Source organism: Nerophis lumbriciformis, linkage group LG12 (genome assembly GCF_033978685.3).
Source record: "Nerophis lumbriciformis linkage group LG12, RoL_Nlum_v2.1, whole genome shotgun sequence".
NCBI classification, from domain to species: Eukaryota; Metazoa; Chordata; class Actinopteri; order Syngnathiformes; family Syngnathidae; genus Nerophis; species Nerophis lumbriciformis.
The window spans coordinates 29,831,520-29,903,608 of NC_084559.2; the positions used below are offsets into that span (position 1 = coordinate 29,831,520).

The 72,089-nt window shown below is 39.4% G+C and overlaps 4 protein-coding genes across 5 annotated transcripts; 2 read left to right on the forward strand and 2 right to left on the reverse strand.

Annotated features, from left to right (window-relative positions):
• Positions 1–2,855: 2,855 nt before the first annotated feature.
• LOC133622936 (baculoviral IAP repeat-containing protein 5-like) lies at positions 2,856–12,248 on the forward strand. The gene is made up of 4 exons (XM_061985793.2): positions 2,856–3,052; positions 7,932–8,041; positions 11,633–11,753; positions 11,850–12,248. Exons 1-4 carry the CDS (start codon positions 2,945–2,947, stop codon positions 11,934–11,936), a joined length of 426 nt encoding a protein of 141 aa, XP_061841777.1. The 5' UTR covers positions 2,856–2,944; the 3' UTR covers positions 11,937–12,248.
• Positions 12,249–13,161: 913 nt separating this feature from the next.
• lg12h2orf68 (linkage group 12 C2orf68 homolog) lies at positions 13,162–24,398 on the reverse strand. The gene is made up of 4 exons (XM_061985794.1): positions 24,166–24,398; positions 14,100–14,215; positions 13,878–14,023; positions 13,162–13,800 (listed from the first exon to the last, which is right to left on the reverse strand). The coding sequence occupies exons 1-4, from the start codon at positions 24,273–24,275 to the stop codon at positions 13,678–13,680; spliced, it is 495 nt and encodes a 164-aa protein (XP_061841778.1). The 5' UTR covers positions 24,276–24,398; the 3' UTR covers positions 13,162–13,677.
• A 2,646-nt stretch (positions 24,399–27,044) lies between these two features.
• Positions 27,045–35,887, forward strand: usp39 (ubiquitin specific peptidase 39). The gene is made up of 13 exons (XM_061986298.1): positions 27,045–27,237; positions 28,197–28,275; positions 28,371–28,465; positions 28,532–28,668; positions 28,795–28,947; positions 29,036–29,261; positions 29,352–29,426; positions 29,560–29,627; positions 33,443–33,631; positions 33,766–33,908; positions 34,045–34,180; positions 34,269–34,355; positions 35,697–35,887. Exons 1-13 carry the CDS (start codon positions 27,174–27,176, stop codon positions 35,748–35,750), a joined length of 1,506 nt encoding a protein of 501 aa, XP_061842282.1. The 5' UTR covers positions 27,045–27,173; the 3' UTR covers positions 35,751–35,887.
• Positions 35,888–36,026: 139 nt separating this feature from the next.
• Positions 36,027–50,615, reverse strand: sftpbb (surfactant protein Bb). Of its 2 annotated transcripts, XM_061986299.2 has the most exons (12): positions 50,581–50,615; positions 50,493–50,545; positions 50,224–50,276; positions 45,346–45,420; positions 45,115–45,237; positions 42,566–42,673; positions 40,816–40,896; positions 39,191–39,374; positions 38,972–39,114; positions 36,824–36,904; positions 36,573–36,680; positions 36,027–36,175 (listed from the first exon to the last, which is right to left on the reverse strand). In XM_061986299.2, the coding sequence occupies exons 2-12, from the start codon at positions 50,542–50,544 to the stop codon at positions 36,137–36,139; spliced, it is 1,047 nt and encodes a 348-aa protein (XP_061842283.1). In that variant the 5' UTR covers position 50,545; positions 50,581–50,615; the 3' UTR covers positions 36,027–36,136. The 2 variants fall into 2 exon arrangements, with proteins under 2 accessions (XP_061842283.1, XP_061842284.1); XM_061986300.2 differs by lacking the exons at positions 50,224–50,276; positions 50,493–50,545; positions 50,581–50,615 and adding an exon at positions 45,959–46,721.
• Between the last annotated feature and the right edge of the window lie 21,474 nt (positions 50,616–72,089).

Sequence of the window (72,089 nt, forward strand, 5' to 3'; positions counted from 1 at the left end):
CAACCTAAATTCATCAGCCCGGAGGTTGGGTCTTGGGTGCAGTTGGGTGTTCCAACAGGACAATGACCCCAAACACACGTCAAAAGTGGTAAAGGAATGGCTAAATCAGGCTAGAATTAAAGTTTTAGAATGGCCTTCCCAAAGTCCCGACTTAAACGTGTGGACAATGTTGAAGAAACAAGTCCATGTCAGAAAACCAACACATTTAGCTGAACTGCACCAATTTTGTCAAGAGGAGTGGTCAACAATTCAACCAGAAGCTTGCCAGAAGCTTGTGGATGGCTACCAAAAGCGCCTTATTGCAGTGAAACTTGCCAAGGGACATTGATTGATTGATTGAAACTTTTATTAGTAGATTGCACAGTTCAGTACATATTCCTTACAAGGTAACACTCGAATAAGTTTTTCAACTTGTTTAAGTCGGGGTCCACGTAAATCAATTCATGTTATAAATATATACTATCATCATAATACAGTCATCACACAAGTTAATCATCAGAGTATATACATTGAATTATTTACATTATTTACAGTCTGGGGGGTGGGATGAGGAGGGTTTGGTTGATAACAGCATACTTCAGTCATCAACAATTGCATCATCAGAGAAATGGGCATTGAAACAGTGTAGGTCTGACTTGGTAAGATATGTACAGCGAGCAGATAACTTAGTGAGTTCAGATAGCATAAGAACAAGTATATACATTGGAAATACATTTGATTATTTACATTTGGTTATTTACAATCCGGGGAGGTGGGATGTGGAGGGGGGAGGGTGTTAGTCAAGGGTTGAAGTTGACTGGAGGTGTTCTTTTAGTGTGGTTTTGAAAGAGGATAGAGATGCACTTTCTTTTACACCTGTTATGTAACCAAATATTAACATTGCTGTATGTATACTTTTGACCCAGCAGACTTGGTCACATTTTCAGTAGACCCATAATAAAGTCATAGAAAAACCCAAACTTTATGAATGTTTTTTGTGACAAACAATAAAAGAGTTGTAGAAATTATTGGAAACTCAAGACAGCCATGACATTATGTTCTTTACAAGTGTATGTAAACTTTTGATCATGACTGTATTATACATTAAGAAACATTAAAATACATAAATTAAAGGTGGATGAATAAATAATATACATTTTAAATTATTAATTACATTTAGACTGTGAAAATCCTATTCTGTGTACTAAGTCAATGGTACATAGGTGGCTAATTGTAAAAATGTGACAAGGTGATCTCCTAGAAAATGTTGTAAACATGAAAATGTAAACAATTGCAACGATCAAAATAGTGTTGCATTTTGATATATTTCTGTTTTTGTATTTTGTTAAATATTTTTTTTAATCATTATTGTGGGAAACCATGAATATGCATTGCCAATCTCTGCTAACACTCAAATACCATTAATAATAAAATATAATTAAAATTAAACCGAGAAAATGTGGCATTTCAGACGTGCGTCAAACTGGTAGCTCGTTTTTTTACTTCCATCCATCCATTTTATACCGCTTGTCCCTTTTGGGTTAATAATAACCTTTGATTTCCAAAATGTTGGCGACCCCTGCTGTATACGCTAATTTGCTGCCCCCTATTGGAGTACTTGAACATGAGTGCGCCTTTATTTGGATTTATTTATGAATAATGTATAAAATGTAATTTTAACATCAGAATTTTAGACGCATCAATTTAAAACTATTATGGAGTCTGTTCTCGTAAATATATTTTTTAAAATCATATACAACTTAATAAAGTGTAATTAATTGATATATTTTTGATTGTTAATTACAATTTTTATAATAGTAATTGCTATATTTTGAAGTTGATTATGATTATTGTTATCATTATACATCCATCCATCCATCCATTTCTACCGCTTGTCCCTTTTTGGGGTCGCGGGGGGTGCTGGAGCCTATCTCAGCTGCATTCGGGCGGAAGGCGGGGTATACACCCTGGACAAGTCGCCACCTCATCGCAGGGCCAACACAGATAGACAGACAACATTCACACTCACATTCACACACTAGGGCCAATTTAGTGTTGCCAATCAACCTATCCCCAGGTGCATGTTTTTTTTTTGAGATGGGAGGAAGTCGGAGTACCCGGAGGGAACCCACGCAGTCACGGAGAGAACATGCAAGCTCCACACAGAGATATCCCGAGCCCGGGATTGAACTCAGGACTACTCAGGACCTTCGTATGGTGAGGCACACTCAAATACCATTCATAATTAAATAGAATTAAAAGTAAACTGAGAAAATGTGGCATTTCAGACGTGCATCAAACTGGTAGCTCGTTTTTTTTTACTTCCATTCATCCATTTTCTACAGCTTGTCCCTTTTGGGTTAATAACCTTTAATTTCCAAAATGTTGGCGACCCCTGCTCTATACGCGGAGTACTTCAACATGAGTGCGCTTTTATTTGGATTTTTTATGAGGCTCCAGCGCCCCCCGCGACTCCGAAGGGAATAAGCGGTAGAAAATGAATGGATGGATAAATAATGTATACAATTTAATTTTAACATCAGAATTTTAGACACATCAATTTAAAACTATTGTGGAGTCTGTTCCCGTATAGATATATATTTTTAATCATATACAACTTAATAAAGTGTAATTAATGGATATATTTTTTATTGTTAATTAAAATTGTTATAATAGTAATTGTTGTATTTTGAAGTTAATTATGATTATTATTATCATTATACATAAGAATAAATATACTGTACCATAATAATGTAACTGCTTTGAAATTATGTTTTTTTTAAAGACCACTAGATGGCGTATGGGAAATGAGCGCTTCCGTGTTTTGCCCCAACGAAGAAGAAGATCGTCTTTCTCGGCCAATGAAAACAGTCAGAAAGAAGGCTTTCATTAATTCGAAAACGCCTTGTGATTTTGGTGAAGCGTTCACCTCGGAAGGATTTCTTTTGAGCAGTTTAAACATAACATGGCGGACTTTGACGACACAAGTATTAAAATGTATTTTTATGAGAACAGGCTGAAAACTTTTGAGGAATGGCCTTTCAAGGAAGACTGCTCGTGTACACCGGAAAATGTAAGTTTGTAAGCTCAAACGGTCGACGAGCAACGTTCGCGCTCAAACAATCTCCAGAAAACAACATCCATTAAACATGGTCTTTATGTTGTTAAAGAGGTACATTTGTGTTTATAGCGTCACTTTAACGGAAGGACGTCGAAAGTGCGGCTCGGGGGGACGTTTGCGGCCGGCTGCGATTTTAAAAGATAAAATAAACACGTCCCTTATTAGAACATTACACAGAAAATAAAATAAACTAGCTGATGTTCTCCCAAAAGTAGGCACTGAAGAGCAAAATGGCCGACGACCTTTGCATTCTGTTGTATATGCTGTTTGATCATTTACGTGTTTGGTCATTTTGCAAGGTATGATCATTTTTGTAGTTTCGCGAAACCCTCAAAAGGGTTTTAGTTGGCGGAGTAGTACGACTGTAATAGTAAAAAATAATAAGCAAAAAATAAATAGCTCAAGTTGGTTAGATTATATGTTACACTAATTTGCTGTGTTACCAGTAACCTCAAAACTAAGATATGGATACTTAATAGGGGTGTGGGGAAAAAATCGATTCGAATTCAAATCGCGATTCTCACGTTGTACGATTCAGTATCGATTCTCATTTTTCAAAAATCGATTTTTATTTATTTATTTCTTATTTTTTTTATTAATCAATCCAACAAAATAATACAAAGCAATACCATAACATCCATCCATCCATCTTCTTCCGCTTATCCGAGGTCGGGTCGCGGGGGCAGCAGCCTAAGCAGGGAAGCCCAGACTTCCCTCTCCCCAGCCACTTCGTCCAGCTCTTCCTGTGGGACCCCGAGGCGTTCCCAGGCCAGCCGGGAGACATAGTCTTCCCAACGTGTCCTGGATCTTCCCCGCCGCCTCCTACCGGTCGGACGTGCCCTAAACACCTCCCTAGGGAGGCGTTCGGGTGGCATCCTGACCAGATGCCCGAACCACCTCATCTGGCTCCTCTCGATGTGGAGGAGCAGCGGCTTTACTTTGAGCTCCCCCCGGATGGCAGAGCTTCTCATCCTATCTCTAAGGGAGAGCCCCGCCACCCGGCGGAGGAAACTCATTTCGGCCGCTTGTACCCGTGATCTTGTCCTTTCGGTCATAACCCAAAGCTCATGACGATAGGTGAGGATGGGAACGTAGATCGACCGGTAAATTGAGAGCTTTGCCTTCCGGCTCAGGTCCTTCTTCACCACAACGGATCGATACAGCGTCCGCATTACTGAAGACGCCACACCGATCCGCCTGTCGATCTCACGATCCACTCTTCCCCCACTCGTGAACAAGACTCCGAGGTCCTTGAACTCAATACCATAACAATGCAATCCAATTCCAAAACCAAACCCGACCCAGCAACACTCAGAACTGCAATAAACAGAGCAATTGAGAGGAGACACAAACACGACACAGAACAAACCAAAAGTAGTGAAACAAAAATGAATATTATCAACAACAGTATCAATATTAGTAACAATTTCAACATAGCAGTTATTAAAAATCCTTCATTGACATTATCATTAGACATTTATTAAAAAAGAAAGAAAGAAGAACAATAGTGTCACAGTGGCTTACACTTGCATCGCATCTCATAAGCTTGACAACACACTGTCCAATATTTTCACAAAGATAAAATAAGTCATATTTTTGGTTCATTTAATAGTTAAAACAAAATTACATTATTGCAATCAGTTGATAAAACATTGTCCTTTACAATTATAAAAGCTTTTTACAAAAATCTACTACTCTGCTTGCATGTCAGCAGACTGGGGTAGATCCTGCTGAAATCCTATGTATTGAATGAATAGAGAATTGTTTTGAATCGGAAAAATATTGTTTTTGAATCGAGAATCGTGTTGAATCGAAAACAATCGATTTATAATCGAATCGTGACCCCAAGAATCGATATTGAATCGAATCGTGGGACACCCAAAGATTCGCAGCCCTAATACTTAAGCATATATTAATTGATCTACATTGTATTGGTATCTTTAGTGTACAAACATGTTTCAACATGGCACCCTGCATCCTTCAATTTCTCTGTATGTCGCCCTCGGTGGTAAACATTCTGACGCCTCTGTTTTATTTACTTTTTAAATTATACCTCAATCCTGTACACTGCTGCTGGAATTTTAATTTTCCTGAGGGAACTCTCCTGAAGGAATCAATAAAGTACTATCTATCAGTCTATTGTAAAGTAGCAGTTTAATAGAATGTACACACTACTGCTCGCTAGTGTTACCATATCTGAGTTATTGTGTAGAAATATGGGGAAATAGCTACAAAATTACACTTCATTCATTATCGGTGTTACAAAAAAAGATCAGTTAGAGTAATACATAATGTTGGATATAGAGAACGTACTAACCCTTTATTCATTGAATCAAAAATACTGAAATCCCACGACAGCGAATTTGCAAACAGCTAAAATTATACACAAAGCAAACTATAATCTGCTACCCAAGAATATACAATGATTATTTTCAACAAAAGAGGAGAAATATAATCTTAGAGAAAACTGTCATTTAAAACATTTGTACTAGGGATGTCCCGATCCGATATTTGGATCGGATCGGCCGCCGATATTTGCCAAAAAATGCGTATCGGCAAGGCATTGGAAAATGCCGGTCCAGATCCAGTTTAAAAAAAACTCCGGTCCGTGTTTTCCAACGCACCGACTTAAATAATACATTCCACTTTTCTGCTGCTCCCTAATTTCCGTTCCGCATTTTCCAGCACACCTTCAACACATCCACAGGTCTGTGGATTCTCACTCAGTTGCTTTTAGCTGCTGGCATTACACGACAAGCTCTTCTCACACTTTCCTGTGTCTCCCTCTCACAGACAGCAAGCGCACCTTCTTACACACGTTACGTCATACGTCACATACTGTCACGTCATACGTCACATACTGTCACGTCATACGTATACGTCCTCTTCGAGCAGAGAGGTAGCAGCATGGCTAACGTTAGCTGTGATGCTAGCGCAGCCGTGTGACCAACGTTCTCTCTAAGGTGCGCGCCTGTGCAATTGCGCACTGTTTAAGTGTCCTCTGCGCATAGCAATTATATGCCACTTACAAAATCAAATAAAAAAATAAGCGCATAACAATTTTCGACACACGGACACGACAGAGAAAACAGTTTTCGTCATCATTGTTCAAATATTGTAACGTCTGTCGAGACGCTTATCTCCGTTCGGTGTCACACGCCCACACAATCAAAATGCCGAGGCAAACATTTCCACATCAACACCGTATGAAAAAAATAGTGATTTTTTTAGTTGTGATTTCTTTCTCTGCATGAAAGTTTAAAAGTAGCATATATTAATGCAGTATGAAGAAGAATGTTTTAATGTAGACCTGCAAGCCTTGAAAGAAAATTTTGAAAATCAAGACTACATTTCCTGCAAATGGGTGCATTTCTACCCTATATTTTAACTTTAGATTTATTCTCATATCAAACTCTTTTGGCTGTCTTTTTGACACTTTCATCCGGCGCCCCCCTCCACACCCGGCATTATAAATAATGTAAATAATTCAATGTGATTATCTTGTGTGATGATAGTATATATCTGATAGTATATATCTGTATCATGAATCAATTTAAGTAGACCACGACTTAAACAAGTTGAAAAACTTATTCGGGTGTTACCATTTAGTGGTCAATTGTACGGAATATGTACTTCACTGTGCAACCTACTAATAAAAGTCTCAATCAATCAATCAAAACACACAGAATCATCATACTGTTGTGATTATATGCATCAAGTGTTCATTCAAGGCTAAGGCCAAATATCGAGATATATATCGTGTATCGCAATATGGCCTTAAAATATCGCAATATTAAAAAAAGGCCATATTGCCCAGCCCTAGATTCAATAATGCCATTTCTGTTTGTCATGTATAATTTTGTCTATTTTGTGTTTACCCTTGAATAAACAGGTCAGTTTCTTGTTACCAACCATTGTGTATTATTCAAACTCCCCTAATTCAGCTGGCTAATTGTTATCAAGAGTACTAAAACCCTTTTAAACATGATTCTGACAACTAAGTAGGCTAAATAACTTTAAACTTTAACACATGCTCGGATAGGTCGGTATCGGATCGGAAATGCAAAAACAATATCGGTATTGGATCGGAAGTGCAAAAACCTGGATCGGGACATCCCTAATTTGTACGCACGTACAACATTTTATACCTTCAGTATATTAGTATGTGGAATTACATTATGGAATGGATTAAGCAAAAAAATCAAACAATGTACTAATATGATCCACTTCAAGAAACTCTTCAAACTTAAAGTGTTTACAAAGTACAAAGAAGAAGAACCATGATAAACATTCTGAATATATTTCATCCATCCATTAATTTTCAAGATAATCTTATTTATCTCACCATATGAAATATAACTTACTTCACCAATTATTATTTATTTTTATTGTTATTACTTATGGAGTATATTGTGAATACATTGAGAACAGGGAGTGAACAAAAGTTTTAGCAACTGCTATGTAAAGGAAAAGGGGTAGGATTAAATAAGCTCTGCTTCTTCCTACTCTTTTTACTCCTTTTCAAACATGTTGAATAGAGAAACTGGAAATTGTGATGTATCATGTTGTATGCATGTATGTTCCAAATAAACTGAAACACTTACTAGGTACATATTAGTACATACATTTGCTACTGTTGTTTATTGATGCAATTTTGCTAAGTTATCAGTTGGTTATTTAGTTGATAAAGTATTGGGGACCACTTTTTAACGATCATTTTAATACTTTAACTGACATTTAAGTTGTTGGAAATTGGAATGACTAAAAAAGATAATCTAAATAACTGCTGTAAATAACTTAAAATGGTGCCCTTTTTTTCTTTTTTTCCCAGATGGCCGAGGCTGGTTTCATTCACACACCTGCAGACAACAGCCCAGATTTAGCCATGTGTTTCTTTTGCCTTAAAGAGTTGGAGGGCTGGGAGCCAGACGATAACCCAGAGTAAGATGAACATACTGTATTACTCTTGACATGTTGTACGATTGCAGGGTTTCGACCTAATGTATTTGATCGTGGCAGTGCGCCACAGCAAAATATTAGCCACCACACCTTAAAAATGAGGCTTATTTTTTACGTGAAAACAAATTGCAGTAATATGTATTGTAGCGTCCACATAATACGACACTCTTTTTATCTGTTATTGCCAATGTTATGTTAACAATGGGCCTAATTCCAGCAAGCATTTCTTTCGTGCACACACTTCCGTCTTTGGTTTTACTCCTAGACACGCAACAACACTTCTTCATTCTCCGCCAACATTGTGTGTTCACAGACCATAGCAAAAATGAACATCATAACACACAAACATACACATAACACCAGCAGGTCATTACAGTATGAATGGATGTATAAAGTTTATTATTTGCGCACTGTTGACTAGTGATGCACCGAAAATTTGGCAGTCGAGAAAAGACTTTGGTCACCAGAGCGGCACCTGCCGAAACAAGATGTTGTGATGACGTAAGCCATACACACGGGCTTGTCTGGAACTAAGGAAGCATATCTGCCATGTGGACTCACTTTAATCATCGGCAGTCACTCGAACGAGTATGACGATCCTCCTGGTAGGGGTGTATCCCTTTATGGAGAATGCCTGTGCGTGACTTTGTTTAACGTGGGGAGACTGGTGCACAGACAGTCACCACACATCCTTGACAGAATCGGGTCAGGGTCCAGTGGCATGGAGTCTAAGACGACTTGGGACCCTTTTCTGCTGCAGCCTTCTTCCGCCATCGCAGCCATTGTGGTAGTTCTTAAATCTACCGTCTTCCACCTGCTCCGCCTTTGGTCTTCACCATATCCCTGGCTAGGGGGCAGTCAGGTACTAGGCCTTTGCCAAGGGCCACCTGGGGTTACAGTAGTAAAGGGGTTAACCTCCTAGTGCCCCAAGACACCCATAGAGGAGCCTCCACTGCCGAATGCACTTTAATGTCATGTCCAGGACTCAAACTCAACTCAGCTTACTTTAATATATCAGCGATACATGCGCTGACAGCGATCTTCAAAATTTAAGATGACAATGGTGGCTTTAGGGAGAGGAAGGCTCGCAGCAGCGCAAAGCAAGTCTGACGTCAGCCGTCAGGCTCTCCCCAGCTAGCTGTTCTGTGAAGTAAAGTCTTTAAACACGAGTACAGTCTCTAATAACACCAGAAATAGATGCAAGTTTTGTTGCTAGTCGTTAATAAAGAAAGAGTTACTAAAAGGATTGAAGAAATCTCTAGAAATACAATTCGCAACAAAGTACATTGTTCAATAAGCAGCAACATAAAAAAATAGAGCAAAACGATATAATGTAAGAAAAAATAAATTTTAATACTAATTAATAACATCCATCCATCCATCCATTTTCTACCGTTTGTCCAGTTCGGGGTCGCGGGAGGTGCGGGAGCCTATTTCAGCTGCATTCATATTTATTTTAAATCTATGTATACGTTTTTTTGCCTTTTTTAAAAATAGGCATCATAGCAAATTATATGATGATGTCATATTGACCACGACTCCAACTGCCACATGTATCTTGGCAATCCAGGGGAAACCATGGATTGTGCTTTTTTTTTTTTTTTTTTTTACTTATGTTTACGTGGCACTCTGTGGCTATCTTTAAAGAGTACCCTGGCTATCTTTAAAGAGTACCCATATCAAAACCAGCTTTTCTTACCTACCTGCTGTTGTGTATTTCAGATTCGCAAAGGTTCTGAACATTTTAAATCAAACCATTAAGCCTAAAACAATCTTGCCTTGCTTCATACTTCTTTCAAATGAGCCGTTGGAATTTTCCCCAGTGGGACATCAGCGGATTATCCATATATGTTAGCAATTTACCCAAAGTGCTTTGCGTGCATCTGCCATTGTAGTCCGATGATGTAGTCAGTTAGTCTTTTTTGCTATCCTCTTCTTTTGGGGCAGACTGGGTCAAACATGCACATACATCCTTCACTGTTGCCATTTCTAATAAAAAGTAGCATATAGTTTGAACTTATATCTGTCAGTAGACTAGCTAAGGAAGTGCTAAAAACTACAATATGGATGACGAGTAGAAGACACAGTTGAAGTGGAGGCATGTACCGTAAATTCCGGACTATAAGACGCTACTTTTTTCCCACGCTTTAAACACTGAGTCTCATTAAATAGTGGGACTAATTCATGTTTTTTCTTTACTAATGCCCATCCATCCATTTTCTACCGCTTATTCCCTTTGGGGTCGCGGGAGGTGCTGTAGCCTATCTCAGCTACAATGGTCATAATGAAAATAGTTTTCATAAAACACAAGCAGAGACATTAAAAATGTGTGTTATTGTTTGTGCTATGGCACCATATTTTGGACAAGTTTGCTCCTTGAAGATGCTGCCGGGTGAACGCCCTACATCAGTGGTTTTCAAACTTTTTTCACCAAGTGGCGTCTCAAACAAAACTTAATGACCAACATTAAAATATGGTAGCGTGGTTCGGCTAAGTATTCATTAAAAACAAGCCATAGGTTTTATTTAACAAGCATATTTTAATATTTTTGGCCACTGTAACATTACACACAGTTTGAACAGTAACAACTGTTTGAATATTTCATTAGTGATTCTTTGGCGTACCACTATATGGAGCACACGTACCCGTACCACAGTTTGAGAATCACTGGTCTACAGTATTTTCTTCTTTTTAGTGCTTTTAACCGGAAGTACAAGTGCCGTCCCGTCTCCTGGTTGTCCATAGCTTTTTACTAGTATGGAACTTGATTCATCACTCCAATCAATGTTTTTAGGTTTTACTATATAACTAAAACTATTTGTTCTTACTAAACTGTCCCAGGTGCGATGTCCGTAGGAGTGTTTTCATACATATTTGTACGTGCTATCGCATTAGCCAATGTGCTAACACGTTTACGAGTGTCTGTGTTGGTATTATTGTTTTACAATAGCACTTTGTTTGTATTGTTTCAGTTTCACAAGTTCCTCAGTAAATACATCAAAACGTTACTGTGGAGTTAAGTCTGTTTCGCTGATTGGAGAGCTCGCTTCAGCAGCGAGTGGGTCCATGGCGATGACTTCTGTGTTTGAAAATCCGTTTTACTGCTGAGTTACAGGCACCATTTGGAAACAATTAAGATATGTAAATAAACATTTCTGTATAAATAACTCATTAGCTCATATCTGCGGCTTATAGTCTGATGTGGCTAATATATAGGAAAAAAAAGTTTTCTTCTAAAATTTTGTGGGTGCTTCTTATATACCGGTGCGCTCTATAGTCTGGAAAATATCGTAAATAAGACCTCCTACAAACGGTGCATCCTGAAGAGACGGTCAAAAGCAGCTTGAAGATGGTCTGTAAAACATAATCTATGCAAAATGTTGTCCAAAGAACCACCGTTACATGTTAGGTAGACCCCAAGGAAGTGTTTAAATGTAGAAAAAAATCATTATATGATCCCTTCAAAAAATAGATAAGGCCTGTGAGCGACATAATGTTATGTGATGTAAAAATGTTAAGTATTGGCAAGAAAATTGTACTCAACTGTTTTTTGGTGTCTGCGTTTGTCAACAGCAAAGAGCACAAGTCTCACTCATCTACATGCCACTTCATTGCCTTGAAGAAAAGAGTGGAGGAGATGACTGTGGAAGAGCTTTTAAAGATCCATCGGGAGAAACAAAAGAACATCATTCGTGTATGTTGCATTCTAGAGCACCTCCATAACTTACTGCCTGATACATGTTATATTTGACATTACTATGGTAACCTGTGCCATTTCTTCTCTTTGCAGAAACAATGTGACGAGGCCATTAAGAAATTTGCAGAGGCAGCAAAAATGAAAAGAGCAGAAATAATCAAGACAGCCACATGCAAATAAAGCAGAGACCGTAAATGTTGATTTGATGTTCGGAGACCTTGACAAAGTTTTTTTCACTTTTAAAATGTGCTGCCTGGGCTTCCTTACGTGGACCCTCGACTTAAACAAGTTGAAAAACGTATTCGGGTGTTACCATTTAGTGGTCAATTGTACGGAATATGTACTGAACTGTGCAATCTACTAATAAAAGTTTCAATCAATCAATCCTAAAGTTCTTTGTGTACGTGCCCACCATGTCACAGAAAACAATATTCTGTTGATGTTATCCCCAGTTTGCCTTATAACTGCAAATAAAGCAGAGAATGCGAACTATTTTGCTTTGGTGTTTAGTGCCCTTGACATTGTTTACAGTTTTAATTTGAATTTGTTGACAAGGCTTCTTAAAAGTTATTTGTGTATGTGCCCACCACACCACATAATTAAAACACTGTTTGCTTAGGTCAGTCTTCTCAAATAGTTTGGCAGAACCCTCTGGGTGGGCACATGTGACCCCAGGGAACCTTCGAAAAGCTGCTCACTGCAAAAACGTGCTCATTGTAGCCATTAATCATGACTTCCTCACTATATTCATAAAAAAAATCTGCAGTTTTCTTTTTTCCATAGGTTAAAGTGTTTTCCATGTTGCTCAATTTGAATTCATTGAGTTTAATTTCATTTTTCAGTATCAAATGGCTCAAATCGGTCAAAAAGTTTGTTTAAATGATTACATTTTATTTCAGGTAAATTGATGTACTTTAAATCTTTTTTTTTTTTTTTTTGACGATAAAACAATGTTAAATATATTTTTGTAAGTTGATCTATATTTATTTTTCCCCTTTAATGTTAAGGATGCAATGCTATGCAGAGGTGTACTTATAACAATTTTATAGATAAATTATAGTATTTATTGTCGCAGTGGTGGTGGCATGAAATGTTTTCTTCTTCCGGGTGATGGGGAGGGGCGTAACAGAAAATAAATGCAAAAGCTAAATTGAAGTTACGAAAAATATGGTCATAACTATTTTGCTAGTTTCTAGTGAAGTTGCACAAACCTAAATTGTACTTAATTCATAAAGAATTTAACATTTAAATATTCCTGCAATCAAAGTCATTTGTGTAAATGTTCTACAGAGACCACTTTTCTAATGGAAATAGCACATTTTCTTGAACACTGTACACAAGAATGTATTAATTGCAGTGCTCTGCTGGTCTTTTTTTGAAAGATTGATTTATTTGAATGTTTGACATGAAGACCATATGTGATATTCAACTTTTGATCTTTACGTCTATCAAGTGCACAATAACATATTGTATGTAACATCAATACATCAAGAACATTCACATTATCTGGCTTTATGCCCAAGGACATGTTTTTGAGACTCATTTGTTTTTGAAATCATACTTGTCAACAGAAAACTTACCAGAATTAAACATATAGTAAAGAAATAAATTAGATGACTGGAGGTAACGCTTGAACGTGAATACTGTTTTTTTTTTCAATGTAAACAATGAGGCGACTTGATATAGTGAGTGAATGGTAGCGGTCAACCTTCATCACTGATTTTAGCTGAGGTTCCTTGTTGAAACACAGTTAACACAACTCGAGTTTGGCTCAGATCTCTGCATATCAGAACTACAACACTCCAGTTCTTTCTCACGCCAGCTCTGTCTTCAGCGCTCCTGCTTATCAGGATGGTTACGTTCCAGGCAGGCCTTTGCCTACCTCGCTTGTGTCGGAAACTACTCTGGTATGATTTCAAACTCAGCGTTTATCTCTTCTTTTGTCCATCTCCGTTCGAATGCGGGCCTCCAGGGCTGCCCTCATAGCTAAATCCAGGATGTTCTTCTCAGTGACATGTTCTACCACCCTTGCTGGTGTGTCGTCCTTTAAGAACACAGAAACAATTTAGCAAGAAGCAAAACAAAAGAGCATCAGCGTGATGCATGGGGATGTACAGTAACCTTGTGCACAAGGACGGACGTGATGGTCCCCGAGTCCGCCTGATAGTCGAGCCAGAAGAGTTCATTTCCCTGCGTCTCCGTCTCTGTACTTGAGCCACTCTCATTCCACTCTTCCGCCTCGGCGCTGGCCCCCGGCTCGGAATCGTCTGGAAAATTACAATTAGTACACATGACTTGCGCTCTGCCCCCCGACTGTTTATAAACCAATAAATGTCATCTTACGCCGTCGTCGGGGATGGTAAACCTGAATGTCAGGTCTCCGTGGGCGTCGAGGAGTTGTGGTGCACCTCCGCCGCTGAAGCTCGGTGGCTAACTTCACCTCCTTGTCATAATCATCTCTTTAGAGGAAAGATTAAAGTGTTAGACAGTGTTGAACACAATTTACAGTTTGTCAATAATTCTAAATTAACAACAGTTGTTGCTGTGGTTTAAAATGGCAAATTAAAAATCCATACAAAAACAAGATTATTTATATAGATTATTATTACACTGGTGCCCCAATTTAAGAGTGTTTTGAGATAAGAGCTGCTTCTCGGCTAATTGTTATGCTTTAAGTTACAAGCATTTCTGCCATTAGTTGGTGAAGTAAGAAAATAACCTCATTAGATCTGCCCAAAACTCACTAGCAGAAGAATAGAATAGAATAGACTTTATTGTCATTGTATTTGCATATAACGAGATTAAGGACTCCAATTTAAGGTGCGGTAGTGGGAACAAATATGGGGTAAAAATAAATTACACAAGAGGTAATAAAGAAAAAAACTAAGAATTGAAATAAACAGACTACTATCCAATAAAAATAATAAGCAATCCTGTACAATATACAAAACACTATACAAATACAAAATACTGTACAATATACAGAACAAGACAAGAGTACCGGAGTAATAAATAACAATCGGTGTCGGATGTATTGCACTCGAAGGGTAATATTGCGCAGTAGGGTATTAGGGTAGGATATTGTATAGGGGTGAATTATTATTATAAGTTAGAGTTCAAGATAGCATTAGACACTCTTGTGGTTTGGATAACATCGGACTGTCTGCCCTGCAAGATGAATTTTGAGGATCAGTCATAGACAATTTAGTGAAAAGCAAATTTAAGTTTCACTCGCAAACAAAACATTCTAACTTGGATTGTTTCCCTGGCTCCGAGACCCTCCCGGAGGACAGTGCGGCGGAGACACAACAAACTCCCTTCTCGTCTCTCATAGACACACACCTGTTGTTGTTGACTTTGGACTGACTAGCGACTGTACAACATCAAGGCCGCGGGACACAGACACGCGGCAGGCTTACACACAAACATGCATCCATGAAAATATACGCCACACACACATACCCCACCCCCCATCCAATGCCCTTGACGCAAATCCCTTAGGGGTGATGGATGGATGGGCAGCGCCTGAAGAGCTACAGCCTGCCATCGTAGCCCCCACTCCCTCCCATCTGTTGGCAAGTCTCAAAATGGATGTTGTAATATGTATATGTGCTTTGCTCTGGAGGTTTTTTCCCACTCCAGACTGGGCCCCCTTGGGAGCCCAGTCTAGATTGTATTTTTGTTTTACTCATCCTTCCCCAGCATTTACCTTTTTCCCATCTTTTACGGGGCACCTTGTGGCGACCCATCAGCGTTCCTGTTCTGTAACCCTGTACACTGTTTGTTTGTCTAATCTTGAACGGGTTTGTGCTGAAAACAAAGTTTTGTTGTACTCGTGCAATGACAATAAAGACCTACCTACCTAGTTTATAGCAGTCCTTCTAAAATAGTGGGGTGGCCCCGCCTTGGGGGGAGTGTATGACCTCGGGGAACATGCTTTCTTTGCCTTTTCCAGAATATAACCAAGCGTATGTAGCATTTGTCTTCCCTGTAACCACGGTGGGAGATGAGGAAAGACCGGTGTGTTGTTTTCTTTATTGTTAATAAGCTAACAATGTTATGCAGAGGTGTAGTTATAACAATTTTATAGACAAATCATACTATTGAGAGTGGGCGGCATGAAATATTTTCTTATTCGTAACAAAATATTTGAGAAACACTGGTTTATAGGTAGAGATGGACATACCTTGGTTTTTACAACCATAGGAACTAAGACAGTGGGTGTGAAGGACAATGCTGAGAAGAAGTAGATGATATTTATTTAATAAAAAAACTTAATCAAAAATATGACTGTGTCGCCAGTTTGGCAAAGCAATTCGAGCGTATAACCGCTGGTCTGCAGCGTACTGAAGTACAATTAGTCTAACGCCAGTCAAGGATGTTGAAATAATTTCTAAGCCGCGGACATTTATCCATAAAAATATGGCAAAGCTGCGGATGGTGTGTTGGACAGAGAAGCAGCTAGATGTACTCAGGTGGTGTGTTGCTGTACAACAGCCATCTTTTCATCGGGGGCGGCATGGCGTAGTAGGTAGAGCAACCGTGCCAGAAACCTGAGGGTTGCAGGTTCGCTCCCCGCCTCTTACCATCCAAAAAAATCGCTGCCTTTGTGTCCTTGGGCGGGACACTTTACCCTTTGCCCCAGGTGCCACTCACACCGGTGAATTGAATGATGAATGATAGGTGGTGGTCGGAGGAGCCGTTGGCGCAAATTGCAGCCACGCTTCCGTCAGTCTACCCCAGGACAGCTGTGGCTATGAAAGTAGCTTACCACCACCAGGTGTGAATGATTGATGGGTTCTACATGTAAAGTGACTTTGGGTACTTAGAAAAGCACTATATAAATCCCAGTTATTATTATTATTATCTTTTAGTTTGGTCGACCAACACTGTTTTTCACTTCAGGGAAGAAGTTACGTGTCGGAATACCAGTTATTGTATTGTTTATGGTACAATATTTCTCATCCAAATGCTTGTTTTTCTTTTTTAAAGGCATGTTACAATTGTGCTGTTTTAGGGGTGTGTAAGTTCCAATTAAATGGATTTTAGTCCATTTCAATGGGAGATGATTTGAGATACAAGTGTTTTGAGTTAAGAGCTCCATCATAAAACAAATCGAGCTCGCAAATTGAGGTGCTACTGTATTTGAAAAGGGAGAGCTTTGTATACATGTCGTGTACCTAATGATGCGAGTGTATCACCTTTTTCTTTCACGACCATATTGCTAATAAATCAGAGTTTTGATGACAAAATTAAAACAATTTAATGTATCAAAACAAACTATAAATTGGTTTAAATCATATCTTGAATTGCGACAACAATGTGTTTAAATAAATGGTGTAAAATCAGACGTAATAAATTGTGATTTGGGTGTGCCACAAGGATCTATTTTGGGCCCGCTGCTTTTCAGTATGTATATTAATAACCTCCCCAATTATTGCACATATACCATATGCCAAATGTATGCAGATGATACAATCATTTATTTGTCAGTCAACAGCCCTCAACAGGCTTCAGAGATATTAGACAGACAGCTTGCTGAAGTATCAACATGGCTTCAAAATAACTAAATTATAACAAAACAGTCTCAATGTGTTTCTCATTGAACTTACAATCATTAAATGGTATTCAGGTCAACAATAATCAAAATAAAATAGAGCAGGTAAAGGAATTTAAATATTTGGGTGTTATTTTGGACCCTAAGCTAAAATTTGATGGCCATATTATAAAAATGACTCAGACCATAAAACTGTTTCAGGCTTATTAGACTGTGTTTAGCTGTTCAAGCTGCACACGTTTACATGCATGGAAGGATTTTATACCATATGTCTTATTGTGCCATGGTCTGGGGACAGGCCACGAGATGTGTAGTGTAAACAAATTTTAAAGACATTTGATCAAAACCAATGAAGCATCATCACTGCCTTATTACTCAAAAATATAACATGATGACTTTTGATCATTTTATAAATTTCTCATTTTTACAAGCTATTTTTAAGTGTATTAATGGATTAGCCCCTGATGTGATGTGTCAACAAATACAAAGACACAGTAGTGAAGGTGTGCAGACTCCAGCTGCAGTCGGTGGGAGCTGAAGAGTGAAAAGGCGCCGGACCACTCTGGGTCAGTCTGCGTTCTCAGTGAAGGCCTCACATCTGTGGAACACTTTTCCACTGGAGTTAAAGTCACAGTCGGACTAAACTTTTCTCCACAAAACTGAAAAAATGGCTGAAGGAAAATCAGAAGTGTGAGCACTAGAACTGGGTGTAGTGTGGACAAATGGGGCCAATTATTTATTTTTGTACCTGTCTTAATCCTTTTGTATGTGTTTTACACTTTTGTCAACTTTTTTTTTTTAAAGCCTAACCAGGGACAAGGATTGCAAATTAGCCTGTGGCTAGAAGTCTTATCAATCCATCAATCAATCAATCAATCAAAGTTTACTTAAATAGCCCTAAATCACGAGTGTCTCAAAGGGCTGCACAAGCCACAACGACATCCTCGGCTCAGATCCCACATCAGGGCAAGAAAAAACTCAACCCAATGGGATGACAATGAGAAACCTTGGAGGGGACCGCAGATGTGGGGTATGCAATGGACGTCGAGTGGATCTAGTTAATAGTGTGAGAGTCCAGTCCATAGTGGATCTAGTTAATAGTATGAGAGTCCAGTCCATAGTGGATCTAACATAATAGTGTGAGAGTAAAGTCCATAGTGGATCTAACATAATAGTGTGAGAGTCCAGTCCATAGTGGATCTAACATAATAGTGTGAGAGTCCAGTCCATAGTGGATTTAACATAATAGTGTGAGAGTCCAGTACATAATGGATCTAACGAGGGCTGCAACTAACGATTAATTTGATAATCGATTAACCTGTCGATTATTACTTCGATTAATCAATTAATAATCGGATAAAAGAGACAAACTACATTTCTATCCTTTCCAGTATTTTATTGAAAAACCATACTTATTTTGATTATTGTTTCTCAGCTGTTTGCACATGTTGCAGTTTATAAATAAAGGTTTATAAAAACAAACAAACAAAAAAAACTTTAAAAAAAAATTTTTTTTTAAAAATTGCCTCTGCGCATGCGCATAGCATAGATCCAACGAATCGATGACTAAATTAATCGCCAACTATTTTTATAATCGATTTTAATCGATTAGTTGTTGCAGCCCTAGATCTAACATAATAGTGTGAAAGTCCAGTCCATAGTGTATCTAACATAATAGTGTGAGAGTCCAGTCCATAGTGGATCTAACATAATAGTGTGAGAGTCCAGTCCATAGTGGATCTAACATAATAGTGTGAGAGTCCAGTCCTTAGTGGATCTAACATAATAGTGTGAGAGTCCAGTACATAATGGATCTAACATAATAGTGTGAGAGTCCAGTCCATAGTGGATCTACATAATAGCGTGAAAGTCCAGTCCATAGTGGATCTAACACAATAGTGTGAGAGTCCAGTCCATAGTGGATCTAACATAATAGTGTGAGAGTCCAGTCCATAGTGGATCTAACATAATAGTGTGAGGGTCCAGTCCATAGTGGATATAACATAATAGTGTGAGAGTCCAGTCCATAGTGGATCTAACATACTCGTGGATCTAGCATAATAGTGTGAGAGTCCAGTCCATAGTGGATCTAACATAATAGTGTGAGAGTCCAGTCCATAGTGGGTCTAACATAATAGTGTGAGAGTTCAGTCTATAGTGGATCTAGCATAATAGTGTGAGAGTCCAGTCCATAGTGGATCTAACATAATAGTGTGAGAGTCCAGTCCATAGTGGATCTAACACAATAGTGTGAGAGTCCAGTCCATAGTGGATCTAACATAATAGTGTGAGAGTCCAGTCCATAGTGGATCTAACATAATAGTGTGAGAGTCCAGTCCATAGTGGATCTAACATAATAGTGTGAGAGTCCAGTCCTTAGTGGATCTAACATAATAGTGTGAGAGTCCAGTCCATAGTGGATCTAACATAATAGTGTGAGAGTCCAGTCCATAGTTGAACTAACATAGTAGTGTGAGAGTCCAGTCCTCAGTGGATCTAACATAATAGTGTGAGAGTCCAGTCCATAGTGGATCTAACATAATAGTGTGAGAGTCCAGTCCATAGTGGATCTAACATAATAGTGTGAGAGTCCAGTCCATAGTGGATATAACATAATAGTGTGAAAGTCCAGTACATAATGGATCTAACATAATAGTGTGAGAGTCCAGTCCATAGTGGATCTACATAATAGTGTGAAAGTCCAGTCCATAGTGGATCTAACACAATAGTGTGAGAGTCCAGTCCATAGTGGATCTAACATAATAGTGTGAGAGTCCAGTCCATAGTGGATCTAACATAATAGTGTGAGGGTCCAGTCCATAGTGGATCTAACATAATAGTGTGAGAGTCCAGTCCATAGTGGATCTAACATAATAGTGGATCTAGCATAATAGTGTGAGAGTCCAGTCCATAGTGGATCTAACATAATAGTGTGAGAGTCCAGTCCATAGTGGGTCTAACATAATAGTGTGAGAGTTCAGTCTATAGTGGATCTAGCATAATAGTGTGAGAGTCCAGTCCATAGTGGAACTAACATAATAGTGGATCTAGCATAATAGTGGATCTAACATAATAGTGTGAGAGTCCAGTCCATAGTGGGTCTAACATAATAGTGTGAGAGTTCAGTCTATAGTGGATCTAGCATAATAGTGTGAGAGTCCAGTCCATAGTGGATCTAACATAATAGTGTGAGAGTCCAGTCCATAGTGGATCTAACACAATAGTGTGAGAGTCCAGTCCATAGTGGATCTAACATAATAGTGTGAGAGTCCAGTCCATAGTGGATCTAAAATAATAGTGTGAGAGTTCAGTCTATAGTGGATCTAGCATAATAGTGTGAGAGTTCAGTCTATAGTGGATCTAGCATAATAGTGTGAGAGTCCAGTCCATAGTGGATCTAACATAATAGTGGATCTAGCATAATAGTGGGAGAGTCCAGTCCATAGTGGATCTAACATAATAGTGTGAGAGTCCAGTCCATAGTGGGTCTAACATAATAGTGTGAGAGTTCAGTCTATAGTGGATCTAGCATAATAGTGTGAGAGTCCAGTCCATAGTGGATCTAACATAATAGTGTGAGAGTCCAGTCCATAGTGGATCTAACACAATAGTGTGAGAGTCCAGTCCATAGTGGATCTAACATAATAGTGTGAGAGTCCAGTCCATAGTGGATCTAAAATAATAGTGTGAGAGTTCAGTCTATAGTGGATCTAGCATAATAGTGTGAGAGTTCAGTCTATAGTGGATCTAGCATAATAGTGTGAGAGTTCAGTCTATAGTGGATCTAGCATAATAGTGTGAGAGTCCAGTCCATAGTGGATCTAACATAATAGTGTGAGAGTCCAGTCCATAGTGGATCTAACACAATAGTGTGAGAGTCCAGTCCATAGTGGATCTAACATAATAGTGTGAGAGTCCAGTCCATAGTGGATCTAAAATAATAGTGTGAGAGTTCAGTCTATAGTGGATCTAACATAATAGTGTGAGAGTTCAGTCTATAGTGGATCTAGCATAATAGTGTGAGAGTCCAGTCCATAGTGGATCTAACATAATAGTGTGAGAGTCCAGTCCATAGTGGATCTAACACAATAGTGTGAGAGTCCAGTCCATAGTGGATCTAACATAATAGTGTGAGAGTCCAGTCCATAGTGGATCTAACATAATAGTGTGAGAGTCCAGTCCATAGTGGATCTAACATAATAGTGTGAGAGTCCAGTCCTTAGTGGATCTAACATAATAGTGTGAGAGTCCAGTCCATAGTGGATCTAACATAATAGTGTGAGAGTCCAGTCCATAGTGGAACTAACATAGTAGTGTGAGAGTCCAGTCCTCAGTGGATCTAACATAATAGTGTGAGAGTCCAGTCCATAGTGGATCTAACATAATAGTGTGAGAGTCCAGTCCATAGTGGATCTAACATAATAGTGTGAGAGTCCAGTCCATAGTGGATATAACATAATAGTGTGAGAGTCCAGTACATAATGGATCTAACATAATAGTGTGAGAGTCCAGTCCATAGTGGATCTACATAATAGTGTGAAAGTCCAGTCCATAGTGGATCTAACACAATAGTGTGAGAGTCCAGTCCATAGTGGATCTAACATAATAGTGTGAGAGTCCAGTCCATAGTGGATCTAACATAATAGTGTGAGGGTCCAGTCCATAGTGGATCTAACATAATAGTGTGAGAGTCCAGTCCATAGTGGATCTAACATAATAGTGGATCTAGCATAATAGTGTGAGAGTCCAGTCCATAGTGGATCTAACATAATAGTGTGAGAGTCCAGTCCATAGTGGGTCTAACATAATAGTGTGAGAGTTCAGTCTATAGTGGATCTAGCATAATAGTGTGAGAGTCCAGTCCATAGTGGATCTAACATAATAGTGGATCTAGCATAATAGTGTGAGAGTCCAGTCCATAGTGGATCTAACATAATAGTGTGAGAGTCCAGTCCATAGTGGGTCTAACATAATAGTGTGAGAGTGCAGTCTATAGTGGATCTAGCATAATAGTGTGAGAGTCCAGTCCATAGTGGATCTAACATAATAGTGTGAGAGTCCAGTCCATAGTGGATCTAACACAATAGTGTGAGAGTCCAGTCCATAGTGGATCTAACATAATAGTGTGAGAGTCCAGTCCATAGTGGATCTAAAATAATAGTGTGAGAGTTCAGTCTATAGTGGATCTAGCATAATAGTGTGAGAGTTCAGTCTATAGTGGATCTAGCATAATAGTGTGAGAGTCCAGTCCATAGTGGATCTAACATAATAGTGGATCTAGCATAATAGTGTGAGAGTCCAGTCCATAGTGGATCTAACATAATAGTGTGAGAGTCCAGTCCATAGTGGGTCTAACATAATAGTGTGAGAGTTCAGTCTATAGTGGATCTAGCATAATAGTGTGAGAGTCCAGTCCATAGTGGATCTAACATAATAGTGGATCTAGCATAATAGTGTGAGAGTCCAGTCCATAGTGGATCTAACATAATAGTGTGAGAGTCCAGTCCATAGTGGGTCTAACATAATAGTGTGAGAGTGCAGTCTATAGTGGATCTAGCATAATAGTGTGAGAGTCCAGTCCATAGTGGATCTAACATAATAGTGTGAGAGTCCAGTCCATAGTGGATCTAACACAATAGTGTGAGAGTCCAGTCCATAGTGGATCTAACATAATAGTGTGAGAGTCCAGTCCATAGTGGATCTAAAATAATAGTGTGAGAGTTCAGTCTATAGTGGATCTAGCATAATAGTGTGAGAGTTCAGTCTATAGTGGATCTAGCATAATAGTGTGAGAGTCCAGTCCATAGTGGATCTAACATAATAGTGGATCTAGCATAATAGTGTGAGAGTCCAGTCCATAGTGGATCTAACATAATAGTGTGAGAGTCCAGTCCATAGTGGGTCTAACATAATAGTGTGAGAGTTCAGTCTATAGTGGATCTAGCATAATAGTGTGAGAGTCCAGTCCATAGTGGATCTAACATAATAGTGTGAGAGTCCAGTCCATAGTGGATCTAACACAATAGTGTGAGAGTCCAGTCCATAGTGGATCTAACATAATAGTGTGAGAGTCCAGTCCATAGTGGATCTAAAATAATAGTGTGAGAGTTCAGTCTATAGTGGATCTAGCATAATAGTGTGAGAGTTCAGTCTATAGTGGATCTAGCATAATAGTGTGAGAGTTCAGTCTATAGTGGATCTAGCATAATAGTGTGAGAGTCCAGTCCATAGTGGATCTAACATAATAGTGTGAGAGTCCAGTCCATAGTGGATCTAACACAATAGTGTGAGAGTCCAGTCCATAGTGGATCTAACATAATAGTGTGAGAGTCCAGTCCATAGTGGATCTAAAATAATAGTGTGAGAGTTCAGTCTATAGTGGATCTAACATAATAGTGTGAGAGTTCAGTCTATAGTGGATCTAACATAATAGTGTGAGAGTCCAGTCCATAGTGGGTCTAACATAATAGTGTGAAAGTCCAGTTATGTACTTTGACATCGGTTATCTATGGCTAGCATTGTTTAATTGTACTATCCCTGTCAAATAAATACATAAATAAATAAAATTTTGAGCTTGAATAAAAATAATCAGTCATTTATGTCATAAACATGCTACAGCACGATTTGTTGAACTAAATACATTTATTTTCACCTTAAACAACAATCTTATTTTTTGGATGTGTGTTACCCTGACAGACGTTAGCTCTTATGTATATTTACTATTATTGGCATGTATTTTACGACTACACAGGACTGTTTGGCTGAATGTGTTAATAGTTAGTTATGATAACAGCCACATGTATCAAACCCTGACTAGCGAACATGACGGCAGCTAGCAGTCGCTGGACCCACCTGGCAATCTGGTTCCTGCGGATATGGTGCAAAAAGCCATGGCTCATATCCAAACGCCCCCCGCGTTTGTACTTCAGCTCATGACTTTCATCGTCTCTTAAAATGTCCATTTGAACAGACACTGTCCACAAAGATGACAGTATAATTAAGCGTAAACACAAAATGACAAACAGGAGTTTGACAAAAAGCTACATGGCTAGCTGCTGGCACATTGCTGGCCAACTAAAACACTCCCGGAGTGACGCGGTATAGTTGGATGTAACTGCGTTATAGTTATATGTGTGTACAGCGCCACTAATGGACATTGGAGTGTTACTTTCAAAGTATTGCTAAACACATAATTTTATATGGGACTTTATTGTATTATATGTATAGTACATGTTCCAAAAAGAAAAAACATAAAACACCACCAGAATTAGAGATATTACAAGTCAAAGTGATGAAGCTTAGTGTTATGCTCATGACTCGGTGTAACTAAACATTACCCTATAACAGGCCTGGGCAATTATTTTGACTCGGGGGCCACATTTAGAGAAAAAAATGTGTCTGGGGGCCGGTATATCTATTTTTAGGAACACTAATACAAAACCTCACGATAATGTCTGATTGAATGCTTAAAAACGTTATGACAGACCGCCCTAAAAAAACGCAATGGAATTTTACATTTTTCTATGAACGATAAAGCACTGAATATTGACAAAATATGAACAACACACCCCCTTTCGATCGACATATTTTACAATATAGTGAAACTCAACAAACAGTGAAATATGAACGCGAAGGGTACAAAATAAACCCACCTACAATTTGATACATCTGATATTTGCTGAATTTCCCCCAGGGATCAATAAAGTATGTTCTATTATATTCCATTCTATACATCACTAAGCTTTAGAACTTTGTTGTGAAAATCTCCTTTCGCGTCTGTGGAAAGTCTTCCCGCCCACACTGCTTGGTGCCTCGTCTGAGCTGCTGTGACGTAGATTACCATAGTAACTAATTAGATGACCATAGTAACTAATTCTATCCATAGTAACTAGTATATCATCCATAAGCGCAGATTCCAACCATTGAAATACTTTGTATAGTTGAAGACTTACGGTCATTAGAAAACATGACTGCACATCATAATGGCAGCTGCAGTTTCCATCTTAAAGATCTAAAAAAATTATTTGGGAATGTCCAACGGGCCAGATTGAAAAGCTCAACGGGCCGCATGTGGCCCCCGGGCCTTAATGTGCCCAGGTCTGCCCTATAAGATGAAGGCAATTGCATTTTATTGACATTTGAAATGTATTCAATGTTTATAAATGAATATTTAAATATACTAAATGTAAAAAATTGAATAAATATTCAAAATAAGATCATTAAATGAAATCTAGTTTGGTTACGCCATCATGAGCGCAACACACGGTTGTAAAAGTTTCAACTACAATTCTAAATAAGATGTCAAAAGCAAACTGAAATCAAACACACACAGCTTAAAGATTGATCAATACCTATTTAAATGTAGTAATACATAAATATGATGGTTTATCAAAATATAAAAGAAACACTCATGATGATTACACCAAAAAGTAACGCTATAAATCGCGTTTTTCCAAGTTTTTGGGGCATTTTTATGCTATTTCCAAGCATCTCCTTTTTGTTATCGTTGATTTTAAATGGTCAAACTAATGCATATTATATATGCATGCCCTAGTAAACACAACAAAAAAAGTCATATTTATTTTGATTGTTACATTTTGAAGTACATTTGTGCAGGTGGGTGCGAATGTACCCATTACCAGAGCAGTACACGTGTATATGAGCACAAAGTGTTGCCTGTGTTTAAATAGATGGAGGCAAAATTTGTAAGAACATTTTAAAAAGTTTTAAAAAGTGTGAAGCGACTGGGATGGGAATAAGCACCTCCAAGTCCGAGTCCATGGTTCTCGCCCGGAAAAGGGTGGAGTGCCATCTCCGGGTTGGGGAGGAGATCTTGCCCCAAGTGGAGGAGTTCAAGTACCTAGTAGTCTTGTTCACGAGTGAGGGAAGAGTGGATCGTGAGATTGACAGGCGGATCGGTGCGGCGTCTTCAGTAATGCGGACGCTGTATCGATCCGTTGTGGTGAAGAAGGAGCTGAGCCGGAAGGCAAAGCTCTCGATTTACCGGTCGATCTACATTCCCATCCTCACCTATGGTCATGAGCTTTGGGTCATGACCGAAAGGACAAGATCACGGGTATAAGCGGCCGAAATGAGTTTCCTCCGCCGGGTGGCGGGGCTCTCCCTTAGAGATCGGGTGAGAAGCTCTGTCATCTGGGGGGAGCTCAAAGTAAAGCCGCTGCTCCTCCACATCGAGAGGAGCCAGATGAGGTGGTTCGGGTATCTGGTCAGGATGCCACCCGAACGCCTCCCTAGGAAGGTGTTTCGGGCACGTCCGACCGGTAGGAGGCCACAGGGAAGACCCAGGACACGTTGGGAAGACTATGTCTCCCGGCTGGCCTGGGAACGCCTCGGGATCCCCCGGGAGGAGCTGGACGAAGTGGCTGGGGAGAGGGAAGTCTGGGCTTCCCTGCTTAGGCTGCTGCCCCCGCGACCCGACCTCGGATAAGCGGAAGAAGATGGATGAATGGATGGCATTTTAAAAAGTTTTTAAAAGTATTTAGGACAACATTATTGCAATATGGAACAGAGATAGTTAATTAACGTGAGTTAATTGTTCATTTTATTCTCTAATAATGATGACTATAGCTTAAAAAATGTTCCGAGTTAATCTTACACATGTAAAATATAATTTATCCAACCGTTAACACCGAATAGTACCTGTAGGTATTCGTGAATCTTTTGTAAACGCTTGGTTAGTTTTTTGTTCATCCACTATTATGCTACTGTAGTGACGTAACATGGCGGCTTCCGGCGCGTTCCGTGGTGTTTCACATTGGTCCTTCACCCATTCATTTGTCCAGAAATAAAGTTGTATATTCTCATTTATTCGACACGAAGCCTGTGTTTTATGAGCTGCAATGGTTTCTTTGAAGCGAGAAAGAGAAGATGAGGTGGACGAAGACGACGACGAGGAGGACGGAGGTGAGTTTTATTCACGTTACTTCCCAGCAGCCCACAGTCGATTAGCGAGTAAGCTAGCATTACAAGCAGGGAAATGCTAGTTTAGTTGATACCAACATAACAATTGTACAACATAACAACTGTACAACATAACAACTGTGTACGGAATATTATGCAAAAACCTTTTCTCAACAATAAACTTGTTCGAACGATGAAAATAAGTCTTGCATCTAATCAACAGCTAGGTTTACTGGCTAGCATGCTTAGCTAGCAGCGTTTTTTTTTAAATATAACAATAATATAATATTGTAACGTAAAAGGTGTGTGTGTGAATTTACAACACATTAACACTTTAGCATATCAGTATGTGGAATTAAGTTATGGAATGGATTAAGCAAAGAAGTCAAACAATGTACTAATACGATCCAGAAACCGTTCAAGCCTATATTGTTTATAAAGTACAAGGAAGAATAATCCAGATAAACATCTTGTACCTTATTGAAAATGAGAACATCTTATTAATCTCATTATGCGAATCAATACTTAACGATTTATTTAAGAGAACGGTTGTATTTATTATTGTGTTACAAATTGAGAACAGTAAGTAACCTCCTGGTACCCCCAGCACCTCCAAAACCCTCAAATCTAGACTCCAAACATTCCAGAACAAGCTAGTCAGGTTACTTCTAGACCTCCACCCCAGATCACACCTCACTACTACTAGGGATGGTGTTTGATAAGAAATTATTGAGTTCGAGCCTATTATCAAATCCTCTTATCGAACCGATTCCTTATCGATTCACTTATCGAGTCCAGATAGGTTGTTGTATATGGAAAAAAACACACAATATTTGGTTTAGCAAAAGCTCACTTTTATTATATAATAAAAAAATTAAATCTAATAAATAATTTGTTCGATCCCTACTAACTGTATGCATATTTGAAATAAACTTAAATCATAACCATACTTGATGTTGCAGTGCCAGTCAAAATAGGACGAGGACGTGTAGTAGAAGATCGGAGAAGCCGGCACTGTCCATATCTTGACACCATAAACAGGCAAGATGCATTTAAATGTTTATGATAATTAAGCATGAGTTCAAGATACTTATAAATACCCAGCTCACCTCTTACTTTGTATGTTTATACATCAGGAGTGTGTTGGACTTTGACTTTGAGAAGCTCTGCTCCATCTCTCTCTCCCACATCAACGTGTATGCCTGTCTTATATGCGGGAAGTACTTTCAAGGTATGTCTCACTTAAACATCACTTTTTTCTTATTACACTAAAGTACTGACTGGCTTCCTTATGTAGGCCGAGGTCTGAAATCCCACGCGTACACCCACAGTGTCCAATTCACCCACCATGTGTTCCTCAATCTGCACACGCTCAAGTTTTATTGTCTGCCGGACAACTATGAGATCATTGACTCTTCTTTAGAGGACATCACGGTGAGTCAAGCATTTGGATACATTCACTTTTTAAGATGTTGCTTGTGTTGCATCTGACTAGATTGTGCAATGTGTTTACCTTTTATTATGTGAATATGTAATTTGTTGTCATTTATGCTTCTACAGTATGTGCTGAAGCCAACATTCACCAAGCAGCACATTTCAGGTCTTGACAAGCAGGGCAAACTTTACAGAGCCTATGATGGAACCACCTACCTGCCAGGGATTGTTGGCCTCAACAACATCAAAGCCAATGACTATGCCAATGTGGTCTTACAGGTATGAAAAACACAACCATTTCTTTAACTGTAATTAAAATAAATTAAAAGAAAATTAAAATTTAATTTGACCGCTTTGAATTTTCAAGGCCTTTTCCAACGTTCCACCACTGCGGAACTACTTTCTGGAGGAAGAAAATTACAGAGGGATCCGCAGACCACCGGGAGACATCATGTTCCTCTTGGTGCAGCGCTTTGGCGAGCTGATGCGCAAACTTTGGAATCCAAGAAACTTCAAGGCCCACGTGTCACCCCATGAGATGCTCCAGGCTGTGGTGCTTTGCAGCAAGAAAAACTTCCAAATCACCAAACAAGGTTGGAATTATCTTTGTGAAGAATAAGAAGTGAACTGACTTGCTGTTTTATGGAGCTAACATACATACATCTTCTACGTCTGTCATGTAGGTGACGCTGTAGACTTTATGACTTGGTTTTTAAATGCTCTGCATGGCGCTCTTGGAGGCACAAAGAAAAAGCCAAGTGAGTGTGGGGAAACATTTGCATTGTCTGAGCTGGGACTGTTGTTTCTTTTTATTTGAATCTAAGTGTAATCCATCATATATAATAATGTAGTAATTCATATGATTCAATGTGTGTTTCTCTGTCATTCTAGCAATCATTACAAAAGCATTTCAAGGCTCCATGCGAATTTTCTCAAAGAAACTACCACACCCGGATTTGGTGAGTTCTGACTTAATTTCAACTCCTCCAGGGTTTCCCCTAGATTCAAACCTCCGTTTGGACATCGCTGTGTAGAGTGTGCATTTATCCCCGTGCGAGTGTGGGTTTTCTCCGGACACTCCAGTTTCCTCCCACGTTCCAAGAATATGCATGTTAGCTTAATTAAGACTGCAAATTGTCCATAGATATTAATTTTTTGGAATGTGGGAGGAAACTGGAGTGTACGGAGAAAACCCACACACGCACGGGAATAAATGCACACTCTACACAGCGATGTCCAAACGGAGGTCCGAAGACGCACAGAGTGTAAAGTTAGACGTTATTGTCGGTAATAATGTCGAAAGATTTTAGGGTAGTTTACACTGGCTCAAACAAGAAATGCAACAATTAGCTTAGAATACCTTTCTCTTCAACTTTCTCTCCTTACTTTTGCCGAGTGTCAACTCATTTAGGTGTGCAATCAGCTGCTGTCCCACTTCTGACAGGCAATTTAGATGCTTTAGATTAATTAGAAGTTTTTTCCTTCAAAATAAAGCAATGAGGAAGGTTTTTATGATATTTAATCTGTTTTTCAAACTTATTATAGCCAATACTATGTAAATAATAGACCATATATGGGATATCCATTCATACAATATTTCACTTAAATTTATTTTCATGTTAAAAAGTGTTTTCATGTAAAAAAAAAAAACCAACGTATTTTGAAGGTGTGGCGGCAGTAATCTTGCCTTGGCCTTTACATGTAGGAGAAACCCTGTACTCAAATCAATCCAAGTTGTAATTATTTGTACATCCTAACCATGGTTTTCGTACACCCGACCTTTCGTATGAGGTATCAGGTTTTGTCAAACATTTTCACCTAGTTTTCATATGGTGTCTTGGTTAACTTATGGCCAAACATGGCATGTAACTAAAGTCAGTTTGCCCAATGTATCATTTCACGGAATGGAGTGAGTGCTGCGTTCCTTTTACATCAGACACTGGAAGTGAGCTGAGAATGACGTCACAGCCAAGTTATTAGCGTCCCAGTAACGAGGTCGCTATCCTTGCGCGTGTCTTTTATGAACACAAAGTTCTGGACAAATACGTGGCCATTCTGCAACCTTTAAACACGGTTGATGGAGAGGAAACACAATGATGCCATTGCTATCGATGTAGTACACAAATACCACATGAAATGTAATGTAATATACACTACAATAACATTACCATATATGTGTCCAGTAACATATATATGGCTGATTAAGTGTGGCAAAAACTAGTCAGAAGTGCTAATAATGGATATTACAGGCGCTTCTATCTATCTGACCTCGGGGTTCGTTCCAACTAGGAACTCTGAAATTCCTACTTCTCAGTTTAAAGCATACTCTGGCACTGTCCTTTGTTTTTATTGAGTGCACCTGCAAAATGACCCACCATGCGGTTGCCAGCACTTTGATAAAGAAGGTGAAAAATTGAATTCAAGAAAGAACTCAAAGCGAAATACAAGGGTAGTGTCCCCTCCTCCCTCTCTGCTCCTCGCAGTCTTTGCCAACAAGGGTCTACAATAAAGGAAAAAAGTGATGTTCAATTTTTACTTATCGATTTAATTCATTAGTCATATGTAAGGATGTATATCAAGTACAATTTTTTTTGGTACAGTTTTCTAATTGGGTCAGTCCAGTAGGACCGTTAATGATACGGTTATTTGTATTTTTTTCATCCAGCTGACCGTTGTAATTATCAGGCATGTGAAATGTGTGCGAAAATGCGGAAATCTGTATTTTTAGACATTCATTTTCCCGTCAAAATATCAATTCCATGTTTTTTAATGAAATACTGTAACGTGTAAGGACGGGATTTGAAGGAGTGTCAAAATATGGAACTAATTGTTTTAATTACATTCAGACTTTTTCTTATCATCAATAGGGCAGCAACAACACATAACACCGGAAATGTGTCCGGAAACCGGTCCGACCGGAACTCTAACAAAAAACAAGAGTTCTGTGGGTGAATTATGTAAACCCACTACAATATAAAAAAAATAGGACCTCAACAAAATTTGTTTAACACTTGCCTCAGCCGCTGATACTTGCAGGGAGACGATCAGGGGCGCCGAAACAAGCTCGCTCATTAGCATAGTTAGCATCACTTTGCAAGCTTACCTGTTGTCGCCTGCGTTCGCTCTCTGAGCCACAACGTTGACGGCTTTCTACTTTGCTGCTAATCATATTTGGATGATTACTGCCTTTTACACCCCAAGTCTCAAACCAGTTGTAGTTATAGAGCATTTATTAGTAACCAGCGAGGAAATATATATTTTTGAAGTGACTGATGTAAATCGAGGTGTTCTTTGCATGCATGTTATACAATTTTACATTACATTTTCAATGATAATAATGTTAGTAAATTATCTACAAAAGTTTCTGAGGTGCATTACATGGGAAACCTAAGTGTCAAAAAGACAGCCAAAAGAGGTTGTTGGATGAGAATAAATCTAAAGGTAAAATATAATGTAGAAATACACCCAATTGCAGGAAATGTAGATTTAAATTTAAAAAACTGTTTTCGCTTGCTTGGCATAATTTTGTGCCGATAGAAATAGTCCTTTTTTTCGTCAGTTTTCCTCTTTTTTTCTCAAATGGTGCTCACATGCCTGAATTATACCGTCGTCACATTCACTTTTGGCGCTGCTGCTACTCATAAAACAAATAAACTGGTAGGATCTGATAATCACCTCGGAATAATCACAAAAAAGGAAGCAACACCACACATAAGTTTGTAACACAACAATATGTCCTCCTTAAAATTCCGTCAAATTAACGCACGCTAATAAGTGTTAGCGTCAGTTTGAAGTGAACGCGCTTTACTCACGACCTATACAGCCCTTCATTTACCGTCCTCTCAAAGGAGTCATATTATGATTTTTTTCTACATTTAAAACACTTCCTTGTGGTTTACATCATATAATGGTGGTTATTTGGTCAACATTTTGCAAAGATAGTTTTACAGACTGTTTTAAGATGCTTTTTGATCGTCTCTTCAGAATGTTCTGTTTTGTGGACGGGTCTTATTTACGTGCCTCCACTTAGACTGTGTCTTCTTCATGCCATCTTTGTTGTAGGTTTTAGCACTTCTATAGCGAGCTTACTGACAGATATAAGTTAGAACTGTATGCTACTTTATATTAGAAATGGCAGCAGCGGAGGATGCATGCAAGGTGATGACATAACAACTGCATTACACCTTGCACTGCAAACATAGTTAACTTGTTTAAGACTTACAGTAAAAAGCAGGTGTTATTAAAATACTGTTGTTACATGGTGTTGGTAGTGTACAACCTCTTGTGCTAATTAAAATGGGAATGAAAAATGCTATTTTCCACATCTTTATTTACACCAATTACATAAAGTACCGATGAATATAAGTATCGATAAAGAATATCGATGTATTGGTATTGTTAAAATCATAACATTATACCTCCCTAGTTATAGGTGTTTCACATAGTTTTCTGCATGTGAAAAATAATCTCTGTAAAATGTGTTTGCTTTTCATATTTTGGGTGTCTGAAATGAATGATAATAAATTAAATACCTGAATTTACATTATTTCCTATAAGAAAACGTTCTTGTATTTTGTCAGACTTTTTGGAACACATTACTAACAAAGACCCAAGTTTGACTGCATTATATGAATACAGACTGTTACGTATTGACGAACATATTTCCACATTTTGAGACCCATCTATTTTTGCTAAAGCCGTCCGGGGATCACCAAAGGTCACATTAGGTTATTTCAACTTCAAACCCCTAAAATGTAAAAAAATCTTTTTACAGACGCCAGAGGAGAAGGATGCGCTGCTCTTGACGGAGGAGTACCAGGAGCAGATGTCTGAGTCAACGTTCTTATTCTTGACGCTTGACCTTCCCACTGCCCCGTTGTACAAGGATGAAAAGGAGCAGCTTATTATACCACAGGTCCCTCTCTTCAACATCCTGTCCAAGTTTAATGGCGGTACAGAGAAGGTAACGTTCCATTGATATTTTCATCAGTGGTTTTAGTCAACAGTTAAATCAAACACATATTGGTGGATTTTCTGTCGATGCTCAGTTTAATAACAGTATTTAAAAAAGCAGGTTTCTATTTGATGTACTTTCAGGAGTACAAAACTTACAAGGAAAATTTCCTGAAAAGGTTCCAGCTGACCAAACTTCCACCGTACCTCATCTTTTGCATCAAAAGGTTCACAAAGAATAACTTCTTTGTTGAAAAGAACCCCACCATAGTCAACTTCCCCATCACGTAAGTGTTTGTCATGCACTCAAGCAAAGAGCTTTAGTCAAAAGATTTGACAGAACCAATCATTGTTATTATGGGAAGGTTTTTTAAACTGGACGGTGTCGTATTTGTTTTTTTTTATTTGTATTCTTTTCATCAGGAATGTTGACCTTCGTGAGTACTTGACAGAAGAGGCCCAAATCACGGAGAAGAACACAACTTATGACCTTGTTGCTAACGTCGTGCATGATGGGAAACCAACTGAAGGAGCCTACAGAATACATGTCTTGCATCATGTAGGTTCACACAGACCTTTGTTGCCCTTTGACAACAATAAGCAACTCTGAAAGTGTCATGTTTAAACTTGTTTGGGTCATTTATCAGGGAACTGGGAAGTGGTACGAGATGCAGGACCTTCAAGTGATTGACATCCTTCCGCAGATGATTACACTATCAGAGGCCTACATACAGGTAAGTTTTGTGTACGTGAGTTGGTGAAATTAAATGGAGCGGAAGCAGTATTAGCACTATTAGCATTTTTCATAGGTCACTAGTGTATCAACATTATGATATGTTTTCAAGCAGTCACTCTGCAACAAAAATGCTACGATTAAAACTTAAAAAATCTTGACATTCTCTTCCATCATATTCATATTTTCACAAAATGTATGTAAAATAATAATGCATGATATCACACAAGACCTCAGTAGAAAATGTCAGCGTACCTCATTTGAGCTCAGTTCAGTCAGCATATATCGATTAATTTTTGGACGTCTTATTTTAAAAGAAAGGCCATAGTGTCAAGAGAGGAAGACTGAGAAGAGAAAAGCATATATCCAAGCTTAGATAAAAGCACAAATAGATATAAATTATACTGGAAACTACAAGCAAGTGGAATCATATTTAGCAATAATGGTCAAGTATTAACATGTGCATAGTCATTTATTATAAACTATAGCGATTTGTGGTCGTTTCACAGCAGTTAACTTCTATTTACACGTGTTAATGTTTTAAAAAACGTATTAAGTGCATCTGCTGCGCAAAATCACCTTTGCTATATTAACACTTAAGAATATTCAAATGTTACTTCAAAAGTGCCTGAAACAGACCACTTCTAATTTACAAAATAAATTTTTTTAAATATTTTGTTAGACCACTTTATCAATAAATTTGACATTTATTGAGGTCTATTTTTTTAATCACAAAGGCTGACTTTGTCTTTTCAGTATATTTTTGCCATCATTTTTGCGGTTACGCCATTATACGTGATTTTTAGGGTTTTATATTAAATTTCATTGTCCAATTATTTCTCGTGTATGATACACAGGCAAGTATTTAATAATACCCCAACGCTAAACAGGACATAAAAGTCCTTCATTTTTCAAAGGGCATGAAAACATTTTGCATTCATATTTTGTTTTGTATTTATTGCTTAAATGTCTCAATTAACTTCAGCCCTAAACAAAAATCATCAAACATGTAATGTTTTTATTTTAACCACCTGAAGGTACTTTGATCAAATGATGTCACAGTTGTCAATTAGTATACTTTTGCATAACATTAGTTATTTTACTCATTTACGTGAGATAGGCTCCAACACCCGTGACCCGAAAGTGACAAGCATTAGAAAATGGATAGATGGAACCATGTCACATGAGTCTGATCAAAAGGCCTTCAAAGGAGTTAAACTTTTTTAAATATTACATGCTTGATATTTTTGTTTGAGACTGAATATTAAGAAAAAAATATGAATCCCCCTCCAGTGGTATCTTCAGGGCTTCGATTACATTATTACATTTGTATCTTTTGTAGATTTGGAAGAGACAGGAGAGTGGTAAGGACACAAACAACCACACAGGTGCGTAGGGGTTGAAAGGAGCATCACAAGATAAAGACAGGACATTTTACTTAGTCACAAACAAAAAATTTGGAATCATGTTCTTTTTTTCCCCACAGTTTGTATTTTTATTATGACGTTTCTAAATAAACCTGCTTCTACCTGTTGTTTGTACATCTTACCAAATAAATGTTTGTAGGTCTTTTGTAAAAACGTTTCATTAAGTCAGTATACATACAACTGAAGAATGCTGAAAACATGGTGGTTGCAATCACGAATGCACTTTTTCCTGCAGATTAAAAACATTTGAACAAACAGTCTCTTAAGAAACAAAATACGAAACTCATGATCAAAAAACTAACGATAATGTCACAGTTGAACATTGTGTGTATGCATATTTAGGTGATTTAACGATTCACTTCTTCCACACGTGCTTCTCACAGAAAGCCAGGTTCTGAAACGATAAAGTCAAATCAGTTGTATTTCAGAATAGCGCTAAAATTAATTTCAAAAGACCAACTCAAATATTGATGAAAAAGCAATGAAATAGGTGAAATAGTAATAAAGCACACCGGTCATTCTGGAAAGATTACATGCGTTTCAAAGGTTGATCTAAAGAATTACTAATTCATGTCGGTGCCTTAAATGAACACTCAGAGCAAACATATAGTATATAAAGACTGAACAACAAAAGCACATAGTGATTAACAACAGAACACCAGAATTGAATGGCTTCCTGTTGGGCTCATGCTAGATGTGACAAGCAAACATAAAGACAACAACATGACTTTTCCTCTGCATTTTTTGCCTGTTGGAGGTTAAATTAAGCAACCAGTATGTGTATAACTTACACCACACTTCTGAGCTGTGTCTGAGTCTTTGCACCAGAAGCTTGGCCCCCAAGTGCACGGATTACTTCCCAGCAGGTCGGACTTCTTTGTGCTGCACAGGTCAGCTCTCTAAAGGACACAAAAGTGATGACAAACTCAACTACTACACTACAAAACCTGTCATTTCTCACAAAAGTTGTGTTGCGTAGTAACTATACTAAGGGACTAAGTATAATTGGATTCCTGTGAAATGATTCGCCCTGTGCACTTACTTCACAAACGTCTGCGTACTCTGCCTGGTTTCCCAAAACCTGCTGTAGTCGAGAGCCGTAGATTCTGGTGAAAGCCTCGCACTGAAAAGACAATGCATTACTTTAAAGACCCATAGCATCCAGATGACTAAAATGTAACTACCGTAATAAGTTCTCTTAATGTATTTTTTCTCCTGAAAATTAATCTGGCAGTCATTTCCACCCCACAATTACCTTTTCAGTAATCTGTAGATAACCAACTATACTTGGAACGCCCCCTTTCCATCGTCAGACTCGGTATGCTTGCCGCCCCCTTAATTGCATATTTTTCTCGCCCTGGTGCATGATTGCTTCAAGGTTAACATGATAAGCAAAAAATACATATACTATACTAGCGGCTTACTTTCTTTTTTTATCGTTTTTGTGGACGGGACTGCTCTTCTTTCTAATTTCTTTCGCAGGTTCTGACTCTTAAATTCTTTTCATCCACACTCGACTAAAACCCTTCTTTGAAGTCAATCATCAAAATGATCTCTTCAATACTATCACTTGGTCTGCCCCATTTTTTGTGAGTCAATGTGACTGAAGAGGTCCATACTTTCCTCATATTCCCATCATTTAGAAATGTATGCAAGCTGACCCCTTCCTTAGTTGTATTGCTCTGCCCTGCAACAATGCATCTGGCAGACATATTTGATCATTCCTTCAGATTCTGCGTGGAAATAGCATGATTCAGGATGAAGATGCTACCAAAACACATACTATGCAATTACAAAAATTGCCTCCAGTTTCTCTTGGTGAAGTCAGCAGGATGATACAGGCCCACCCACATTTTGGAGCTAAAAGTTGGCGTCCCAAATGTGTTAAAACTCATTAGAAAACAAGCCTACAATGACTACTGTCTATTTTGGGTACAAATTTACCTGTAGACATACTTTTTAGGTCCAGAACTATGAAATAAGTGCCAATGTTGTCAGCATTAGAGGGGCCCTTTAAGTACTTAAATCAAGAAAATTGCAAGATTTTTAATAGATCGTGATCCCCAATCAACAAAGACCACCTATCCCAACGAACTTAAGATGACCGATGTACACTCTAGACCAGTGTTTTTCAACCATTTTTGAGCCAAGGCACATTTTTTGCGTAGGAAAAATCCGGAGGTACACCACCAGCAGAAATCATTAAAAAACGAAACTCAGTTGACAGTAAAAAGTCGTTGTCGCAATTGTTGGATATGACTTTAAACCATAACCAACCACGCATCAATATAGCTCTTGTCTCAAAGTAGGTGTACTGTCATGACCTGTCACATCACAGTGTGACTTATTTAGAGATTTTTGCCGTTTTCCTGTGTGTAGTGTTTTAGCTCTTGTCTTGCGCTCCTATTTTGGTGGCTTTTTCTCTTTTTTTTGGTATTTTCCTGTAGCAGTTTCATGTCTTCCTTTGAGCGATATTTCCCGCATCTACTTTGTTTTAGCAATCAAGAATATTTCAGTTGTTTTTAATCCTTCTTTGTGGGGACATTGTTGATTGTCATGTCATGTTCGGATGTGCATTGTGGACGCCATCTTTGCTCCACAGTAAGTCTTTGCTGTCGTCCAGCATTCTGTTTTTGTTTACTTTGTAGCGAGTTCAGTTTTAGTTTTGTTCTGCATAGCCTTCCCTAAGCTTCAATGCCTTTTCTTAAGGGCACTTACCTTTGGTTTATTTTTGGTTTAAGCATTAGACACCTTTTTACCTGCACACTGCCTCCCACTGTTACCGACATCTACAAAGCAATTAGCTACCGGCTGCCACCTACTGATATGGAAGAGTATTACACGGTTACGGTACTCTGCCGATCTCTAGACAGCACCGACACTCAAGAACAACACATCATTTGCAGACTATAATTACTGGTTTGCAAAAAACATTTTTAACCCAAATAGGTCAAATTAGATAATCTCCCACGGCACACCAGACTGTATCTCACGGCACACTCGTGTGCCGCGGCAGTGGTTGAAAAACACTGCTCTAGACGGATCACCTGTCATCCAGTCACATCTTTAGAAAGAACTTGCAAATGCAACAGAACTCCAGAAACCATCTTGCTACATTCCGCTGTATGAAAATAGTTTAGAAATGGTATGAAGGTTTGAAGAATCTCATAGCTAGAGTAAATAGTCCCACCTTTGGAATGGCATTTGGGTATTGCCCACACACAGACTGGAGGAAAGAGGATGTTTGAGGCTGCGTGGCATTGAGACCCAGCTGAAGTCGGCTCAGCAAAGCCAGTGTGTGGCACGACTCACAGTCTAAGGGGACAGGCACCTCTGGGAAGTCATCACAGAATCAAAACATGGTCAGAAAGTAGGAACCATCTAGCCTGTAAAAGAAGCTGCAACTGACCTGGAGCAGGCAAGTCCTTGAACCAACAGACGTGTAGGAGCGCACATATTGTGTGAGGAGCGGCCGATGAAAGAAGAAACTCTACTATCTGCACGCCGTATTTGTCAACAAATTCATCACACTCATCCTTGTAGCTCTGAGGAAGGAGATCGCAGACCTCGCCCATGAGCTTCATTAAAGCATCCTGCGGATTGATGAACACAAATCAGGCACACTGAAAAACACTGCTTTAGTGTTAATGAAAACTGGGTATTTTATTTTGAAAGTAAACCGAATAATGTATGTATGTTTGTGCATGACTTTCTTTTAACACAAGCAGATTTTAGCTATATTGAACCGCCATGTTTCAGCGACCGGCAAAAAATGGAAGCTTTGCGTATATTGGGCGCTGGAATGCAGAACGTGGTGCAAACCAACACAAAGACTTGAATGGAAACAGAAAGTCCGCTGCCGTGGTGGCGCCATTTTGCGGCTGTTATGCATCCAGCGGAAATTCAGGGTAAAGAAATCTCCATCAATGTTTTATATACAAAACATGCTGTAAGTATATATGTAAAGTAGTAACAGGCACATTCATAATAATATGTAATAGTTACCCTATTTTGGTCATTTTAAGCATTACCGGAACTTCTTTTTTGGGCACATTGATTTCACAGAGCAATGGACACTATACTTCTGTCAACGAAAAAGCGTGTTCTTTGTTTGCTACCATTAACCATAGCAGTCTTTGTGAGAGAGGAAGATTACGAGTACTTTGGGACAGATGAGGATCCAGAAGCTTGTATTTTTGAGAGTGATTACACGGAGGTTGAACTACTGTTTATAAGAAGATGAAAGGGCAAGAAGAGAGGGTCAAACGTTGGAGCAGACGGGGGGCCGAGAGAGTCAGGACGGAAGGAAAGGATAAAAAATCTGTCGGGGAAACAAAGTCTATCAACAACATCCACATGACTTGATGGTGCCTTGCCTACAAAAACAGTTGCACAAGTTACCATCGATGCAAAACACTTTGTCTATCTGGCGAATAGAACACTAAAATATTGCATCAAAACAAATGAAAAAAATGTTTGTTTTAACTAACTCTGCAGTGGTAGAAACTTTTTTCCACCTACCCAAAATCAACTGGAAAAGATGCCCCAAGTCAGCTGCACCAGACAGACAAACTGAATTGTGTATGATGGGCAAAATAATACAAAAAGTGCAGTTAAGGACACGAAAACTGTCACTGAACGCTTTCAGTCTAAGTGAACGTGACATGCGTCAAAGACAGATGTAAGAAAAAGAAAAGGAAAGCGTAGACGATAATTACATTCTGTGAAGGCGTTTAAATTTCTTTCTCGTCACACATTACAACTTTGTCTCTATACATTTACTACTAATACCTTTTAGGCCTGTCGAGTCTAACTTGTCGGTTGTTTACCTGTCATCTTTCAATCAAGTCACGGAAACTTCACTAGCAGATACAATTACAGCTTCAAATGTATGTCTTTTGAAGTATGAAATACTTCTTGAGCAATATTGAGGCGTCATGTCGTGTTACAAACGCACAGGGTACTACCCTTGCCCCGACCACAATGCATGTCATGCTTAGCAAAAACGAATATATACAAAAATAAACCACATACCTCTGTCATATTCTGGGGCAACATAGTCTCCAGTTTCTTGATGATAAACAAGCACAGGGTGCAAGCTGGGTTAAATTGTTTCTGATGGAGAAAAGAAGACATGGCCACATATTGAGATGAAATACAAGAACTTGATTGATTTCACTCTTTAAAACACAGGTGTCAAACTCAAGGTCAGATCTGGCTTGCCAGGGCATTGTACAGTATGTGGCCTATCATGTCGATTAACATGGTCCGTCAGATCATTTAAAGGGGACCTATGATGCAAAATTCACTTTTCTTACCTGTTGGTACCTGTTTTGTGTATTTGGGTTTTGCATAAGTCACAAAAAAATGTAATCAAACTACGCAGGCTTTGGTAGAAATTTACCCAAAGAGCTTTAAGCGAGTCCACCGTTGTAGTCTGACGCTGTAGCCAATAAGCTCATTCTTTTTCACTATCCTCTGGTTGTGGGGCAGACCGGCTCGTACATTAACATGCATCCTCTGCTGTTGCCATTTCTAATAAAAAGTAATGCATGGTTTGAACTTATATCTGTCATTAGACTCCAATTGAAGATGGTCTGTAAAACATAACCTATGCAAAATGTTGACTAAATAACCACCATTACATGTTATGTAGACCACAAGAAAGTGTTTTAAATGTAGAAAAAAACATAGTATAACCCCTTTAAGGTGGCCTGCATCTTCATTTCAGGTGGCCCGCCATTTCATTTTAAAAGGTCCGCCACTTTTGACAAACATTTAGTGCATGCAATTGCCTATGTTTTACATTATTTACATTATCTAGTCATGCAACAAAAAGTTCCAAGCATTTTTTGGGGGTTATCAAAAATAAATACTGAAATATCTGTCTATCACCTTGACTTACAATCTCAAAAGTAAGTTATCACCGACGTGGCTCAGATGGTAGTGGCTGTGCCAGCAACCTGAGGGTTCCAGGTTCGATTCCAGCTTCCGCTATCCTTGTCACGGCCGTTGTGTCCTTGGGCAAGACACTTCACCTACCTTGCTCCCAGTGCCGCTCATATTGGTGTGTGTTAGTGAATGAATGTTTTTTGGTGGTCGGAGGGGCCGTAGTTGCAAATTGGCAGCCACACCTACTCAGTGGCCTAGTACCTACTCACTGGCCTAGTGGTTAGAGTGTCCGCCCTGAGATCGGTAGGTTGTGAGTTCAAACCCTGGCCGAATCACCCCAAAGACTATAATAATGGGACCCATTACTTCCCTGCTTGGCACTCAGCATCAAGGGTTGGAATTGGGGGTTAAATCACCAAAAATGATTCCCGAGCGCAGCCACCGCTGCTGCTCACTGCTCCCCTCACCTCCCAGGGGGTGAACAAGGGGATGGGTCAAATGCAGAGGACACATTTCACCACACCTAGTGTGTGTGTGAGAATCATTGGTACTTTAACTTTAACTAACTTCCGTAGTCTACCCCAGGGCAGGTGTGGCCACAAATGTAGCTTACCACCGTATAGTGGAATGAATGATGGGTTCTCAGTTCTCTGTACAGCGCTATGAGTGTCTAGAAAAGCGCAATACAAATCTAACCCATTAATATTATCTACCAATCCATCAAAACTTTTACTGGATAAGTTTCTATTCAATAAAAACTAGTTTGACACCCCTGCTTTAAACCGTATCGCTCACGTCGCTAAATAAGTTCACAGTAGCATTACAAACAAACACATCAGTGTTATGGGGAAGTGAGTTTAGTGAACTGAATATTCCACTTCTAATGTCTTACACTGGGATGAGTGTGTGCGGCTTTCACGGTGCCACCGTGGGAACGTTTCTCTTCCTTATCCTTGTTGGTCGCACACAGCCTAAAAGCTGAACAGGTAGCTTTCACTTCCTAGAAAAGACAATCATACACAATCCTTACACATAAAGCATGCAATGAGGGCATACAGTGCATCAGGAAAGTATTCACAGCGCTTCACTTTTTCCTCATTTTGTTATGTTACAGCCAAAATGGAACAAATTCAATTTTGTCCTTAAAATTTTACAAACTAACCCATAATGACAATGTGAAAATATTTTTTTTGTTTTGCGAATGTATTACAAAAAAATCACATACTTTGTTGATGCACCTTTGGCAGCAATTACAGCCTAAAGTATTTTTGAATACGATGCTACAAGCTTGGCTGAGCAGTCTTCACGCAGTTTTGCCCATTCCTCTTTGCAGCACCTCTCAGGCTCCATCATGTTGGAGGGGAAGCTTTGGTTTTCATCCAAGATGTCTCTGTACATTGCTGCATTCATCTTTCCCTCTATCCTGACTAGTCTCTCAGTTCTTGGCGCTGGAAAACATCCCCACAGCATGATACTGCCACCATAAGGCTTCACTTTAGGGATGGTATTGGCCTGGTGATGAGCGGTGCCTGGTTTCCTCCAAATACGCCTGGCATTCACGCCAATTAGTTCAATCTTTGACTCATCAGACCAGAGAATTTTGTTCCTCATGATCTGAGAAACTTATTTTTTACTAAGAAATGGCTTTGTTCTGGCCACTGTACCATACAGGCCTGATTGGCGGATGGCTGCAGAGATACATTATATTGTCAAAAGTATTTGGCCACCCATCCAAATGATCAGAATCAGGTATCCTATTCACTTGGCCCGGCCACAGGTGTATAAAATCAAGCACTTAGGCATGGATACTGTTTCTACAAACATTTGTGAAAGAATGGGCCGCTCTCAGTGATTTCCAGCGTGGAACTGTCATAGGAGGCCACCTGTGCAACAAATCCAGTCGTGAAATTTCCTCGCTCCTAAATATTCTAAAGTCAACTGTCGGCTTTATTATAAGAAAATGAAAGAGTTTGGGAACAACAGCAATGAAGTGGTAGGCCACGTGAACTGACAGAGAGGGGTCAGCGGATGCTGAAGCGCATAGTGCAAAGAGGTCACCGACTTTCTGCACAGTCGGTTGCTACTGAGCTCCAAACTTAATGTGACCTTCCAATTAGCTCACACACAGTACGCAGAGAGCTTCATGTAATGGGTTTCTATGGCTGAGCAGCTGCATCTAAGCCATACATACCAAGTCCAATGCAAAGCGTAGGATGCAGTGGTGTAAAGCATGTCACCACTGGACTCTAGAGCAGAGGAGATGCCTTCTCTGGAGTGATGAATCACGCTTTTCCATCCAGCAATCTGATGGATGAGTCTGAGTTTGGAGAACGCTACATTTCAGACTGCATTGTGCCCAGTGTGAAATTTGGTGGAGGAGGAATTATGGTGTAGGGTTGTTTTTCAGGAGTTGGGCTTGGCCTCTTAGTTCCAGTGAAGGAAACTTTGAATGCTCCGGGATACCAAAAACATTTTGGACAATTCCATGCTCCCAACCTTGTGGGGACAGTTAGGAGCGGGCCCCTTCCTCTTCCAACATGACTGTGCACTAGTGCACAAAGCAAGGTCCATAAATACATGGATGACAGAGTCTGGTGTGGATGAACTTGACTGGCCTCCACAGAGTCCTGACATGAACCCGATAGAACACCTTTGGGATGAATTAGAATGGAGACTGAGAGCCAGGTCTTCTCGACCAACATCAGCGTGTGACCTCACCAATGCGCTTTTGGAAGAATGGTGGAAAATTCCTATAAACACACTCCGCAACCTTGTGGACAGCCTTCCCAGAAGAGTTGAAGCTGTAATTGCTGCAAAAGGTGGACCGACATCATATTGAACCCTATGGGTTAGGAATGGGATGGCACTTCAAGTTCATATGTGAGTCAAGGCAGGTGGCCAAATACTTTTGGCAATATAGTGTAGTTGTCCTTCTGGAAGGTTCTCCTCTCTCCACAGAGGAATGCTGTAGCTCTAACAGCGTGACCATCGGGTTGTTGGTCACCTCCCTGACTAGACTAAGATGAATGCAGCAATGTACAGAGACATCCTGGTTGAAAACCAACGCTTCCCATTCCACCTGATGGAGCTTGAGAGGTGTTGCAATGAGGAATGGGCGAAACTGCCCAAAGATAGGTGAGCCAAGCTTGTGGCATCATATTTAAAATGACATGAGGCTGTAATTGCTGCAAAAGGTGCATCAACAAAGTATTGAACAACGGATGTGAGTACTTATGTATGTGTAATTTTATTTAGTTTTAATACATTTGCGAATGTTAAAAAAACAAAACATTTTCACATTGTTTTTATGGGGCATCATTGTCTGTGGCATTTTGAGAACACAAATTAATTTATTCCATTTTGGAATAATGTTGTAACAAATCAAAAGGCTGTCAAAACTTTCCCGATGCACTGTATGTTTAATATGACGACATAGCATACCTTTTGACCAAGTGTTTGTCGCAGCATTTTGGGCAAGTACATCTTCATCTGAGAGTCACATTCAGACGCGTCTTTGTCTGGGAGGTGTTGGCAGAGTGCATGCAAGGTTTCATACACATGCTCCTGCAGAAGCAAGTAGGCACAAGAACACTGAGGGCCTGTGCAAAAACAACGGGTGGACAAAGCCACATTCTGGTGTCACTGAATGGAAGAAGGCAACAACATTAATACCTTATGATCTTTGCTGGAAATCATATTAGCAGACAGCTGGATGATGTGGCTGCATTCTGAACACGTGTCCGAGGTCTTGGGAGGAGAGGCACAAACATGAATTGTCATTTGTCACCATCCCAAGTGTTGAATTTAAAGCAATCATTTGTTATGGTAATACTATTTCCTACTTGTTTTGGACATGCTTAAATTACACTTCAAATGATCACACTATTTAGGGGTGTCAAACACATTTTTATTGAGGGCCACATCACAATTATGGCTGCCCTCAGAGAGGATATATATGAAAATAAACATAATAACCTCATTTATCAATTTGCATGGGTAATTGTTTGATAATATTTTTTTTACTGACAGGTTGATGGAGAACTTGCTTTGAAATCTTTTGTCAAAGTGACTAACAGATATTAATTTTGATAGCAAAAAAAAGCTTGGAATATCTTGTTGCGTGATCAGATAATTCAGAACTTATGCAATTGCATGCAGTACATTGTGTAGAAAAAGGAACACAAACTGCTCAGTGGCCTTGTGGTTAGAGTGTCTAAGATCGGTAGGTCGTGAGTTCAAACCCCGGCCGAGTCATACCAAAGACTATAAAAATGGGACCCATTACCTCCCTGCTTGGTACTCAGCATCAAGGGTTGGAATTGGGGGTTGAAACACCAAAAATGATTCTCGAGCGCGGCCACTGCTGCTGCTCACTGCTCTCCTCACCTCCCAGGGGGTGAACAAGGGGATGGGTCAAATGCAGAGGACACATTTTACCACACCAATCATTGGTACTTTAACTTTAAATCCGGCACACTGAAAAACACTGCTTTGCAAGCAAGAGGCCGCTAACAATACAGGTAATGGGGATTGACCTATTTTACCTGTGAAGCTCTTTAAAGAAACATCCAAAAAAAGCCATCAATGTTTAATATACAGGCACATTTAGCAGATGGGCAATTGCATGCAATGCATTTTTTGTGTCAGAATTTAAAGAACAAATTAATTTGGCTAGAAAATGCCTTATCAATGCATATTATTTCCAGCCTTTGGCAGGCCACATAAAATAGTACCAGAAAGTAAAGTGAAGTGATTAATATTTAAATAGCACTTTGCTCTAGTGACTCAAAGCGCTCTACATAGTGAAACACATTATCGAAGTTACATTTAAACCAGTGTGGGAGGTACTGGGAGCAGACGGTTAAAGTGTCTTGCCCAAGGACACAATGGCAGTGACTAGGATAGCGGAAGCGGGGATCGAACCTGAAACCCTCAAGTTGCTGGCACGGCCGCTCTGCCAACCTAGCCACGCCACCCACAAAGTGCTTTATAAACGCATATTAATCCTAGCTTAAAACATTTGTATGCATGTACAACACATAAAACACTTAGCAAATCAGTATGTGGAATTCAATTATGGAATGGATTAGGTAAAGAAGGGAAACAATGTACTTACATAATCCACTTTAAGAAACTGTTCGAACTACAAGTGTTTGCAAAGTACAGAGATTAATAATATTGGTTAATGTCGTGAACTTGACAAAAAGAAGATATTTATCTCATCAACAATGACTTACATAGTCATGAAGAAAACTGTTGTATTAACATAATAACACTGATTTGTAATGTGTGAAATATTTAAAACGTGTACATACCGGTTACAGGGAGTTAACATATGTAAAAGTCAGGGGTGTCTAAACCGCAGCCGGCCGGCATCTTCAGTTTGGCCTGTGAGATGGCACCAGTCCGATTTCAATAAGCAACCTGCCGTGCCGCTGATTTTATATTAAATTTGAATACCCAGTAGTTTCACTGCCGTTGTCGAAATGATACTCTGCAACATTGCGTGGACATCAGGGGCGGTACCTTTGGATTGGCAGACCGGGGTGGTGGTTCCTCTCTTTAAGAAGGAACCGGAGGGTGTGTTCCAATTACCGTGGGATCACACTCCTCAGCCTTCCCGGTAAGATCTATTCAGGTGTACTGGAGAGGAGGCTATGCCGGATAGTCGAACCTCGGATTCAGGAGAAACAGTGTGGTTTTCGTCCTGGTCGTGGAACTGTGGACCAGCTCTATACTCTCGGGCGGGTCCTTGAGGGTGCATGGGAGTTTGCTCAACCAGTCTACATGTGCTTTGTGGACTTGGAGAATGCATTCGGCCGTGTCCCTCGGGAAGTCCTGTGGGGAGTGTTCAGAGAGTATGGGGTTTCGGACTGTCTGATTGTGGCGGTCCGCTCCCTGTATGATCAGCGTCAGAGCTTGGTCCGCATTGCCGGCAGTAAGTCGTACCTGTTTTCAGTGAGGGTTAGACTCCGCCAGGGCTGCTTTTTGTCACCGATTATGTTCATAACTTTTATGGACAGATTTTCTAGGCGCAGTCAGGGCATTGAGGGGATCCGGTTTGGTGGCTGCAGGATTAGGTCTCTGCTTTTTGCAGATGATGTGGTCCTGATGGCTTCATCTGGCCAGGATCTTCAGCTCTCACTGGATCGGTTCGCAGCCGAGTACGAAACGACTGGTATGAGAATCAGCATCTCTAAGTCCGAGTCCATGATTCTCGCCCGGAAAAAGGTGGAGTGCCATCTCCGGGCTGGGGAAGAGATCTTGCCCCAAGTTGAGGAGTTCAAGTACCTCGGAGTCTTGTTCACAAGTGAGGGAAGAGTGGATCGTGAGATCGACAGGCGGATCGGTGCGGCGTCTTCAGTAATGCGGACGCTGTATCGATCCGTTGTGGTGAAGAAGGAGCTGAGCCGGAAGGCAAAGTTCTTAATTTACCGGTCAATCTACATTCCCATCCTCACCTATGGTCATGAGCTTTGGGTTATGACCGAAAGGACAAGATCACGGGTACAAGCGGCCGAAATGAGTTTCCTCCGTAAGGTGGCGGGGCTCTCCCTGTCATCCGGGAGGAGCTCAAAGTAAAGCCGCTGCTCCTCCACATAGAGAGGAGCCAGATGAGGTGGTTCGGGCATCTGGTCAGGATGCCACCCGGACGCCTCCCTGGGAAGGTGTTTAGGGAAAGTCCCACCGGTGGGAGGCAACGGGGAAGACCCAGGACATTCTGGGAAGACTAGGTCTTCCGGTTGGCCTGGGAACGCCTTGGGATCCCCCGGCAGGAGCTGGACGAGTGACTGAGGAGAGGGAAGTCTGCGCTTCTCTGCTTAGGCTGCTGCCTCCACGTCCCGACCTCGGATAAGCGGAAGAAAACTGATGGATGGATGGATGGATGGATACCAAGTGGTCTGACAGGTGGCAATTTGTCTCATCGTGTGTACAATATAAGAAACTCAGGTCAGTGCACAGCATTTACTTATATGACCCAATCCCAACAACTTTTCCTAGTCATGTCGCAGAAAAAAGCCCCTCAGTCAAAAAGTTTGGACACCCTGTGTAAATCATTGATATGAAGTGAAAAAGGGGTAGGATTGATTACACTTTGCTTCTTCCTAATCCTTTTGAACATGTAAAGAAAATGTAAAAAATTGATGCATCATTTTGAAACTGTATGTTTAAAAAAAACCCAATGTGATATAAATGTATATGCATTAGAGATGCGCAGATAGGCAATTATTTCATCCGCAACCGTATCAGAAAGTCGTCAACCATCCGCAATCCACCCGATCTAACATTTGATCAGAACCGCATCCGCCCGCCATCCGCCCGCACCCGCCCGTTGTTATATATCTAATATAGACGATGCAAGGCATTAGTGAGGTTATAAAGCTTTTGCCTGTTAAAGAAAAGAGACTGATCCAATGCAGCATTCGCGTGCCACGCTGTCACGACCCAGACGCACACCAGTGCGCAATCATATGGGAGCCGCGCTGAGCGCACCTCCAAGCGCGTCTCGCTGCCGGCGACGGCCGGGTAAATGGGCCCGACGCTCCAGCGCCATCCATTTTCAGGGCTAGTTGATTCGGCAGGTGGGTTGTTACACACTCCTTAGCGGGTTCCAACTTCCATGGCCACCGTCCTAGCTGCTGTCTATATCAACCAGGGTGAGCCCCACCCCTTTCGTGAGCGCACTGCGCGCGGAGTGACCCCTGTTACGCGCCCCCGGCAACAGGGGTGGCGGGCAGGTAAGCTGCGCGGGCGGAGCGCGCGGAGTGACCCCTGTTACGAGCCCCCGGCCACGGGGGTGGCGGGCAGGTAAGCTGCTTACCTGCTGCGCGTAACGCCGGCCGCGGCGAAGGCGGACGAGGCGGGGTGTCGGTGCGGTGGTGACCCTGGACGTGCGTCGGGCCCTTCTCGCGGATCGCCTCAGCTACGGCTCCCGGTGGGGCCCTCTCGGGGGAAGGGGCCTCGGTCCCGGACCCCGGCGAGGCGTCGGGGGCCTTCTCCGCTCCGTAAAAGTGTCCATCTCTTTTTTTTTTTCCTTCTGTTGTGGCATATGCTGCAGGTGCCTGCTCGTTTTTCGTATGTGGGTAACAACATTTAACTATGTATATATATTTCCGAATTGGTTTAACTGCCACCCGCCTGAATCTATTTAAAATCTAATTTTTTAAAATTTCAATCGCCCGACCCGACCCGACCCGACCCGCTGATAAAATCTAATTTTTTAAAATTTCATCCGCCCGATTCGCGGATAATCCGCGGACTCCGCGGTTGTGCCCGCAAACCGCGCATCTCTAATATGCATATAAAATGATGTGGCCGGCTACCTAAAATGTTTGAATTTGAAACATGTTTTACATGTTAATTAATCATAAACTGTTTATTTGTACATTATTACACTTATCTATTGATAATTTTTTTACTTAAGAAAAACACACGTTTCTTATTTATTTTTAATTTTTTTAGAAACATGATAGAATATTGTGTATTTGTGTGTTTCTTGCCATGTGCATGCATTTTTTTTTGACACGCATTTTTATTTTCATGTCTTACCAGAGATGGGTGCTTCCTCAATGCAAGAGGGTCTTTGATGAACATGCATTCTCCTAACACATCAAGGTAAATAAAAGAAAAAAATCATTGATTTGAAAATGTAAAAGTATGTATAATCACAAGAATGACAATATACCTAAAAATCCCTCTTTCAAAACAAACCACACCTTTGCATGTAATCATAAATCTTCGATAACTACCATATAGTAGAGCAATAACAACATGTCAGGTGACTCATGCGGAATTAAAATGGCCAGCTTGTATCTTACCTGGGCAGAAAGACGCTGCTAAGATCACCAGGAAAAGCCCCAAAGCCGACATAATGAGACAGCTGGAATAGGACAAAATGAGAAGCAGATGACTAGATTTATTTGTGCGGGCTGTTGTTTGTGACGCACCGGAAGTTCACCTTATAAGGATTCATCCTTGTAAGGTCGCATACTCATGCGTCAACGCCCACGTGACGAGTAGGAAGTCCCTTTTTTAAACGTGCTAACCTTCGCGGTCAACATCGTCAGATGTCCGATAATCATCGTATTTTGAAGATGATTTTACTATCTGTATGATCATCAATTTAAAATAAAAATAAAAATGCAGTAATGTACCATGATTTGATTCCAAACGCAAATAGGATGTTGTGTATTGTCTCTTAACTGCCAGGTGAGAGCGCTGTTCTACCATTGGCAGCTTTTCCAACAGTGCTGTTTGTTTAGCCGCCGATACGGGCAGTAGCGTCCAAACTATCAAATTTGGAAATTAAACATACACTTCAGTCAGATGTTGTTTTATTTCTTATGAATTGTGGTTATGTATAAAGGAAAACACTGCTCAATAACTGTATGCATCAGTGACGTGCGGTGAGGTTGATGGCTGGTGAGGCACTGACTTCATCACAGTCAGATTTACAAACATATGAACCCTAAAGAGTATCTTATTCACCATTTGATTGGCAGCAGTTAACGGGTTATGTTTAAAAGCTCATACCAGCATTCTTCCCTGCTTGGCACTCAGCATCAAGGGTTGGAATTGGGGGTTAAATCACCAAAAATTATTCCCGGGCGCGTGATGGCTGTCGGGGCTGACGAACTGTGTATATGTATGTATATGTGTATGTATGTATGTATATATATGTGTATGTCTACATATGTGTATGTTTGTGTATGTATATGTATATATGTGTATGTGTGGGTATGTATACATGTATATATGTATGTGTATGTGTATATATATATGTATGTATGTATATTTCTGGGGGTACGCTCTGGGCCTGCCTGTCAGACGGGGGTCGACGCCTCAGGCTACTGCATCCGAACTGCGTGTCTGGAGCTCCTGGGTCCCGCTGTCCATCCCTTCCGGGTGCCCGTCTTGGTTGGGGCCTTTTGGGCCTAGTCCCTGCGTCTATTGTGGTAGCTTGGTGCTGCAAGGTATTCCGAGGTGCTGCGAGTCGGCCAGTTGCTGGGGTAGTGACCTTGTGTGTCAGCATGTCTGTGATCTTCTTTTAATTCTTTTTTTTATTTTATTTATTTATTTATTAATTTTTTAATATATTTTATTAATATTATTTTTTAATTTTCCCCTCCCTCAGAGGGGGGGGGCTCGGCGGGGCGGTTGCTGGTTGTTCCATCTCCATCGTTGGGGTCCATGCAGGTGGGGTGGGTGGTTCCCGTGGCCCTGTGCCGGGTGGTCCTGCGGCAGCCGATTTGGGTGGGGTGGCCGGGGGCTGGCCTCACCGCGCTCTCCGGGGGTGGGGGGTGGGCTCGTGGGGGCCCGGTTGCCGGTGGGGCGGGGGCGGTCTTCCCGTCCGGTTGCGGGGAGTTTCTGGGTCCCTTGGGCGTGGCGTCTCGCCTTTCTGCCCGTGTGGGGTGTGGTCTCTCGCTGGCTTGGGGTCTGGATGTCCCCTGCTTTTCTCTTGCCCTGTCCTCTACCGGGTGCGTCTGTCTGCGGCCTGCTGCTGGCCCTTGTGGGCGGTACGGTGGGCCGGGCTCTGGGGTTCCTGTCGCTGGCCGGCTTGGCTGCGTGGGGGCGGTGGTCCCTGGTTCCCTGGGCACCACGCCTACTGTTTGTGGGTTGGGCTCTCGAGGGTGATGGGGCCGTGCTCTGGCTCCCACGCACTCTGGGAGTCGAATATATTGTACATACAAATTCACATATGCTCACATACGTACATAGGTACCTACGCTCCCACATACATACACAAATACAGTACATATTTACATACCTAAAGTTCGTACATCCACACGCACATTCAATATACAAACATACACATACACATACTGTACATATACACTTACTGTACAAACACATATACACACTCTGTACATATACATTCATTGTACAAACACATATACACATTCTGTACATATACAAGTACATATGCATACTTACACTCATGCACATAATCACGTTTCATCAAACATATATTAACGTTGTTGCCCTAGGGTAAACTGGGTGTAACACATGGCACACTGACAAAGCTTAACCTATTGTTACTATAACAATCTACAAGGTTAATGTAGGTTGCTTCTCTTTCTCCCCCTCCATTTTTCTGCATTCTTTCGTATCTCAAGTTATCATTACGTATATGTATTGTTGCATTTAAACAACTGTATTGTTGATAATAAAGGTAAATTATTGGTATTGTTCATTATCAATAGCACTATTTCTATTGGTATTTGTATTGATCCATTTGTAGTGTAATAATGCTCATTGTCATTTCTGTATTATTTTTTATTTTTCGCTAACTGCTTATTTGCTATTACTTTTACCATCATATTTGTACATGTCGTATTTGCTGATGTTGCTCTATTGTTGTTGTTGTTTGCTGTTGTTGTTTTTGTCTCTCTGTCTAATCCCTCTCTTGTCCCCACAATTTCCCCCTCTGTCTTCTTTTTTTTCTCTTTCTATCCCTCCTGCTCCGGCCCGGCTGCACTAAATGATAATATAAATACATTTAATAAAGTCAAATACAAATAAGGCAACAAGAGAAGTATCCTACACTTCTCTTTTGTAAAGTAAATCTGAACAGCCGACATGGGCATCTACATCAACTATATGATTTGCCTGAGAAGCTGGACAGGACACACACAAAAAAAAAATTATTCCCGGGCGCGGCGTTGCTGCTGCCCACTGCTCCCCTCACCTCCCAGGGGGTGATCAAGGGGATGGGTCAAATGCAGAGGACACATTTCATTACACCTAGTGTGTGTGTGAAAATCATTGGTACTTTAACTTAACTTTAACTTTACACATACAAACTGTAGCACACAAAAAAGCACATTTAATAAAAAAAAAACGTTATAATGGTCTTACCTTTACTTATAAATGAAGTCCATGCGCCTCTGTTGTGCTGGATTAATGCACCCCCTGACGGGAGTGTTATATCAAAAGCCCTCACTTAAACTTTCCACGTGCAAGATTGAATCTATTTAAAAAAGTGTAACCGAGGGTTTATAAATGTCGCCGATACTGTATGAAACTACAAAATAACAAACACGGAGGCTCCAGTTTACACGAGGACCACTTTATTTACCTTCTTTCAAAAACCTCTGCTCCACTCCAACGTGTCATCACTTCCGCTCTTAGCGCCTTCAAAATAAGAGCTCAAGGCATATACTGTATAACAGCGCATAACAGGAACTTAACATCACAAAGAGGAAAGCCCATAAAAATAGGTTACAAAAGTTATTTAATAAGAAGCCAAAAAGTGCAAAAACAATAATGTTCGTGTTGGAGGAGTTGTGAATTAGGTACACCTGCAGTCTGCAGGTGTACCTAATGTTGTGGCCCTGCAGTTATTCACAACTCCTCCAACACGAACATTATTGTTTTTGCACTTTTTGGCTTCTTATGAAAGAACTTTTTTAAATAAATACAATCTTGCACGTGGAAAGTTTAAGTGTGGGCTTTAGTTGATATAACACTCCCGTCAGGGGGTGCATTTTACGGCGGGGGTGCAGGAGGCGGGATTACTGCGAGCCTCAGCCAGTGCGTCTTTTGCAGCCGTTTTATGATCGCTCAGCACAAGAAATACGTTACACACATACAGTTGTTGACAAAATACACTGTACATTATACACCTCAGCTAACTAAACTATGGAAATGTATAATATAGTTCATATAGCAATGCAGTCTCACTGCACAGCAGGCCAGCAGTTAGCCGAGTCCGCAATCCATGTTGAGGCACAACGCAGTGACGTGCCTCAACTGGCTGCTGTTCACCGCACCGTCTCTTCTCAGTATTTGAACGGCAAATGTGAAAATTCAGCGATTTTAAATAAAAATAATCTAAAACTGGTGAAGTTAAATGGAAAATAACTTTATAGTATAATCACTGGATACATATAACAATTTAATACAATTTTTTTCTTTTTACATTTTTTTTCTTTCCATGATGGCAGGTGAGGCACGTCACTGGTATGTATTATTTATCATGCAGGAATGTGTCCAAAATAGCTTTAAAAACGTTAGGCCGATACATTAAGTGCCCGCCAGATGGCAGCAGAGCAAAAGTAACGCCCTTGAATGTGCGTTCATCAAAAATGATACACGACAAACCTCACACAGGACATCATTCTAATACATTGTTCTTCTTTGTACTTTGTAAACACTTTGTTTGAATAGTTTCTTAAATTGGATCATATAGTAGACTGTTTGATTTATTTACTTAATCCATTCCATAATTTAATTCCACATACTGATATACTGAAGATCTTAAGTGTTGTACGTGCATACACCTTTTTTACATTACATTTTTCTCTAAGCTTATATTTATGGGGACGGCGTGGCGCAGTTGGGAGAGTGGCTGTGCCAGCAACCTGAGGGTTCCTGGTTCAATCCCTACCTTCTACCATCCTAGTCACGTCCGTTGTGTCCTTGAGCAAGACACTTCACCCCTGCTCCCGATGGGTCCTGGTTAGCGCCTTGCATGGCAGCCCCCACCATCAGTGTGTGAATGTGTGTGTGAATGGGTGAATGTGGAAATAGTGTCAAAGCGCTTTGAGTTCCTTAAAAAGGTAGAAAAGCACTATACAAGTATAACCCATTTACCATTTCTCTTCTTTTGTTGAGAATAATTGTTGTATGTTCTTGTGCAGCAGGTTATGACTTGTGCATAATTGTAGCTGTTTGTAAATTCACTATATCTTGTCATTTCAATATATTTGATTCAATAAATAAAAGGTTTGCATGTTCTCCATATCCGACATTATGTATTATTCTAACTGATCTTTTTTGTAACACGGTTAGTGACTGAAGCGTAAGTTATAAACTAAAGATGATGAACAATCAAGGGTCCTAAATTCATAAATAATATCTGTTGTGAGATGCATATAAATAGACTGACCATACGTCCTCTTTTCCCCGGACATGTCCTCTTTTGCGGGGCTGTCCGGGCTGAGTTTCTTAAATGCCTCAAATGTCCGGCATTTTGAGTTAGGGTTGCGTGTATTTTCAATGTACGTTCAGGGTTAAGAAGGGGTTAAAAACAAAACAAATTGTGAAGGTGTGCCCACGCAGCAGCATTCGTGAGGGAGGGGCAGAGACAGAGAGAGCGAGAGCGAGAGAGTGAGGGATTGATTGATTGATTGAAACTTTTATTAGTAGATTGCACATCCGTACAATTGACCACTAAATGGTAACACCCGAATACGTTTTTCAACTTGTTTAAGTCGGGGTCCACGTTAATCTATTCATGGTGGTTGGGAAATATATATTTATAGCTAGAATTCACCAAGTCAAGTATTTCATTCATATATATATATATATATATATATATATATATATATATATATATATATATATATATATATATATATATTATATATATAAGAAATACTTGACTTTCAGTGAATTCTAGCTATAAATATATATTTATTTTATTGTATATGTGTGTATATATGTATATATATATATATATATATATATATATATATATATATATATATATATATAAGAAATACTTGAATTTCAGTGTTCATTTATTTACACATATACTTGTTGAGTTAGGGGTTGAATTGTCCATCTTTGTTCTTATTCTCTGTCACTATTTTTCTAACCATGCTGAACACTCTCTCTGATGATGCATTGCTGTGTGGCACGCACAAAAGTGCTTTCATCAAATGCACTAGATGGCAGTATTGTCCTGTTTAAGAGTGTCACAACATTGCTGTTTACGGCAGACGAACTGCTTTACGGTAGACCAAAACGTGACTGCTGTTGTTGTGTGTTGTTACCGCGCTGGGAGGACGTTAATGAAACTACCTAACAATAAACCCACATAAGAAACCAAGAACTCGCCCTCGATCATTCTACAGTTATAACGTCATTGGGCAGGCACACCGTTTATATTGTGGGAAAGCGGACTCAGATCCGCATGGACCTGAGTCCGCCTGAATTTCGGGAGATTTTCGGGAGATAATTTGTCCCGGGAGGTTTTCGGGAGAGACGCTGAATTTCGGGAGTCTCCCGGAAAATCCGGGAGGGTTGGCAAGTATGATTAAGATAAACAAAAATATAACAAAAGTGAAATAAAAAAGTTTAAAGGTGAAATGTAATTTAGAAAAAGTTGCAATGTTGACTAATAAAACAAAGCTGTTTTTTTTTCTTTCAAACTGTCATTGCTCAAAACATAATATTGAATCAAAATCAATTGTATTATGAATTATTGACCTATCCAAGGTTCCGATTACTTCACATCAAATATTCCACTTTGAAAAATATTTTTGATGGGAGATTTTGCATATTTTGTGTGTTTGCCATTAAAAACATAGTTTTGTTTGACAAAAAGGGCGGAAAACAAACAAACCAAAAAAACAACTTAAAAATAAATAAAACATTTTAAAATGAGGGATGTATCTGAAGTTGATGTAGACTATATATAAAATGTATGTATGCCCTGGCAGATCATTATCATCATTTCATGACCGAAGCAAAACACTTTTTACACTTGTATACTGAAATAAATACACCTGCAACTTATTAAATAAAAACATAGAAAAAAACTACCAACAGCGGTAAAGTTTAGATCCATGAAGGAAAGAAGAAAGTGAATGAATGTTTAGAACTGAATACATTTACATATGTATACAAATTAGTTGTTTTTTTTGTTTGTTTTTTAAATGAATTAAGTAACATTTATGACAACCTTTTTCCAAAACACAATATAGAATGTGAGATATAACAGGATAATGCGTATGTTTATCATTTTTTTCAAAACGCTTACAAAAAAGTGGGACCCCAAAAATGTACTGTGGGACCCCATTTTTATGACTTGATGGGGTCTCTGGGACCCCATTTTGAAAACTCCTAGCGCCAACACTGCTGTCAACAGACGAGAAAAAAATGCTTTATTTGAATAAATATATTATTTATAAAGCAAGTTCGAGTATCATTGGCAAATTTTCACCTAGTCCCGGCCTTGGCGTGCTGCCCGCCTTGGCACGCATATGTGTCCTCTTTTTGGGATTTCACAATATGGTCAGGCCAGATATAAGACTTCACAATTGTAAATATGTCTGCTGAAACGTACTGAAAGCCTCAAGTCCAAGTTTAAAGTTGTGATGCATGTCATGGGTTCAAATGTCATGATTCCACCATTGTTGTACACATTATTTCAAACAACTTTATACCGTTCTTCCATCATTTCACTTGATTTTTTTGTGATTATAGCTTAGGTAGCTTTTTCCACATGTTTTTGCAAAACACCTTTTTCCCCCAACAACATAATATCACCTTGTATTTTTGCTCAATTTCAATTATTGAAGTGTTTTTATGCAACCTTAACATGCTGTAATTATGAGAGGTTACATTAAAGCAGGTGTTTCCTGCAGTAGGCGGCTCCATAGAAGCCACGAGCTGCAAGGATTAATTTTTTCTTCTTCCTTGTTCCGACCATGTACAGTAAAATACGCCCTAGTGATGCACGCACATAGACACGCAACAGAAAGGTAAATTATGCGCCAAAAAAAAAAAAAGGTGATTTCACTCACCGGTTTAACAGGAATATAGCAACCACCATAACGTCCTTTTTTGAAATCCTTTCATTCTGGAGGATCTCTTTCGTGTAGTCTGTATGTACTGTACGCGTGACAGCCATGTGCACTTGCACGAAACAGCTGTCACTGACAATTTTAACACATTTTAACTTTACGTTTGTTGAATCTAAACCACTTTAGCTCGCTATTGGTTGTACGCTTATATTTTTTTGTTTAAAGGGAACCTATGCTGATCTTAATCTACATTCGATATACTGCCTTGTGGCCTAGTTCAGTGGTTATGAGACTTTTCTCACTAAGTACCACCTAAGAAAACACTTGGCTCTCCAAGTACCACTATAATGAACAACATTAAAATACAGTCGCATAGTAGGCCTAAGTATTCATTAAAACAGAGCTGTGGTTTAATTGAACAAGTGTATTTCACATGTTTGGCCACTATACAGTACATATTTACAGACTTCTTAGGCGTACCACTAGATGAAGCACATACCACAGTTTGAGATTCAATGGTCAAGAATAGATAATATGTATTGGATATGTTTTTGTGTGAATTTTGCTCCACAGTCACTTTTATAACCTGCTTTCTGCATACATCTGCACGATATTCGTTTGTGAAGGCGTTCCCTTTCGATTGCAAATGAAAGCACTCCCCACTTACTCCAAAAGTATCAGAATTTTTTTTCCGTAGCTGCTATAAAAAAGCTGCTTGTGTCACATGTCGATAGGGATCGGTGCCGAATTTCGTACTTTTATTGGCACCGACTGAATTTCACCGATACTAACGGGTATCGGTTCACGTAAAATCCAAAGGTGCCGTATTACGATAACGTATGTTACACTTTATGTCACGCCTAGTTGAAGACTCAACCGACTCAAGCACTCAAGCAGCACTCATAACTAATTCAGTCAAACTTCTTCTAGGTAATATTGCATTTTTTCACGCCAACAAAGAAATGATGCCTTATAGAAAACACTTTTCGATTACGCATGCACCTCCTGGTACCCTAGCACCTCCAAAACCCTCAAATCTAAACTCCAAACATCCCAGAACAAGCTAGTCAGATTACTTCTAGACCTCCACCCCAGATCCCACCTCACTCCTACCCACTTCTCCAAAGTGGGCTGGCTCAGGGTGGAGGACAGAGTAAAACAACTTGCACTGAGCCTAGTCTATAAAATCCGCTACACCTGTCATGTCTGTGTAATCATGTTTTGTTTTAGTCATGTTTTGTTTTGTTTAGTTATTGGACTCTTTAGTTTCTGGCTTTTCACTCCCTTGTCTTGTTTCCATGGTTACCCATTAGTTTTCACCTGTCACGTCACGCACCTGTTTCACGTTTTGAGTCACGCACCTGTTTTCGTTAATCATGTCTGTAGTATTTAAGTTCATTGTTTTCAGTTTGTCTTTCTGGCGACATCCCACATTTATGCTCTGCACATTCCTGACACTTGTTTTCATGTCCATCCTTCATGCTGCTACTTTAGTCCAAGCCAAGTAAGTTTTTGTTTATTAATCCTATAGTCTTTTGGTTTCATAGTTTGTACTTCCGCCTTGTGCGCACCTTTAGTTTGTTTCTTTTGTTATAGTAAAAATAAATATGTACTCCCATTCCCGTCTCGCCCGAGCCAACTTTCCGTTGCCTCCAGGAAAAACAAAACCCAAGGATCAAGACCTGACAACACCTCCCTGATACCGAAGTACATGTCAAACTACTTCCTTAACGTAAATGACCGTCATAACCACAACACCAGGGGGAGCTCCACTAACCACGTTAAACCCAGATTCCGATCTAACAAAGGTCTTAACTCATTCTCTTTCTATGCCACATCAATGTGGAATGCGCTCCCAACCGGTACAAAAGAAAGGGCATCTCTATCCTCCTTCAAAACTGCAATAAAAGTACACCTCTAGGCAACTTCAACCCTAAACTAACACCCTCCCCGGATTGTTAATAATCAAATGTAAACAATCAAATGTAGATACTTTTCTTATGCCTTCTGATCTCTCTCTCTCTCTCTCTATGTCCACTACTTGCTGTACATATCCTACCAAGTCAGACCTACACTGTTTCAATATCCATTTCTCTGTTCTCAATTAATGACTGATGATAACAACCAAACCTACCCCCCCCTCCACACCCCGAATTGTAAATAATGTAAATAATTCAATGTATATACCCTGATGATTATCTTGTGTGATGACTGTATTATGATGATAGTATATATCTGTATCATGAATCAATTTAAGTGGACCCCGACTTAAACAAGTTGAAAAACTTATTCGGGTGTTACCATTTAGTGGTCAATTGTACGGAATATGTACTTCACTGTGCAACCTACTAATAAAAGCCTCAATCAATCAATCAATCAATCAATCACTTGAAATTACAGCTCCACCTGTAGTCGATGCTAATTTACATGGGATTTGCCGTAGTCATGCTACTGATTAGCATTAATGATTTTACATGGCGATTTCAACACCTCCAAATTTTGAAATGAAATCTACAACTAAGATGCACATTAAAATCAGACAGTTGCTGAGTAATAAGTACACTACTTACAGTATAAACACTTTGTGGGGCGCAACAAAAGACTAGATTCAGCTTAATGGCAAAGACTACATCCCAGCTAGGCAACACACCGTAGCCCAGTGGTCCCCAACCTTTTTGTAGCTGTGGACCGGTCAACGCTTAAAAATTTGTCCCACAGACATAATGTGTATATTGTGTTTTTTATGTTGATTTAATGAAAAAAATAAAATAATTTTTTTAAAATTTTTTTTAAATTTCTTGTGCGGCCCGGTACCGGGCTGCGGCTCGGGGGTTGGGGACCACTGCCGTAGCCTATATACTCATGCCACCTAATGTCATGGGATTGCAACTGCATGCAAAGGCTATGAAATAATACTTGAAAATGAGACCCAGAGGTGTAAGAAAACAATATATAACAACTGGACAGCACAGTCATTATTTTTGGTACCTATCTCTACACGTCATTGTTATGTGCATGCCAGGATTAACGGAAAATAATACTTTATCCTAACTTATTTTGTGTTTCCTCAAATTCTTTTTACGTCGGAGTTTAGCGGCTAATCTTATTTCGTACTGGTCCATGTTGACAAGACAGTCCTGTGTAAAATGCCTTAAAGACAGCTAAACATGTAGGTATTTATTTCATAGCTATCACAGCAGGTGGGAGGGCATTAGACAAGAATCACTAACATGCACGTAGAAATTGCGACAAATGGACAAACTTGCAAGGCCAACATTTGTCTGGAATGAACTTGCGTAGGTGCATATAAGTACTTCCTTACAGTCAAACAAAAAGAAAACTGGATTTACTCTCTTGTGTGCCAACAAACACAAAGACACTACCCTGATGAATAAGCATGTAAATGAGATTATTCCCTTAATTATTGCAATGATTTAATTGTTGCACCTGGTACCAAGTTCCTTGTTTTACCTTCACTAATGCAGTCAAAAACGTATCGTTTTTATATAATTTGTGTACAAAGCACATCGCCATGTGATGTTTGTAACAACTTGTCCTTATGAAAGACATTTAAAGACGTTGCTAAATGAAAACATGGGACTTGACTAATACATTATTTAAAATTGGAAGATTAGTGTTGCGCCATCATTTTTCAGAAAAATGTAGTTGTGAGACACTATTTTGCATGATGGTATGATGAAATGACTTTATTCAATTTAAATTATTCACTGAAAGGGAAAGGGGTTATAATTTAATTCACTCTATAAGGTTTTAAAGTATATTCTACAACATTTTTGGCCTGAGTTAAACATTGTGAAGCAAAAAATGGCTAAATAAAGTAAATTTAAATACATGTTTAAATTTAATAAATTAATTAAAAATAAAAAGTAAATTTAAATAAATAAATAAATAAATAAATACTACAGTAGTATTGGCCACGAGATGATAATATAAACAAAACAGAAAAGCCTGGAAAGAGGCAACTCTAAAAGGATACACCGTCCCAGACGAGCACGGGTGCAGAGCAGAAAGTTTACTTCAATGTTTAATGTTCACCAATATATCTAACCACACTAATGACAATTCACGTAAATTACTATATTTAGATCATTATTTGTAATGTCTCATGCTTGTTCAGCTTCTTGATGATTTAAATAAAAACCGAATACAGCCCGCCAGCGTCCAAAATCCGGCTCACGGGAAGTCTCAAGTTTTTATTTTTTTTGTTTGTCCGACCGCTTCTATGTTAGCTACCTCTCTTTGTTTAGAATGTCCATGTTCTGCTGGATCTACTCTCTATTTTATACTGCCCTTTTTTTTGGCTGATATACTGTAATACTGTACAGCAGGGGTGTCCAACTCATTTTAGCTCAGGGGCCGCATAGAGGGAAATCTGTGCACACACGGGCTGGACTATTAAAATCATGACATTAAAACTAAAAAATAAAGACAACTTCAGATTGTTTTCTTTGTCTTACTTTGGCTAAAAATAGAACAACACATTCTGAAAATATGACAATAAAAGTATATAAAAATATATCCGGCAGCGGTTTAAATCAGGAGTCCCCAAACTACGGCCCGCGGGCTGAATACGGCCCACCAGCGTCCAAAATTTGGCCCACGGGAAGTCTCAAGTTTAAAAAAAAATTGTCCTTTCTAATCTATTTTCTACCGCTTGCTACTCTCGGGGTCTCCTAGACGCTCAGGTAAATCATATTGTCTAAAAATGCATTTTCCCATCGATAACGTGACATTATCACGCTCGCGCCGCACTGTCGGGTGAGCGTGCGGCAAATGCACACTCTTTTAGTCAATGAGTGCATGTGGAATATATATATATATATATATATATATATATATATATATATATATATATATATATATATATATATATATATATATATATATATATATATATATATATAAATAAATATACAGTTGTGGTCAAAAGTTTACATACACTTGTAAAGAACATCATGTCATGGCTGTCTTGAGTTTCCAATAATTTCTACAACTCTTTTTTTTTATGATAGATTGATTGGGGCCCATTTTGTCACAAAAAAATTCATGACGTTTGGTTCTTTTATGAATTTATTATGGGTCTATTGAAAATGTGACCAAATTTGTTGGGTCAAAAGTATACATACAGCAATGTTAATATTTGGTTACATGTCCCTTGGCAAGTTTCACTGCAATAAGGCGCTTTTGGTAGCCATCCACAAGCTTCTGGCAAGCTTCTGGTTGAATTTTTGACCACTCCTCTTGACAAAATTGGTGCAGTTCAGCTAAATTTGTTGGTTTTCTGACATGGACTTGTTTCTTCGGCATTGTCCACACGTTTAAGTCAGGACTTTGGGAAGGCCATTCTAAAACCTTAATTCTAGCCTGATTTAGCCATTCCTTTACCACTTTTGACATGTGTTTGGGGTCATTGTCCTGTTGGAACACCCAACTGCGTCCAGAACCCAATGATTTTAGGTTGTCCTGAAGAATTTGGAGGTAATCCTCCTTTTTCATTGTCCCATTTACTTTCTGTAAAGCACCAGTTCCATTGGCAGCAAAACAGGCCCAGATCATAATACTACCACCACCATGCTTGACGGTAGGAATGGTTTCCTTGGATTAAAGGCCTCACCTTTTCTCCAAACATATTGCTGGGTATTGCGGCCAAACAGCTACAATTTTTGTTTCAACAGACCACAGAACTTTCTTCTAGAAGGTCTTATCTTTGTCCATGTGATGTGATAAATTTGTAAAAGAACCAAACTTCATGAATGTTTTTTGTGACCAACAGGTATGTACTCCAATCATTCCATCACAAAAAATAAGAGTTGTAGAAATTATTGGAAACTCAAGACAGCCATGACATTATGTTCTTTACAAGTGTATGTAGTGTTTCAGTAGTGTGTATAAGAGTGTTTCAGTAGTGTGTGTGTGAGAAAAAGATTTCAGTTGTTTATGTGAGAGCATTTCAGTAGTGTATAAGAGTGTTTCAGTCGTGTGTATAAGAGTGTTTCAGTAGTGTGTATAAGAGTGCTTCAGTAGTGTGTGTGAGAAAAAGATTTCAGTTGTTTGTGAGAGCATTTCAGTAGTGTGAATAAGAGTGTTTCAGGAGTGTGTATAAGAGTGTTTCAGTAGTGTGTATGAGTGTTTCAGTAGTGTGTGTGTGAGAAAAAGATTTCAGTTGTTTGTGAGAGCATTTCAGTAGTGTGAATAACAGTGTTTCAGTAGTGTGTGTGAGAGAAACAGATTTCAATTGTTTATGTGAGTGTTTCAGTAGTGTATAAGAGTGTTTCAGTAGTGTGTGTGTGAGAAAAAGATTTCAGTTGTTTATGTGAGAGCATTTCAGTAGTGTGTATAAGAGTGTTTCAATAGTGTGTATAAGAGTGTTTCGGTAGTGTGTGTGTGAGAAAAAGATTTCAGTTGTTTATGTGAGAGCATTTCAGTAGTGTGTATAAGAGTGTTTCAGTAGTGTGTGTATAAGAGTGTTTCAGTAGTGTGTATGAGTGTTTCAGTAGCGTGTGTGTGAGAAAAAGATTTCAGTTGTTTATGTGAGAGCATTTCAGTAGTGTGAATAAGAGTGTTTCAGTAGTGTGTATAAGAGTGTTTCAGTAGTGTGTATAAGAGTGTTTCAGTAGTGTGAGTGAGAGAAAAGGATTTCAGTTGTTTATGTGAGAGCGTTTCATTAGTTTGTATAAGAGTGTTTCAGTAGTGTGTATAAGAGTCTTTCAGTAGTGTGTATAAGAGTGCTTCAGTAGTGTGTGAGAAAAAGATTTCAGTTGTTTGTGAGAGCATTTCAGTAGTGTGAATAAGAGTGTTTCAGTAGTGTGTATAAGAGTGTTTCAGTAGTGTCCTGAAGAATTTGGAGGTAATCCTCCTTTTTCATTGTCCCATTTACTTTCTGTAAAGCACCAGTTCCATTGGCAGCAAAACAGGCCCAGATCATAATACTACCACCACCATGCTTGACGGTAGGAATGGTTTCCTTGGATTAAAGGCCTCACCTTTTCTCCAAACATATTGCTGGGTATTGCGGCCAAACAGCTACAATTTTTGTTTCAACAGACCACAGAACTTTCTTCTAGAAGGTCTTATCTTTGTCCATGTGATGTGATAAATTTGTAAAAGAACCAAACTTCATGAATGTTTTTTGTGACCAACAGGTATGTACTCCAATCATTCCATCACAAAAAATAAGAGTTGTAGAAATTATTGGAAACTCAAGACAGCCATGACATTATGTTCTTTACAAGTGTATGTAGTGTTTCAGTAGTGTGTATAAGAGTGTTTCAGTAGTGTGTGTGTGAGAAAAAGATTTCAGTTGTTTATGTGAGAGCATTTCAGTAGTGTATAAGAGTGTTTCAGTCGTGTGTATAAGAGTGTTTCAGTAGTGTGTATAAGAGTGCTTCAGTAGTGTGTGTGAGAAAAAGATTTCAGTTGTTTGTGAGAGCATTTCAGTAGTGTGAATAAGAGTGTTTCAGGAGTGTGTATAAGAGTGTTTCAGTAGTGTGTATGAGTGTTTCAGTAGTGTGTGTGTGAGAAAAAGATTTCAGTTGTTTGTGAGAGCATTTCAGTAGTGTGAATAACAGTGTTTCAGTAGTGTGTGTGAGAGAAACAGATTTCAATTGTTTATGTGAGTGTTTCAGTAGTGTATAAGAGTGTTTCAGTAGTGTGTGTGTGAGAAAAAGATTTCAGTTGTTTATGTGAGAGCATTTCAGTAGTGTGTATAAGAGTGTTTCAATAGTGTGTATAAGAGTGTTTCGGTAGTGTGTGTGTGAGAAAAAGATTTCAGTTGTTTATGTGAGAGCATTTCAGTAGTGTGTATAAGAGTGTTTCAGTAGTGTGTGTATAAGAGTGTTTCAGTAGTGTGTATGAGTGTTTCAGTAGCGTGTGTGTGAGAAAAAGATTTCAGTTGTTTATGTGAGAGCATTTCAGTAGTGTGAATAAGAGTGTTTCAGTAGTGTGTATAAGAGTGTTTCAGTAGTGTGTATAAGAGTGTTTCAGTAGTGTGAGTGAGAGAAAAGGATTTCAGTTGTTTATGTGAGAGCGTTTCATTAGTTTGTATAAGAGTGTTTCAGTAGTGTGTATAAGAGTCTTTCAGTAGTGTGTATAAGAGTGCTTCAGTAGTGTGTGAGAAAAAGATTTCAGTTGTTTGTGAGAGCATTTCAGTAGTGTGAATAAGAGTGTTTCAGTAGTGTGTATAAGAGTGTTTCAGTAGTGTGTGTGAAAGAAAAAGATTTCAGTTGTTTATGGGAAAGCATTTCAGTAGTGTGTATAAGAGTTTCAGTAGTGTGTATAAGAGTGTTTTAGTAGTGTGTGTGTGAGAAAAATATTTCAGTTGTTTATGTGAGAGTGTTTCAGTAGTGTGTATAAGAGTGTTTCAGTAGTGTGTATAAGAGTGTTTCAGTAGTGTATAAGAGTGCTTCAGTAGTGTGTGTGTGAGAAAAAGATTTCAGTTGTTTATGTGAGAGCATTTCAGTAGTGTGAATAAGAGTGTTTTAGTAGTGTGTATACGAGTATTTCAGTAGTGTGTATAAGAGTGTTTCGGTAGTGTGTGTGAGAGAAAAACATTTCAGTTGTTTATGTTAGAGCATTTCAGTAGTGTATGTAAGAGGTAATTCTGAATAATGTCCTTAACGACCCCTCATATCAACACTTACACAACAGACAAGCAAATGCCAGGAAAAAGGCAAGTCCACAAGCAGCACCACCCAGACCAGATGGAATCTCCCCGGCCGAACCCTGTAGGGTGGAATTTGACTTCATTGTTTAATCTTCACCAAGATAATTAACAGCGCTCATTCATGTGTGACATGTTAACAACTATTTTTAGCTCATTAGTTTGTCTTATCCCGTGCTTGTTTTGCTCCTTGGTAATTAAAACTCAAACAGTTAATTGACAGGACACCCTCAAGACATTTTCCAGGTGTGTTGAATGACGTAGCGGGCTGAATTAAATGTCGTGAGGGCCACAATAAATGATGGTAGAATGGTAAATGTCTGTATTTATATAGTGCTTTACTACACCTGGAATGAGACCCAAAGCGCTTTACATTATACGTCACATTCACCCATTCACACACTCATTCACGCACAGAGCTGCCATGCAGGGCGCAAACCACGACCCATCAGGATCAAGGGTGAAGTGTCTTGTCCAAAGACACAACGACCCTGACTTGGATGACGGAGGCTGGAATCTAACGGGGAACCCTAAGGTTGGTGGAACAGCCGCTCTACCATCTGCGCCACACTTAAAAACAATTTTTTTTTTAAAGGGGAACATTATCACCAGACCTATGTAAGCGTCAATATATACCTTGATGTTGCAGAAAAAAGACCATATATTTTTTTAACCGATTTCCGAACTCTAAATGGGTGAATTTTGGCGAATTAAACGCCTTTCTAATATTCGCTCTCGGAGCGATGACGTCACATCGGGAAGCAATCCGCCATTTTCTCAAACGCCGAGCCCAGCATATCATATTCAGTGTGTGCACGCAATAGCAAGTCAAGACACATCATTGTTGAATGTCATTCGCCTATAGAGCATACCGAGAAGACGGAAGCAAACAAAAACATTTCGCAACACTTGACATTTTTTCCATTTAAAGAAGTGTTTTAACATTTGTTCAACTTTCTTCAAATTTTGGACAATAAGTTGGAAGACCGCAGGGATTCTCCTCTTACTTGCACCTGTAAACGCAGCAGGGAGTTCTGAGTATTTTTAAGCCACGGTTTAAATTTTTAGGATAAAAAAAACAACAACATAAAACTGCTGAGCTTTTGTGTCAACAACTTTGATGATTGTAGAATGAAACATGAAAAATATGCCAACTGCGAGCAGATAGTTCTCCAATAAATCATGTTTTAATTCATTTTCCATCGAATCTAATAAAACATGTACACTACAAAAATACATTTTGAAATACAGTGGAACCTCGATTTACAATCTTAAAGGGGAACATTATCACCAGACCTATGTAAGCATCAATATATACCTTGATGTTGCAGAAAAAAGACCATACATTTTTTTAACCGATTTACGAACTCTAAATGGGTGAATTTTGGCGAATTAAACGCCTTTCTAATATTCGCTCTCGGAGCGGTGACGTCACATCGGGAAGCAATCCGCCATTTTCTCAAACACCGAGTCAAATCAGCTCTGTTATTTTCCGTTTTTTCGACTGTTTTCCGTACCTTGGAGACATCATGCCTCGTCGGTGTGTTGTCGGAGGGTGTAACAACACGAACAGAGACGGATTCAAGTTGCACCAGTGGCCCAAAGATGCGAAAGTGGCAAGAAATTGGACGTTTGTTCCGCACACTTTACCGACGAAAGCTATGCTACGACAGAGATGGCAAGGATGTGTGGATATCCTGCGACACTCAAAGCAGATGCATTTCCAACGATAAAGTCAAAGAAATCTGCCGCCAGACCCCCATTGAATCTGCCGGAGTGTGTGAGCAATTCAGGGACAAAGGACCTCGGTAGCACGGCAAGCAATGGCGGCAGTTTGTTCCCGCAGACGAGCGAGCTAAACCCCCTTGATGTCTTGGCTCACACCGTCAAGAGAAGAATATCGACCCTAGCTTCCCTGGCCTGCTGACATGAGGGTATGTCTACAAAATATATTAATTGATGAAAATTGGGCTGTCTGCACTCTCAAAGTGCATGTTGTTGCCAAATGTATTTCATATGCTGTAAACCTAGTTCATAGTTGTTAGTTTCCTTTAATGCCAAACAAACACATACCAATCGTTGGTTAGAAGGTGATCGCCGAATTCGTCCTCGCTTTCTCCCGTGTCGCTGGCTGTCGTGTCGTTTTCGTCGGTTTCGCTTGCATACGGTTCAAACCGATATGGCTCAATAGCTTCAGTTTCTTCTTCAATTTCGTTTTCGCTACCTGCCTCCACACTACAACCATCCGTTTCAATACATTCGTAATCTGTTGAATCGCTTAAGCCGCTGAAATCCGAGTTTGAATCCGAGCTAATGTCGCTATACCTTGCTGTTCTTTCCGCCATGTTTGTTTGTGTTGGCTTCACTATGTGACGTCACAGGAAAATGGACGGGTCTTTATAACGACGGTTAAAATCAGGCACTTTGAAGCTTTTTTTAGGGATATTGCGTGATGGGTAAAATTTTGAAAAAAACTTCGAAAAATATAATAAGCCACTGGGAACTGATTTTTAATGGTTTTAACAATTCTGAAATTGTTATAATGTTCCCCTTTAAACATTTAATTTTTTTTTACCTATTTCGTGACATTTATGTATGTGTTGTAAGTCATTTGAACTTTTAACTATAGCGTGTTATGTTACCTGATTAAATAAAGGGTACAGAAAGAAAGAAAGAAACTCTGAGTTTTGTTGTACAGCTTCGGGTTGCGAGACAACCGCTTTGAGCTAGCGTTTCAGCTAGTTCGCCCCTGGCTTGCGACCCCTTTAGTTCGAGGATTTTTGTCAGCGAAGGTGGCTTCGTTCCGTGGCAAGTCTTTAATTGTGATGAGACTAAGAAAGATGGCAAATCAGACCTATTATTACAGTGAAGGAGAAGGCACTACCAGGACACAAGCCGATGAAGGATCGCCTCAAATTGCTAGTTTGTACTAACGCTAGCGGCGACTATGTGAAGCCACTGCTCGTTTATCACGTGGAAACTCCCAGCGTGTTCGACAATGCCACATATATTCACAGACACAAAGTAAAATTATTTACATATTAATACAGTACAGGCCAAAAGTTTGGACACACCTTCTCATTCAATGCGTTTTCTTTATTTTCATGACTATTTACGTTGTAGATTGTCACTGAAGGCATCAAAATTATTAGGGGTGTTGGAAAAAATCGATTCGAATTCGAATCGCGATTCTCACGTTGTGCGATTCAGAATCGATTCTCATTTTTAAAAAATCGATTTAAAAAAATTTTATTTTCATTTTTTTAATTTTATTTTTATTTTTTTATTAATCAATACAACAAAACAATACACAGCAATACCATAACAATGCAATCCAATTCCAAAACCAAACCCGACCCAGCAACACTCAGAACTGCAATAAACAGAGCAATTGAGAGGAGACACAAACACGACACAGAACAAACCAAAAGTAGTTAAACAAAAATGAATATTATCAACAACAGTATCAATATTAGTTACAATTTCAACATAGCAGTGATTAAAAATCCCTCATTGACATTATCATTAGACATTTATAAAAAAAAAAAAAGAACAATAGTGTCACAGTGGCTTACACTTGCATCGCATCTCATAAGCTTGACAACACACTGTGTCCAATATTTTCACAAAGATAAAATAAGTCATATTTTTGGTTCATTTAATAGTTAAAACAAATTGACATTATTGCAATCAGTTGATAAAACATTGTTCTTTACAATTATAAAAGCATTTTACAAAAATCTACTACTCTGCTTGCATGTCAGCAGACTGGGGTAGATCCTGCTGAAATCCTATGTATTGAATGAATAGAGAATCCTTTTGAATCGGGAAAATATAGTTTTTGAATCGAGGATCGCGTTGAATCGAAAAAAAAAAAAATCTATTTTGAATCGAATCGTGACCCCAAGAATCGATATTGAATCGAATCGTGGGACACCCAAAGATTCACAGCACTAAAAACTATGAATGAACACATGTGGAGTTATGTACTTAACAAAAAAGGTGAAATAACTGAAAACATGTTTTATATTCTAGATTGTCCAAAATAGCCATCCTTTGCTCTGATTACTGCTTTGCACACTCTTGGCATTCTCTCGATGAGCTTCAAGAGGTAGTCACCTGGTTTTCACTTCACAGGTGTCACAGTTTTGATGCCTTCACTGACAATCTACAATGTAAATAGTCATGAAAATAAAGAAAACGCATTAAATGAGAAGGTTATGTCCAAACTTTTGGCCTGTACTGTATATATATAAAATAGTTACTTCTAAGTGTGCAGTTTTGTATTCTATTTTTACAAAATAGTGATTTTTGTCAAGGCTAGAACCAATTATTGTCATGATCCGTGGCCCGGATCATGTTTTGTTTAGTTATGTTCTGTTAGTTTTGGACTCTCTTAGTTCCTGTTTTGTGCACCTCTGGGTTTGTTTTGGTTTCCATGGGTACTAATTGGGTTCACCTGCCTCTGGTTAGTGGTCGGCACGCTCACCTGCTGTCGAGCACTAATCAGAGAGCTATTTATTCACCTTTTCTCGCCATGCTCAGTCTGGCTTCGTTGTTTGCTGAATGCAACAGTTACGTTGGTATTCTTGTTTTCTAGCTCACGATTCCTGTTCTAAGTTCTTACCTTAGCTTCCCGTGTGATCGGCACACATCCCTTTTGTTTTTGTCTGTTTGTATCTACGGTGTATGATTTATGAGCAATACCGCATTTTTCGGAGTATAAGTCACACCGGAGTATAAGTCGCACCTGCCGAAAATGCATAATAAAGAAGGAAAAAAAACATATATAAGTCGCACTGGAGTATAAGTCGCATTTTTTGGGGAAATGTATTTGATAAAACCCAACACCAAGAATAGACATTTGAAAGGTAATTTAAAATAAATAAAGAATAGTGAACAACAGGCTGAATAAGTGTACGTTATATGAGGCATAAATAACCAACTGAGAACGTGCCTGGTATGTTAACGTAACATATTATGGTAAGAGTCATTCAAATAACTATAACATATAGAACATGCTATATGTTTACCAAACAATCTGTCACTCCTAATCGCTAAATCCCATGAAATCTTATACGTCTAGTCTCTTACGTGAATGAGCTAAATAATATTATTTGATATTTTACGGTAATGTGTTAATAATGTCACACATAAGTCGCTCCTGAGTATAAGTCGCACCCCCGGCCAAACTATGAAAA

Coding starts and splice junctions, on each gene's coding strand:
- LOC133622936 (XM_061985793.2), top strand. CDS start 2,945: ATGGCGGACTTTGACGACACAAGTATTAAAATGTATTTTTATGAGAAC. Junction 3,053..7,931: donor GCTCGTGTACACCGGAAAAT/GTAAGTTTGTAA, acceptor TTTTTTTCCCAG/ATGGCCGAGGCTGGTTTCAT. Junction 8,042..11,632: donor GAGCCAGACGATAACCCAGA/GTAAGATGAACA, acceptor GTTTGTCAACAG/CAAAGAGCACAAGTCTCACT.
- lg12h2orf68 (XM_061985794.1), bottom strand. CDS start 24,275: ATGGACATTTTAAGAGACGATGAAAGTCATGAGCTGAAGTACAAACGC. Junction 14,216..24,165: donor CGCAGGAACCAGATTGCCAG/GTGGGTCCAGCG, acceptor TTTCCTCTAAAG/AGATGATTATGACAAGGAGG. Junction 14,024..14,099: donor TTACCATCCCCGACGACGGC/GTAAGATGACAT, acceptor GTAATTTTCCAG/ACGATTCCGAGCCGGGGGCC.
- usp39 (XM_061986298.1), top strand. CDS start 27,174: ATGGTTTCTTTGAAGCGAGAAAGAGAAGATGAGGTGGACGAAGACGAC. Junction 28,669..28,794: donor CTTCTTTAGAGGACATCACG/GTGAGTCAAGCA, acceptor ATGCTTCTACAG/TATGTGCTGAAGCCAACATT. Junction 33,909..34,044: donor ATAGTCAACTTCCCCATCAC/GTAAGTGTTTGT, acceptor TCTTTTCATCAG/GAATGTTGACCTTCGTGAGT.
- sftpbb (XM_061986299.2), bottom strand. CDS start 50,544: ATGTCGGCTTTGGGGCTTTTCCTGGTGATCTTAGCAGCGTCTTTCTGC. Junction 45,238..45,345: donor TTTCCAGCAAAGATCATAAG/GTATTAATGTTG, acceptor TTGCTTCTGCAG/GAGCATGTGTATGAAACCTT. Junction 42,674..45,114: donor GACAAACACTTGGTCAAAAG/GTATGCTATGTC, acceptor TGTCTTTTCTAG/GAAGTGAAAGCTACCTGTTC.